Source organism: Lynx rufus, unplaced genomic scaffold, assembly GCF_022079265.1.
Source record: "Lynx rufus isolate CCGP_SWC_20201006 ecotype Redwood Valley unplaced genomic scaffold, mLynRuf1.p SCAF_23, whole genome shotgun sequence".
In the NCBI taxonomy this organism is placed as follows: Eukaryota; Metazoa; Chordata; class Mammalia; order Carnivora; family Felidae; genus Lynx; species Lynx rufus.
In genome coordinates, this window is record NW_025814838.1 from 1144457 (window position 1) to 1215614 (window position 71158).

General features: G+C 46.5%; 3 protein-coding genes across 3 annotated transcripts; 2 read left to right on the forward strand and 1 right to left on the reverse strand.

Annotated features, from left to right (window-relative positions):
* Nucleotides 1–14970: 14970 nt before the first annotated feature.
* LOC124518011 (cardiotrophin-2) lies at nucleotides 14971–17024 on the forward strand (the record flags this gene model as incomplete). Its single annotated transcript, XM_047087790.1, has 2 exons — nucleotides 14971–15120; nucleotides 16566–17024. Coding segments are annotated over 2 exons (609 nt in total), but the record flags the coding sequence as incomplete, so codon positions are not given.
* Nucleotides 17025–18400: 1376 nt separating this feature from the next.
* CTF1 (cardiotrophin 1) lies at nucleotides 18401–21693 on the reverse strand. Its single transcript, XM_047087199.1, has 3 exons — nucleotides 21669–21693; nucleotides 20375–20493; nucleotides 18401–18874 (listed from the first exon to the last, which is right to left on the reverse strand). Exons 1-3 carry the CDS (start codon nucleotides 21691–21693, stop codon nucleotides 18401–18403), a joined length of 618 nt encoding a protein of 205 aa, XP_046943155.1.
* A 2464-nt stretch (nucleotides 21694–24157) lies between these two features.
* Nucleotides 24158–27917, forward strand: BCL7C (BAF chromatin remodeling complex subunit BCL7C). The gene is made up of 6 exons (XM_047087731.1): nucleotides 24158–24388; nucleotides 24903–24981; nucleotides 25307–25415; nucleotides 25516–25677; nucleotides 27082–27167; nucleotides 27722–27917. The coding sequence occupies exons 1-6, from the start codon at nucleotides 24297–24299 to the stop codon at nucleotides 27845–27847; spliced, it is 654 nt and encodes a 217-aa protein (XP_046943687.1). The 5' UTR covers nucleotides 24158–24296; the 3' UTR covers nucleotides 27848–27917.
* The last annotated feature ends 43241 nt before the right edge of the window (nucleotides 27918–71158 follow it).

Below are 71158 nucleotides of genomic sequence, written 5' to 3' on the forward strand. Positions count from 1 at the left end.
CCCAGCACAAGACACCTGCTGAGTAAACTCTTATTGTCTTATGGTTTGGCATCATCCATATGAAGTAGGAAGGAGTCTGATATATACTGAACTATAGTGGACAAGTGAACAGAAAATGCCTCTGTGAGAGGATGATAGTCAGCCCTGGGATCAATCATCACAAAAAGCAAGGCTCCCCCAAGGCTGCCTGGATCTGATTAGTGAAGATCCCAGAAGTGAAATGCTCGGCAATGGGTGTGGCTTCACGTGGCCACAGAAACCTTCAGTAGAGCTCTTGCTAGTGTTCCCAGAGAATCTGATGTCCATAGTAAGCTGAGTTTCTACTGGTAGCATGGACTACCACGTAGCATGGACTACCAGTAGAAATTTCTCCCTGAACCTCTTCAAATTTATCATGTAGATATATGACATTTCTTTTTGCAGATGTCCACTTCCGTTCAGGAGCCAGGATCTATGCACTAAGTGGGTTCCTGCAGCAATCATATACATATACATATACATATACATATACATATACATATGTGTGTGTATATATGTGTGTGTGTATATATATACACAATGATATATATATATATATATATATATATATATATATATATACAATGAGATACTTTTCAACCTTAAAAAGGAATAAAATTCTGACACACTAAAACATGGACGAACCTTGAAAACAGGATGCTAAGTGAAACAATCCAGAAAAAAAGAACAAATACAGTATCATTCCACTGATATGAGGTACCTGGAGTGATCAAATTCATAGAGACAAAGTGGAATGGTGGTTACCCAGGGCCTGGGGGAAATGGAATGGAAAGTTAGTGTTTACTGGGTACAGAGTTTCAGTCAGAATATTAAAAAGTTCTGGAGATAGATGGTGGTGATGGTCCACAAGAATGTGGATATATTTAATGCCACTGAACTGTACACTTAAAAATGAATAAAATGGTGGAGGACTTGGGTGTCTCAGTCGGTTAAGTGGCTGACTTTTGGTTTTAGCTTAGGTCATGATCTCATGGTTCACGAGTTCAAGCCCCACATTGGACTCTGCACTGACAGTGTGGAGCCTGCTTGGGATTTTCTCACTCTCTCTCTCTCTCTCTCTCTGTCTCTCTCTGCCCCTCCTATGTCTCTCTCTCAAAATAAAGTTTTTAAAATGATAAATTGCATTATATATATACACATATAATAAATACATATATAAGTACATATATGTATTTATGTATATATGTATTATACATACATGTATAATAAATATATATAATAAATAAATATATACGTATATATGTATTTGACCACAATAAACAACAACAATCCACTATACTATAATGGGGGAGGGGGGGGAAGAAGAACACAATTGTGACAAGTCTTCTAGCTTAGAATGGATATAGAAGTTAGGGGTTTAAATTATGCAATGAACTCAGAATATTACTTGGAACCTTTTCAGACATATTTCAGTTTCTTCCACTTTCTTGTAAAAGTAGAACAAACAGATAAAATTGTGGTTTAAAACAAAGAACTAGTATGAGATGATTTTTGAGCAACATTGTTTTTTAGTTTTAAGTTTTTTAATTCCAGTCAGTTAATATACAGTGTTATATAAGTTTCCGATATACAATATAGTGATTCAACACTTCCATACATCACCCAATGCTCATCAGGACAGGTGCCCTCCTTAATCTCCATCACCTATTTCACCCATTCCCTCCTGCACCTCCCCTCTGGTAACCATCAGTTTGTTCTCTATAGTTAAGAGTCTGTTTCTTGGTTTGCCTCTCTCTCTCTCTCTCTCTCTCTCTCTCTCTCTCTCTCTCTCTTATTTTTTCCCCTTTGTCTTGTTTCTCAAATTCCACATATTAGTGAAATAATATAGTATTTGTCTTTCTCTGACTTATTTCCTTTAGCATTATACTCTCCAGCTCTATCCATGTCACTGCAAATAGTTGAGAAATATTGAGTGAAAAAAGCAAGGAGCAGAATAACGTGTGTGGTTTGCTACTGTTTGTTTTACAAAGGCAAAATCCAAACATACAAATTTGATTACAGATACATAAAATGTCCTTGAAAATATTCAGAAGAAACAAGTAGCCTTGGTTGCCTCCAGGGAGGGGAACTGGGTGGCTGGGGAGCACAGGTAGGAGAAAACCTTTGCACTGAACAGATGCCTTTTCGGCCCTTTTGCGTGTTGAACCAAATGAGTTATCTGTCCCCAAATGACTACATTACCTTTGTAAAGAACCACAATTGTAAAGAATCAAATGACATTTTCTAGAAAATTCTGAAGTACACATCTCATTGGTTGAGGATCACTACCACTGCCACTAGATTGAATAAATGGGTAGTAAATACTTCTTGTATGCCAAGCCCCATGCTAGGCAGCTTTGATGCAAATTTCCTGGCCTAATCCAGAATGTCTAGAGATGAGGGTTTGGGATTTATTCTCCCCACCCTCTAGGATCTGTAAGACAAGACTGTGGCCTCCTGCACAGTACTGCATCCTTGTAATGAACTGTAGAGAACTTTGAACCCCAATGTAATACCTCCCCACCAGCTGATACTGGGCCTCCTGCTTCTATGCCCTTTCTGAAAGGGGCCCAGCTTCCCCATCCCTCTAGGCCCAAGGCAAACTCTAAACTCCAGCTAGTCCTTCACAGATACTAAAAGCCCTGAGGGCTTGGATTTGCTGCTGCCCCAAGCTCTCAGTTCCACTAGAATGACCCGAATCCCTGTTACTTTGGTTAAGCAGAGGTCAGGGATCAGCCACCTCCTGTAGCCAGCCGGCTGCCAAGCTTAATTCTATCATTCCTCCTCCCCCCTCCCCCCACTCCTTCCTTCCTTTTTTCCCCCTCTTTTTCATATTTATGGTCATCTTTCCCCATCTGAAATGTTACTCTTGTTGTTGTCTTTTCCACCAATTAAAATATACTCAGTATGCAACAGCTTTAGACTTTGTATGTTTTTTCAACTTGCGGTGTACCATTTTTAGCTTCAATTCAGTTTGATTTTTAACTCTCTATTGTGGAAAATTTCAAACACATGTAAGAGTAAGAGCAGTATAATAACCCCCCCATATCCGTGTAACCATTATCCACATATAACTAATCCAGTTTCAACTATAACCCCACTCCTCCCCTCCTCCAACCCCTGTTGTATTATTTTAAAGCAAATCCCAGACATCATAACATTTCATTTATGATATTCTTCAGGGTATGTCTCTAAGACCTAAGGAATTTTTTTTAGCATGACCACAGACATTTGTCACTTCTAAATAAATAATGGTAATTCCTTAATTAATGTCATCTAATACATAGTCCATGTTCAGATTTCCTGGATTATCTCATAAATGTGTCTGTACAGTTGGCTTAGTGAAATCCGAACCCAAACCAACTTCATACATTTGGTTGTTGAAATAGGGAGCTTCTGACATGGCTGCAAATGATCCTTGCCTTCTGGCCTTCCCCTCCCCTTAACAAAGGCTGGACCTAGTGACTTGCCTGTACAATGAATAGAATCAGCAAAAGTGATGGGACCATACTTTCAAGATAAGGCTACAAAAGACTGTGATTTCCATCTTGGCACTCTTCTCTGCTTCTCTGATAAAACAAGATGTCTTGTTGTGAACTGCCGCAAGGAGAGGTCCACATGGCAAGAACTGAGAACAACCTCCCGCTACAAGTGGGGGAAGGACTGAAGCCTTCAGACCAACAACCCTTGAGGAACTGAACCCTGCCAACACCGCATAAGTGGACTTGGAAGCAGATACCTGTGCCCCTCGAGATGACTGCACCCTGACAGTGTTTGCAGGCTGCTGAGAGTCTCAGCCTCTGGCCCACAGAAATGGAAATGGAAATAATGAATGTTATTTTAAACTACAAGTTTCTGGGGAAACTTGTTACACGGCAAAAGATAACTAATCCTGTTGTTATGTCTCCTGAATCTCTTTAATCTACAACAGTTCACCTACCTCTTGTGGTTTTTTCCTTGCCAGGCCTGGTCCTGTTTGGAAGACAGAGTTGTATGTAATATTCAGTATCCCTCAAAGTGGGACCCAGAATCCCCCAGGAGATGGGGGGGCAATAGCTCCCATACTAAAAATGTAGATGCCTGGGCTCCTTGGAACCTACTGAATCTCTGAGTGGGGACCAAAAATATGTACTTCTAAGAGCATCCCAGGGGATTCATTTGTCTACTGAAGTCTGGAATCAGATAGAGTTGGTTTAGAGGCTTGGTTTTAACACTATCTGTGGAGCATTGTGTGCCCTCACCTCTCTGAGTTTCCTCGTCTGCAGGATATGATCCTTACAGTATTTACTCTGTAAAATGCTGTACCTAGATGTTTCCTTTCCTACTCTCTTGATTCATGGATTTGCCCTATTTCACGAGAAAGGGATTAGGTTGTAGGTAGAATGGGGGAAATGGGCCTTGGGATATTTTCACACACTCAATGTTACTGATAAGCACATACACACTCAAATCCTTGCACAGGAGAACCAACTTGGTTTTTCAGTTTGTCATACAAAAGTCCCTTCTGCATGCTAAGGCAACTTGAACTATTTGCAGGAAAGGGGCACCTGGGTGGCTCAGTCAGTTGAGTGTTCGACTCTTGATTTTGGCTCAGGTCATGATCTCAGGGTCATGGGATTGAGCCCCACATCAGGCTCCACACTGAGCCTGGAGCCTGCTTAGGATTCTCTCTCTCTCTCTCTCTCTGTCTCTCTCTCAAATTAAAAATTGAAAAAAAAACTATTTATGGGAAAACCAGCTCAATTGCATACGAAATGTTGAAGATTTAAGAAATTAACAGTCTTACAGTCTGATAGTGTGGAGCCTGCTTAGAATTCTCTCTCCCTCTCTGTGTGTCCCTACTCCACTTGTGCTCTCTTTCTCTCTCAAAATAAATAAATAAACCTAAAAAATACTTTTAAAAAGAAAGCTTTCTCTTAGCCCAAGGTTTTATTTTTCCCTTCCAGTTTTAATATGTAATTGACATAGAACACCGTACAAGTTTAAAGTGTATAGCATAATGACTTGACATATATATGTCATATATCTACATATTTTTAAATGATTACCACAATAAGTTTAGTTAACATCCATCACCTCATGCAGTAACACAAAAATGTTCCCCCGGCACCGTGATGAGAACTTTTAGAATTTACTTTCTTAGCAACTTTCAGATATATCACACAGCACTGGGAACTATAGTCATCATGTTGTACATTACATCTTCAGTACTTATTTATTTTATAACTGGAAGTTTATACCTTTTGACCATCTTCACGTAATTCTCCACCCTCAACCCCCACCTCACAACACAAATCTGATCTCTTTTTCTATGAGTTTGGTTTTTTGAGATTTCACAAATAAATTATAATACAGATAATACAGTGTTTATCTTTCTTGGTCTTACTTATTTCACTTAGCATAATGCCCTTAAAGTCCATCCTGAAATATCAGGATTTCCTTCCTGTTTATGGCTAAATAGTATTCCGTTGTACACACACACCACACTTTCTTTTTTTAAGTTTATATATTTATTTTGAGAGAGGAGAGTGGTGGGGGGAGGGGCAGAGAGAGAGAATCCCAAGCAGGCTCCGCACTGTCAGCACAGAACCCGACATAGGGGAACCATGAGATCAGGACCTGAGCTGAAATCAAGAGTTGGAGGCTCAACCAACTGAGCCACCCAGTTCCCCTCAAACCATATTTTCTTTCTCCATTCATCTGTCGTGGATACTTAGGTTGTTGCCTTGTCTTGGCTCTTGTAAATATAATGCTCAAACTGAAGACTTAAAAATATTCTTCTATATTTTTGCTTCATAATTTCAGAGATCTCTTTCACATGTAAGTCTTTATCATTTATTTATTCTTAATGGTGTTAGAAGGGGAAATGCTGTAGGGTCCCCAGAAACAGCCTGAGATGGGGATTCTTGACCAAGTGACATAGACAACGTTCTCAGAAGAAAAATTAGGTCATCAGGATTAGGGCAGTGAGGAAAACTGAGCAAGAATGTGGTCTTGGCTGTTGACTAGCTTTGGTTTGATGCTAGAAAAAGTTCTGGAGCCCACATTGTACTAATAGGTTAGTGCCACCTGGAGGTAAGGCCTTTCACACATCTGTGCCAGTCTGCCATTGGCTAAGGAGGAGGAGTGCTGGGCAGTTCTCCAGAGATGGGGGCAGCTGGGCGATGGGTGTACTATTGATAAAGGGATCTGGTGGGGCAGCAGCAGCACGCACGACACTTCACCTTTGCACTGCTCAGATCTACTTGCTTTTCCCCTGAAGTTCACTCCACCCAGGTACAGCTTCTCTAGCATTCTGATTGGTCACAATTTCTGGGTAAACTTAGAAGAGGAGAATTAGTTCCTCCCCTGATAGTCATCATCTCCTTCCTCTGCCACGCACTTATTCTAGCTCTCCCCTTCCCTTCTACCCTGGGCTTCAACTAGTCTTTCTGCTAGTCTCAATAGCTTGCTGGTAAGTTGACCTTGGCCATCATCCCAGAAGGGTTGAGTCCCTAGTTATCATGCCCTGTCAGGCCATGGCTATTGTACTTGCCCATTTACAAATAAAACTCAGGACAGGTATCTGGAGATGTCCCAATGGATTGATTGCCTGCGTGCTAAACATGTTCCTCCTGCCCCTATTCCATAGCAGCTGTCCTACCTTCTGGTGACGACCTTTGGCAAGTCTTTTCTTTGCCTCTTGGTCTGTTGGCACAAGGAGACAGAAGTGACCAGGTGGCAGGTGTTGCTCAAAATTCACCGGGACTCTTGCCATGTCCCCTTGCAGAAATGTCCCTCCGCACTCTGGGAATTGGGATCTCTAGACCCATAGGACCTAAAGTTAGGGGGCTGGAAGCACAAATTCCCCAAGGAGGTTACTGGGACTAATGGTAAACAGGACCACTCCTGCTTCTAATCCTAGGTTTCCAGACTCATATACCTATGTTCTTGGGCACAGCACCATAAAACAGTCATTGGTTTAAGGCATATGTTGCATTCTAAAAGATAATAATACTGTATGGCCTCCATGCCAGCATCTCAGCTGCACCTTCCAGAGACCGTTCCATTACCTTAACAGGCCAGCAGCTTCTTGATGGTACGGCAAATGGCAGTGTGTCCACCACAGCACTTCCTTTGCTGTAAATGGGTCCCTGGATCAGGGGGAGAAGGAAGCAGCTGTGAGTCACTAGTAGCAGGAGTCACATCAGCCACGAGATAGGTGCACTGCTAGTAAAAGGGATGCACCAGCTGCATGCATTATAGGATCTCATCCAAATGTTCATGTATAATTTTCCACCTGTCCTTTTTTTTTTAATATATGAAATTTATTGTCAAATTGGTTTCCATACAACACCCAGTGCTCATCCCAAAAGATGCCCTCTTCAATGCCCATCACCTCCCCTCCCTTCCCTCCCACCCCCCATCAACCCTCAGTTTGTCTCAGTTTTCAAGAGTCTCTTATGCTTTGGCTCTCTCCCACTCTAACCTCTTTTTTTTTTCTTTCCCCTCCCCCATGGGTTTCTGTTAAGTTTCTCAGGATCCACCTAAGAGTGAAAACATATGGTATCTGTCTTTCTCTGTATGGCTTATTTCACTTAGCATAACACTCTCCAGTTCCATCCACGTTGCTACAAAGGGCCATATTTCATTCTTTCTCATTGCCATGTAGTACTCCATTGTGTATATAAACCACAATGTCTTTATCCATTCATCAGTTGATGGACATTTAGGCTCTTTCCACAATTTGGCTATTGTTGAGAGTGCTGCTATAAACATTGGGGTACAAGTGCCCCTATGCATCAGTACTCCTGTATCCCTTGGGTAAATTCCTAGCAGTGCTACTGCTGGGTCATAGGGGTAGGTCTATTTTTAATTTTTTGAGGAACCTCCACACTGTTTTCCAGAGTGACTGTACCAGTTTGCATTCCTCCAGCTATCCTAATGCCTTTTAATAGTTTATTCTTATCCTTCCTCAATTAGTTAATTAGTTTATTTATTTACTTGTTTGTTTGTTTTTAATGTGTTATTTATTTGAGAGAGAGAGCGCGTGCGAATGGGAGCCGGGCAGAGAGAGAAGAGGGCAGAGGATCCGAAGAGGGCTCTGTGCTGACAGCAGTGAGCCTGACGCCGAGCTTGAACTCACGCATCGTGAGATCATGACCTGAGCTGAAGGTGGACCCTCAACCGACTAAGCCACCCAGATGCCCCCTCCCTTATTTTTTATCATAGCCTGTATTCCTAGGTATACATGGGTCTATTCCTGGTCTTTCTATTCTGTTCCATTGACCTACTTGTCCAGTTCCACATCTCTGTCACATAGTGTTTAATATAATAGAGTTTGGGGAAGTTTTTCTTATTTGGGAGAGTCTGCTCATTTGACCAGACCCTGTTTATGTGTCACTTTGGGAAATTCAGTTCACACAGAGAGGATTCAATATGCAACTGCTGAACAGAGGACAGCCCTTTTGGCTCTCCACTTACTCCCAGTTTTTAAATCAATACCCTAATCCTAATCCCCAGTCAGACTCTGCTAAGACACCGCATGTTACACCTCTTCCTCTGGCCCTCCTCCTCAAGCATAGGGCTGTCCAGGAAGCAAAGGCAAAGTTTGGCTGGATTGCAGATGTTGCCAACGACTGGGGTGGGACTGGGTTAGGACATACAGTTAGGTCACTGATGGATCTGTGTCTGTCACTTGGCCATAATGGTGTCCCACCAGCATGGGGACGGTTGGTGGTGCAGATATGGTGCAGACAGCAAAGGAGATTCATCTGGGGATGGCAGGGAGTAGCCCAGACACTGGAGCCTGTCCTTGACCTGAGTTCAGGGTCAGACCTTGACCTGAGTTCAAGGTCTCTACAGTTCATTCTCTGTCTGATCCTGGCAAGTCACTGAACCTCTCTAAACCTCATTAGTAACCATAAAACCTATTTCCCAGGGTTGTTACAAGATTAAGTGAGATAATGTCTAGGTATAGAGTGACTGGTAAAAAAAAAAAAAAAAAAAAAGGGATTCTTTTCTTTCTCACCTTCTCGTGTCATTCCTTCCTGGATCTCATCTGCAAAATGGGGATGCCAGCCCTTGTCAGATAACCCTGAAGGGAACCCAGGGCAACAGGGGCTGTGGGAAGGGCTCATGAACTGGAAAGTGTCAAGCCCCAGAGATTATAGGCGATGATAACAATAAAGAGCCCTGGCTCTGGAGCCTGGGTTCAAATCCTAGCACTGCTCCCTGCTAGCCATGTGACCCTGGGGTGATCACTTAACCTGGCAGTGCCTCAATCTCCTCATTTGTGAAAGAGGAAGACAGTTCTATAAAGGAAGCATGAGGTAGTGTATACAAGGGCTTCAAACAACACCAGACCCCTAGGAAGCACTGGAGAAATGTTGGAGGTGATGAGGCTGAGCTGCCGGGCTGAGCTGCTCCGGGGGGACAGGTGCCCAGCCTCAATGGCTACCAGCTGGGGCTCTGGAACAGTGCAGCAGAGGACCATGGGGTTTGAATGGAACGGGCTGTGCTCTTCACCCTGATGATCCCTGTGCTGGGGGCCTCTCTTCCAAGAGCCCTCAACACACCTCCATCCTGCCACTCCATTAGGATGAGGCACTGACGTGGGGGCTCCGAGAGATCAGGTGCTCCTCTCAGTAGACCAGCCTCCTTGGAACTGGAACCATTATGTTTGTCTTCCTTCACCTGACACTCACTGAAGTTTCTCCTTTGTACATGGCCTGGTGCTGGGGCTGCAGAGATGACAAGTCCCTGCCTCCTGTTACATTGGGGAGAGACACTGGGAGACCGGGAATCACAACATATGGTGATCAGTAAATGGACAGGGGAATGTATTGGTGAAGAGGAAGCAGGAGAGCTCTCTATATAGGGAGAATTACATGAGGAAGGCCTGGTGTTGAGCAGGCCTATAAGTAGGTTGCAGAGCTGAGGGAGAAGGTAGGAAAAAGCAAGAAGTGAGTTGCAAGGCTGCGCAGGGATTAGGGGATTGCAGGCCTCAAAGGGCAGGCTGCAGAGTTTGGACTGTGTCCTGAGGGCACTGAGGAGTCAAGGGAGATGTGGAGATGGCAGGAGAGGGCAAGGTGACTCTTGCTCCTCCCCAACATGTCATACCTCACCAACCACCAGTCTCTTTGCTCTCTCTGCTGGCCTTGATTGTTCCTGAAAATGGTCATGCCTGCTCCCACATGAGGGCCTTTGTACTTACTGTTCTCTTTGCCTGGAGAGGTAGGGGTACAAATGGGGTTGGGCTTAATACTGGGGTCAGGGTGAGGATCTGGTTTGAAGTTCACATTTACCTGTTCTGAATAGGTCTCATTATGTGACCTGCTGGGTGACACTAGGGTCATGCTTCAGTGTCCTGGGAAAAGGACAGGACAGATCTCTTGGGAGCATATGTATGGCCTGTGGGGACTGGCCTCCAAACATGGGGTTGTGCAGCATCAAGGCTTTTGCCATTGGTTGGAGGCTTTATGTGCCATTGGGGTAACCCTTGGAGGCCTGGGAGGAGCAGGGGTCAAGGCACTTGGTGGGTGGGGTCAGTGAGAGCCCAGGTGGTGGGAATTATTACCCCGTTTGCAGATGAGGAAACAAACTGAGGCTCAGAGAGGTTGGGGGTTTGGCCCCAACTAGCAATGGACAAAGGCAGGACTCGCATCCACGTCTGCTGGCTCCTAAGTTGGGGGGGATCCCCAGGCAGCAGCTTTTGGTGAGACCAAAACAGAGATGGAGACAGATGGCCTGTGAGGTGGGACCGGACAGGGTGGCAGAGCTGATGACCTTTGCCAAGACAGACGCCTTGGGACAAAGCCAGGCCTGGGCTGGGGGCCAGTTCCTCCAGCTGCAAAGGGAAACTACGGGTCCAGAGAGAGAAACCCCCAAGAGAAGCAGGACGTGATAAGGTCGGGTGAGGGTGGGCCTGCCTTCTCGAGTGAGGCCCAGCCCCACGTCCACTGTCCACCTGTGAATAGCACCAGATCGAGTATCTGCCTCCCTCTTCCCCTCCTCCCCTCCTGCCCTCCTCCTCTGCCACCTCCCCCTTCATTACCTGGCCTGGCCTACGCCTCAGTGAACCCACTCAAAGGGCCTAGGCTAATCCCCTGACATCACTGTCTGCCTAGCACAGGCCCCTTCTGGCAGCCCTGGCAGCTCCTGGCCTCAGGAACCCAATTTAGGATCCCCACCCCAAAGCCCATCTTTCCTTCAACTTCCTCCTTCTTTCAGTTCACAGTTCTGAGGGGACAACCCAGATCTGGTCCCAAGTTGGGGGGCAGGAGTCTAGGATCTGTTCTGGCCTTGCTGTGTGACTCCAGGTAAGTAGCTGTCCCTCTCTGGGCCTCAGGCTCCTTATCTAAATCTCCTCAGCCCCACCCCCCCCACCCCCCCACTCCCCAAGCTAATCACATCAACCTATTTGGGCTTCTTCTTAGCACTTTGTCGCTTCAGGAAATTTTGTTTTTTATCAGTTCACATGTTTGTTGTTGTGAACTCTGGGCTGTGCACCCTGTGAGGTGGGGGTGCGGCCCATCTTACGATTCGCCCTGGTACCAGCACACAGTAGAGGCTCCATCGATATCTGCTGATTGAATGTATACATGAGTGAATGAGTAAACAGATGTATCTCCTGCCTTTGTAAGAAGGGTATGGGCCTTCTTCCTCCACATGAGGGAAGAAGGTAGAGCAATATTCCATCCCCCAACAGGATAGAAGCGGGGTAGGGGCCTGCCTGAACACTCTGACCCAGAGGGTGGGCCGGTGCTTAGAACTGAACAGGGCTTCCTTATGGAGAGACTGGGAAAGCTCTGAAGAAGGACCAGAACCCAGCACCTGTCTGCCCATAGTCCTCTCTGCCACAAGGCTTCCCTAGCTGGAAAAGGCCTTAGGTATATGTCTATGTGTCTGGCATGCGCTGTGTCTGGGCAGAAGGCAGCCACTGGCCCAAGATCTTCCAGGACAGCAGAGACTAAAACGTGGCTAGATCTCAGGACTCCTGACCTCCCGCCGCATGTGTGTCTGTGTGCACACACGTGACCATGGTGTGTGTACACCCCATATATGTACATGTCTGCTCCACGCACGTGCCTCTGGTGGGGCCCCTGGGTGTGGCTATGTGTTCACCTGTCTGCATGCATTCGTGAGGACACATCCGCACTTGTGTGTCTGATTCTCCCTATGTAACGTGTAGGCCTGGCAGGGTGTGTGTGATTCAGTATACGTGTAGCCATGTCCACTAGAGTGTCAGCTCTCTGAGGGCAGGGGTTTTGTTGGACTTGTTCCGGTCCTATCCTAGCACCTGGAACAGGGAGCAGCACAGTCGGTGTGAACACGTACTTAAATGAATGAATGTATGCAAGTGTGCTCACACGTCTGGTGTGCACCCGTGTGCCAGCCTGTGTGTAGACGTGCACATGTTCCTATGTCTAAGGGTGTACCTGGGTGTTGGCGATGCTGCTCACATGCCACCACTCCCATCCCTTTTCCAAACTCCTGGGGAGAGGGAGCCAGAGCGGGCAGCGCCCGGTCCCCATGGGGCGGGGCAGGAGGCAGCCTCCTCACGAGAAACTGGATCCCAGGACGTGAGGAGCAGCAGGGAGCAGGGCGGCCCCTTTGTCCCCCGATAATCCCCTCCCCGCCTTTGACCCCTCCCTCCCAGCAACCAGGGTTTAAGGTCGAGTTTGGGGGCTGTAGGGGACTAGGGTGTCACCTTAGTGTCCCCTTCCCTGCTGTCCCTTGCTTCTGGGGCTTCTGCACCTGTGCCCCCAACACACACCCACCCCAGGGTGTGACTCCTTCCCTCCCTCTCGGGCGGTCTCAGGGCTCAGCCCAGGTATAAAGCCACCTGAGGGGCAGGAGGATAGGTGCCCCAGAAGAACCCAGAGACTGGAGAGAGGAAGGAACCAAGGAGGGAGCATGAGCTATCTGCTAGGTGAGTGAGGGGGACAGAGTGCCAGGGCCTAGAGACCAGGAGGGAAGGGGTACTCACCGGCCCTCGGCCCATATGACTCATGCACCTGGCTGTCTGCATGCTAGGAGCCGCCAGATCCTTACATGCAGAAGGCTTCATTCATTGTTCATTCATTCATTCATTCATTCAAGAAATATTTATTGAGCGCCTATTATGTGCTAGGTAGTTTTCTTAGCACTTGGGGATACAGCAGTGAACAAACAGACAAAAATCTATGATCTCATGGAGATTTCATTCTGCAGACAGACAATAATGTCCTAAGTAAGGAAATTATAATGCCTGTGTGATTGAAGGTGAATGCTAAGATCCAAGCTTGTTGAATGAATGGATGAATGAATGGGCCTTCACTATCAGTCTTCCCTTAAGTTCTGAATTTAGGGAACTCGGGAATGTAGAAAGGGGAACAAAGGAGGCCATCCTGATTTGCCTCTCCTCTCCATTGCTTCCTGCTGGTGACCTTAGGTAATTCTCCTCCTCTCCGAGCCTCACACTGGGAACAACTGGGCCTGCCCTTTAAGGGGACAATTGGCGGCATTTACTCAAATTTAAAATGAGCACATCCTCCAGTCCAGACATTCCCTCTTTGAAAAAGTGCCCAAAGAGCCTGGGATAAGGATGTTCATGGCAGCATTCATTCAACAAATATTTATTAAGCTCTGTGCTAGATGGTGGGGAACCAGCAGCGAATGAACCAGGGGGAGTTTCTCCTTTCCTGGAGCCAACATTCTAGGGGGAGAGACAGTAACAAACAAGTAGACAAATAAATAAAGAGAAATAGCAAATCTCTGAAGACTATAAATCGGGGAGAGGGAAGGGGCTTTTGGTATGCAGTCAGGACAGCTCATCTGAATCGAGGCCTGAAGAACAAGAAGGAGCCAGCCTTGGAAAGGTTTGGGGGTGGTCCTGCAGGGCCCAGCAAGGGCAAAGGCCTGAGGAGGAATGCTTAGAGAAGATAGGAGGCCAATACAGAGGGGCTAGCCCTTGTAGACCACTGGGGGCTTTGGCTTACACACTTTCACAGTGTGAGGTGGGAGCAGAGGGAGTGTTCAGGCAGAGGAGGGATTTAGCTGGACTGAGGAGTTGGAAGGGGTGGGGGGTGGGGGGAACAAGGGTGAAAGCAGAGACCAGGGGTGAGGCTGCGGTAACAGTCCAGGTGAGAAGTGCTGGTGGCCGGGACTCAGGTGGTAGCAATAGGAGGGGGGAAGTAGGTAGATGCTGGATCCATCTTTTCAAGTTTTAAAACTTTTTATTGAAAATAACAAATATAAAAGTGTACAACTCATTAAGCATACAGCTCAATGAATTTTCACAAAGTGATCATATCCTTGTCATGAGCACTCAGATCAAGAAACACAGACCTGCACTGGCTACCTTTTAAGGACAGAGCCGATAGGATTTACTGTGGGGGTGAATGTGGAGAGCAAGAGAGAATGACGCATCAAAGAGAGGACCCCACATTTTGACCTGAGCAACTGGAAGAACGGAAGCAGCTTTGCCTGAGAGGGGGAAGACTGGGGGAGGAGGGTAGAAGGGGAATCGAGAGTTGAGTATTAGACATTTTGAGTTGAGAATCTTATTAATATCCAAGGGAAAATGTCAAGCAGGAAGTTGAATACACAGGTCTGGAGTTCAGGGGAATGTTCTGGGCTGGAAATAATCTACTTACAGGGTGATTCTGTCCTGACTTGGATACACAAGATTGTTGCAGGCCACAAAGTCTGTGGCCACTTGAAGAGTTGTTACAAAGAGTGAATGAACTGGGGTGCCAGGGTGCCTCAGTTGGTTAAGTGTGTGACTCCTGGTTTCAGCTCAGGTCATGATCTCATGGTTTGTGAGTTCAAGCCCCACGTCAGGCTCTGCACTGACAGGGTGGAGCCTGCTTGGGTTCTCACTCCCTCTCTCTCTCTCTCTCTCAAAATAAATAAACAAACAAACAAACAAACATTTTTAAAAAATGAATGAACCAGCAGGCAGGCTCAGGAATTTGATCTGACCTCCGATTTTCTCTGACAGCCCCCCTCTGCCTGCTGACCCTACTGCTGCTACCCCTCAGTCTTGGGGCTCCCATCTCGCCAGCTGAGCCCATCAGTCAAGCCTACAGCCTGGCCCTCTACATGCAGAAGAATACATCAACACTGCTGCAGACTTACGTGAGTGACACTGGGCACAAGCAGGGGATGAGGGGAGAGGGAAAGTGCCCTCCTTGCCCAACTCTAAGTAGGAGAAGCAGAGCAAGGCCAGGAGAAGGCTCCCCCATGAGTCTGAGGGCACAGGGGCTCTGTCAACTAGAGACTCACTCAAACACTGTCACTGATAGCTGGTGACCTTGGGCTGTCATTCCTTCTCTCTCTCTCTTTGTGGGTCTCAGCTTCCTCATCTGCAAAATGGAATTTGTGATCCTGCTTTTGCTGACCTTTCAGGACTGTTACAAGAGTCAAAGACAGCACATACAGAGAAAGACTTTACAGGGTCATAATTATTTCTACAATCACCTCGTGCTATGTGCTTACTTGAGCCATGTGCCCGGGCTGGGCACTCTGCCCATTATCTTGCTGACTCTTCAAACAGTTCTGAGAGATAGAATCATAATCCACTTTACAGATAAGGAAACTGAGTTTTAGAGAGGGTGAATAATTTGCCTAAGGTCACACAGCTAATCACTGGCAGTGCCAATCCTCCCGCAACACCCCCACACTGTCTAGAAGTTCAAACTAGCAGTGGCCCACTAGCTGAATCTGACCTACAGATGTTTTCTGTTTGGGCCATGAAATCCTTGTTCAAATTTTGAACATGACTGCCTGTCTAAAACAGGCACAGGGACCCTCCTGGCCCCTCCTCACCCCATCTTGGTTCTGCCTTCTTCCTCCAGTTACACAATCCATCTGGTTCCTGGAGGCCCTAGGATTTGTGACTCCTCCCCTGTGCTATATTCCAGGCCCATGTCAAGTTTACTAAATCTAGTTTCTCGTGCCATAGCTGCCATCATTCCCTGGGTGGCTTTGGGCACCGTGAGCCTCAGTTTCTTCACCTAAAATAGTGATGGAGGACTAGGTGGGCTACCAATTTGGGGATTTATCAGTGCGCACTAAGATTTTGTGGGTCTAGGTTTATGGAGGCAAGAACTTTAATGGAGAAGGCACTCAACTAAATTTAATAATGTTAACAATTATTTATTAATGATTATAATAAAATTAATAAGCATAAACAACTAACTGCTATAAATAAAGATACATATAGACTATAACTACGTGGTCAATAATATATTTAGACTGAAAATAGTATAATAAATAACAATCATAGTGTCATGATATTAATGTAATATAGTGGCCTATCATGCCCTTATTGTATGCCAAGTGCTGTGCTAAGTGCTTTATATATACTACTTCTTATCATTTTTACGCATGGGAATTACTGAAGCTGTGATTCAAAGTTGTACAATTTATACATGAACCTGGAACCTAACAGAGCCCAGGCTCTGTGCTAGGACATCCCACTAACTCCTCCCCCTGGGAAAATGTCAGTCTTATGGAAGGCAGATGTGAAGTCAGCACCACTTCCGTCCCCGCATTCCTATCTGTCTCTGTTTCTCATGCAGCTCCAGTACCAGGGCAGCCCCTTTAGCGACCCTGGTTTCTCAGCCCCTGAGCTTCAGCTCAGCAGCCTGCCTCCTGCCGCTGTCTCCTTCAAGACCTGGCATGCCCTGGATGATGGGGAGCGGCTGGGCCATGCCCAGGGGGCCTTCCTGGCCTTGACCCAGCACCTCCAGCTCGTAGGGGATGACCAGAGAGACCTGAACCCTGGCAGTCCTATCCTGCTGGCTCAGCTCGGCGCCGCAAGACTCAGGGCCCAAGGCCTGTTGGGCAACATGGCTGCAATCATGACTGCTCTGGGCCTGCCCATCCCCCCGGAAGAGGACACTCTCGGTGTTGTTGCGTTTGGGGCTTCAGCCTTTGAGAGGAAATGTCGAGGCTATGTAGTGACCCGGGAATATGGCCACTGGACAGACCGAGCTGTGAGGGACTTGGCTCTGCTCAAGGCCAAATACCCTGGATAGACGAGGCAGGACTTCCTGCCAGAAGCTGCAACACTTCTTTCCCAATGGACTCTTTCCTGCCTTGCTTCTTCGCTAAAGGAGACACATCTTATCTAGCAGACAGGGCTTGTTTATTTGGGAATATTTCCTAGGAACCAGGCCTCAAGTCCCTGTTGCCTGGGTCTTTCCTGCCTAGGTCCTATGACCTCCCTTCCAGATCTGGGTGGGACTCTATGGGTATCATTTTGTGGATTCTTTCAATCCAGTGGTCCTGGTTGCCCCCATCTTGGGTGGAAAGAATGCCAGGGCTCTCCCTGAGACCTTCCTTTTCCTGTAATTTTGAGGAGGTCCAGGGGCTGCCTTTTTGTTTCTACCTCATTTTCTGTATGAAGCTATGGGCTTTCTGAGCAGATAGGTCTCCCCTTCTTGCTGGAGTTCATTGCCTCCCCTAGTCTACTTTCCTGACTATAGCCACTGTTCCAACTTTCCATCTTGAGGGACTTCACTTCCCAATCAATGGAAGTCCAAATGAAAAAGTACTCATATAGATGTTTCCAGCTCAGGACACATCTACTTCCTGTTCTAGAGTGATGGACAATATCCCTTGCCTGGGGGCATTTGGTAATCTCCTATTTATACTGTAGCTTTTGGGTATGTCTGGGGGACCAGATTGTGCCCCAAGGATCCTCTTCTCCCCAAAGGTGTCTCCCCATTTTCGGCAACTGTATATACTGGTAACTTTAGTGTTCTTTTTTATTTTTAAACATTTTATTTACAAAAAATTAATTTATTCTCAGGAATAAAACTGTTTTAAGGTGTTGATTTTTTTTCTCTCCATAGATTTGGCTTGGTGGGGGGATGTATGGGGATAGGGCAGAGGAGGTGAAGGAGGGAAAGGACATCAAACAGAGAAGCAAGCAGGGGGAGTGATGCACTGTGGGAAGGTGGCTGAAATTTGTCTGGAGTAGCCCTCCCACCAGGGCTGGCAGCCAGGTCCCTGGCCAGGAAAGGACAGAGACAGGCAGTGAAAGAAACAGAGTTGATGAGGTGTCCCCTCCTTGAGATGAGGCGGAGAGGTACACCTGCTCACATGGGGCCAAAGGGACACAAGAGATGGAGAAAAGGGAAAACAAAGAGACCCCCCCCCCCAGAGAAAGGTGAAGGGGGAGACCAAGAGAGACGGAGGCAGGCCCAAAAAATGGAAAAGAGGGGGGAAAGCAAGAAAATGATGGACATGGGACGTCACAGACACAAGGAGGTCCGATAGAGAAAGAGACACGGAGCGCTTACAAAGCACAGAGAGATGGCAGAGACAAGAGAGACGCAGACAGTCCGCCCTCATTAGGCACCGACAGAGACGGACTAGGAGGGGGTGACAGCAAGCTGCAGCCCCGCGCTCAGGCCGGGCCACTGGGCACCAGCTGGCCCAGGTCGCCCTCGGTTCGGCTCACCCACTCGCGGTAGAGGCCACACACGCGGAGCCCCAGAACCTTGGCAGGGAAGACGCCTGCGCCGGTGGCGGCGGCGGCGGCGGCGGCGGCAGCGGCGGCGGCGGGCTCGGGCCGGGGCCCGCGAGTCTCGGTGCCCAGCGCGGCCAGCACGGCCTCCACCGCGGAGCCCAGGGCCCGGGCCTGGCGCGCCGCGTCCTCCAGGCGCCGCAGCAAGCGCGGCGCGCGCGGGTTCAGCTCCGCCTGGTGGCGCCGCACCACTTCGAGCAGCGGTGGCAGCGCGGTCAGCGCCGCCGCGTCCAGCCGCAGCCGCTCGGGCGCGGGCAGGCCCGCGTGGCCCGGTGCCGGGGCGCTCAGGCCGGCTACTGGCAGCCGTGGGGGCGAGAAGCCAGGCAGCCCGAAGGGGTCTCCCTGGTGCTGCACCTGCGGAGACACGGCAGTCAGGGGGGCCCCGCCCTTCCCCGAGAGGCGCCGCGACAGAATTCCTCCACTCTCCACTCCTCCCGCTCTCTGGGGCCTTAGTTTCCCCACCTCGCAAATGACACATTCCTCCCAACACAACTGTTGTGTTTGATACGACAACACGATCCCCCCCCCCCAAAAAAGTGGGCTTTACACCAGTGCCTTTGTTTCCTCATCTCTAAAATGGAGATAACAGTATCCACTTCACAGGGTATTTCCGAGCATGGAAAAATGCTTCCAGCAGATCCTGGCCCACTGGAAGGGCACAATAAATGTTAGTTCTTTTATTAATGCCATCTTTCAGACCGGGGCGCAAATCCTGTCTCTGCCACTTGCTAGCAATGCAGTTTCATGCAATACCATTTCCCTTCTCTGAGTCTTACTCTTCTCATCTGTAAAATGCGGGATCAGCTCCCTGTCCTGTCTTTCTACTAAGGATTTCCTGAGAATCACACAGAGACTGCTGAAAACCGTCTGTTTCTCTCTCTCCCCCCAGGGGGCTCACTGAATAACTGTCATACAAATGAACAAATGAAAGATAAAAGAGATTTGTAATTTGTAAACATGCTACAACTGTACCATTTATCCTTTGCTGACGCTTGTCTCTGGTTCAGGCACTGTTTGCTGCTTTAAACACACTATTTCCTAATCTTTCCAATAATGGATGTGATGATTATGATGATGCTGATTTTATAAATGAGGATATTGAGGCTGCTGAGGTAAATTGACTTGCCCCAGGTCATCTATCTAGGAAAGGACAGAGCTGGATTTTGAACCAACGTTCACAGAATTACAAAGCTAGTTCTCTCTCTGATTCCACTTTCATAATTGTTACATCATTCTTTTTTCATGTTACCATTACTGTCCAAGGTCACAGCAAGTTAGCAGACCTACAGTCTTTCTGATTCAAAGCTATACCCTCCTTCCACTACCCCAGAGTAATTGGTGGAAATACCCTCCTTCCTTGGGTAGCGCCCTATGCCTAACCAAAGATGGTGGCAGATCCCCCTCCTCTGTAAAAGTCCCTTCTTGGACTGGAATTTTTGCCCCATGTTGAAACCCCTTCTTGATCTCTCTGTATAGCACAGGTAGATGAGTTTACAACTCATCTTGTTAAACTGCCTCCTTTAATAGCTGGGGAGACCAAGGCCCATGGTGGTAAGGTGACAAGATCACAGAGAGCCTAGAACCTAGGTTTCCTGACTCACTCACTCAATTCTCTTTACTCTCTCTGCCTCCGTCTTAATGCAGTGTGGTAGGGGAGCCTCCAAGCTGGGGCAGACACAGGGGCATTTGGGGCACAGAGAGGGGCCAGTTCCCCAATTTGCCAGCATGGCAAATTGTGTCCCATTTTTCTGCAGCTGGGAAATGAGGGTGGAAAAATGGGTGGTCAGGAACCTCTGTCATCTGTACTTCCCCACTCCTCAGGCCTCTGGCACCCCCATCCCCATTCCCACTCACATATTCCTGGAGCAGCTGCTCAGCATATTTGGTGAGGAGGCGGGCAAGGCTGTGTGTCTGACGGATCTTGGCCTCCAAGTGGGGAAGGAGTGAGACTGTGGAGTCAGCCTGTGGGTCTTCTGGTGGGAAAAAGGGGGAGGGATGAGGGCAGCCCAAACCCCTACGCCTTGACCACTTCTTGCAGGCTGGCTCTTCCTTCCTGAATCGAGAAGCTCTGCTCTGAATTCTCCAACTTTTAAGCCGGGCAGGCTATGTCCCATTCCCACCGATGGTAAATGAGGCACCAGCATTCGCCAAACAGTTGTCCTACCTGAAATGTATTCTCTGATGCCAAATCATTGTTGAAATCCTATTAAAGCCAAATTCAAATATTGCCTCCTCAGTGCAGCCTCTGGATTCACCCCTCCCTTAAATTAACTTTTTCCTTTTATTTTAGGCCATTTACTCATACTTCCAAGGTAGTTTTTTTAATGGCTCCTTTATTTGTGTGAATCTGCCTCAGTCTGGGAGCCCTTTGAGGATAGGTTTCACATATCTCGGTACCTCAGTGATGGTGAAGTTTAACATCATTGAAGCACAGAATTTCAAGTCGGAATGCTCCTTTAAGCCCATTCTACAGACTGGGAGACTGAAGTCCCATTTTCTCCCCAAAGGACCTTCTGTGCAAAAAGCTAGAAACCCGCATCATCCACGACTAGCCTTTCCTAGCGTAAGCTAGAGGGTGGAGCCCCGGAAGCATGACTACATTTCCCGAGCTGCACAGCGCGCCTACCAAGGCATGCTGGGGAATGTAGTCCTGGCCCGGCAACTCCCGCCCCGCCCCCCCCACCCCAAGTCTGAATTTCCCACCGCCTGTCCCTATCCTTAACAACCTCGACTTTCATCTCCTGTTGTCACTCACTGGTTCCTGTGGTCCAAAGAAACTTCCTTCCCTAACTCTATCTTTCCCTCTGGCCCCCAACTCTGATTCTTTCCCAATACTCAGAGGATCCAGGCGTCCAAACCCAGCTCCCAGTCCTCTCTCCCAGGGTGTACTCGAACCCGTGATCTAGAAACCCTGAGCCCAAGTCCCTGTGAAGGCACAGCCCAGGCCTCCGCTAAACTCTGGCTCTTGTCCCTTCCCACAGCTCACCCACAGCTCACCCGCTCGTTACCTGACACCGGGGCCCTGCTCTCCCCAGTTCAGGCCGCTCCCATCCCGGACCCGGGGTGGCTGGGACCCTGACCCCAGCTTCCAGCCCTTCAGACCCCTGCTCCCCACGGACACTCGACATCCGGCCCTTCAGCCCCTTACCCAGACTTCCCTCCCTCCGGCTCATGCTGGCCCCTGGCTGATCCCGGTTGCCTCCACGCCCCCCTTCCGAAGGGGGGAGAAGGGGAAGGGGTAGGGGCGTGGCCCGGGCTCAGCCAATCAGGGCTCAGACCCCAAACAATCTCCCCCCCCCCCCCCCCGCCCCAGGCAGGATTCCTTGGCTCTGAGCTCAGCTCCCTACTTGCGCAGCCCAGTCAGGAAAGGGGCCTGAGAAGGGTTAGCAGGTTGTCTGCGTGGTGGGTTTAAGACCTTGAGGCTGGGTGTGCCGGGGCCCGGAGGCAGCCCTGGTCCCGCGGGGAGGAGGAGGCTCAGGCTCTGACCTGGTGCAAGACTTAGGGCCGCAGCTTCTTTTCCGAGAAAGCTGATGGGGGATGGGGGATGGGGGGGTGGGGAGGGATAGGAAAGGGTGGAGCTGGCAGGACAGGAATGTGCTGGTCCTACCTCCTGTTTGGGGGAAGGGGGGGAAACCGCGATGAGGGCCCTCAGGCTTGGGCCACACCTGCCCAGACAAATACCTTCTGGTCTTAGATATTTTCTCTGTCTCTCTCCTTATCTCTCTCTCTCTCTCTCCCCCTCTCTCTCATTATCACACCTACTAGGAGTGTAACAGATACACCGTCTCACTTCACCTTACCAGGCCCAGTAAGAGAACCCCTCCCACTTACACACATCTACTGCATGTAGACCTTCATTCTCACCCAGGAACAAGGTACGGGGGGTCGTACCGATATGTCCACCCCACTCACCTGATGCAGATAAACGATGAAAGGTCTGTACACACTTACACCCATAAATTGTTCCCAAGTACCTACTTGCCCTGGGCTCCGGGACCCAGGAATGATCCATACTTAGTCTCTGGCCCCCTGAGGAGCTCGGTCTGATGTGGGAGACCAGAGCAGGTAATGGGGTTTGTGAGTGAAGGGACTGGGAAGGAGGCCTGTGTGTCTGTGAGGGTATTGCCAGAAGCAGATAATTGCCAGAATAAAAGAAGGCATTAACGGGCAGAGGCCATAGCAGGTACAATTGAAGCCAACTGTTGGTAGGGGCCACAATCACACACTTATTAACAGCAAATATTTATTGGGCATTTCCTATGTGCAGGCATTGTTCCAGGAGCTACATTACATATTAACTTACTCTCATGTTATAGCTGAGGGAATAGAGAGATAAGTGAGTTGTCTAAGGTCACTGGACAAGCAGAGCTGGGGTTTTCCCCAAGGCAGTTTGGCTCCAGAAATTTGGTTATAATCACTCTCTTATACCTTTAAACCCTCTGGCCAGAGTCCCACCCTTGCAACACACACACATAGCAACCCATGTCATATCTGCTGGCAAACACAGCTTCAAATAAAATCAACCTAAACACACTCATTTGAAGTAAACTTTTAATTGAAGTATAATATGCATAGGGAAAAGTACATTCATCCTAAAGTGTACAGTTCAGTGAATATTCAGAGTAAATATGTTGGGGGGAGGGGACCAACATCAGATTAAGAAACTGAACATGACCAGTCCAAGAGCTCCCTTTTAGCCCCTCTCAGCCCTAAGGGTGACCACTATCCTGACTTCTCACACCACAAACCAGTTTTGTCTGTTTTGAACTTCATATAAAAGGAATCATACAGTGTGTGTTGTTGTATTTGATTTCTTTCATGAGACTTGTCCCTATTGTTGGATGTGTAGCAAGACATCACTCTGTGCTGTGTCCACTGTGTGAACAGGCTACAATTCATTTTCCACTTTCCTCTCGATGGGCCGTTTCCAGTTTGAGGGCATTATCGACAGTACTATGAACATTCCAGTACACACCTCTTCGTGCTCATACCTGTGTATTTCTGTTGAGTGTTGATGACCTAGGAGTAGAATTGCTGGAACGTGTAAGTTCAGCTTCTCTAGAAAACTGCCAGTTTTTCAAAGCGTCTCTACCAGTTTCCACTCCCCCAGAAATGAGAGCTCTGCTTGCTTTACTTCTTTGTCTACACTTGATATGGTCTGTTGTTCTCATTTTAGCCATTCTGGTAGGTGGAGACCTACTCACATTTGCAGCGTCTGGCCGGTAATGGGCAGTCAGTGAGAGACAGCTGAATGAATGGCTGGAGAAAAACAGTCTGGGAGCGAGAGCCAAGGGAGGCTGGACACATACTCTGCGCACAGCATTCGGGGCCGCCCCCGCGCAGCTCGCCGGGACCGTGACCCCCTCGCGCCCTCTGGCGCCCACGTGGTCTGAACGCACCGCCTCAGCCCAGCTGCGCGCGTCTTGGCGCCGAGCTGTCCCCAACCCTCCCTCTTGGTGGCGGGTAGGGGGCGCTGCGCGTCCAGGCGCCCCGAGGGGGCGGGCCCGGTCGGGGCGGGGCCGGCCGGCTTCCAGGCCTGGGCTCTGGCCGCCCGCGCCGCCCGGCCGCTCCGGGGACGGGCCGGGGCGGGGCGCGGCGCGGCGGCAGGAAGCGGGGCGGGGACTCGCGGAGGCGTTGGGGAGCGAGGGAGGGCGCGGCCAACTCCCGGAGGGACGGCAGGCGGAGAGAGCGGCGCCCGGGTCTGGCGCCGAGCCTGAGCCCGCCGGACGGGAGGCGGCCCAGCCGCGGGCTCGGCCTCGGCCCCAGCCCCGCCAGCATGGCCGGCCGGACCGTGCGGGCCGAGACCCGGAGCCGGGCCAAGGATGACATCAAGAAGGTGATGGCGACCATCGAGAAGGTCCGGAGATGGTGAGCGCTGCCCCGGGGCCAGGGACGGGACCTGGCGGGGCTACTCCTCTCCCAAATACGTCTACCCTCCCTTCGCCTGCCGTGGCCCCCAGGTGTTAGGTGTACCCCCCAGCTGCGCGCTGGAGCTATAGGGCTCTGTCCCCCTTCTGGCTACACCCTAGGGTCTACAAAGCGTGTTCCCAAGCCTTACCCTCATTTATGCCCCGCCCCCTAAAGCTTTGCCACTCCTCCCTCAAGTATGCCCAGGATCTTCATTGGTGTGGTCCCCGGCTGGGTCATTAGTCTTGCTCTCTTGTATACCCCAGGGGTCTGCAGAGCTATGGCCCCAAGCCACACTCTCTTTCTAGAGGCACCCCCACGTAAGGCCTGGGGTCTGCAGGACTTTCTCCTTCTAACTATGCCCCATTAGCAAAACTGCACCACCCCTACTTCTGCAGGTCTCCCCAGATGTGTTCAGCTCCTGGGGGGGGCTCTCTCCTCAGAACTCTGACCCAGTCCCCCCACCCTCCCACAGGGAGAAGCGCTGGGTGACTGTGGGCGACACTTCCCTTCGTATCTTCAAGTGGGTGCCAGTGGTGGACCCCCAGGAGGAGGTGAGCAAGCTCTCCCACACCAGGCCCTTCATCTGTGCAACCTCAGGCGAGCCCCTCCCCACCCTGGCCTCCACCTCCAGTCCCGCTCTGAAACCTCAAATGCAGCAGCCAAGACAGATGTTAACAATTATTAGCAACTCCACCCCCTTCTCCTTTTTTCCTGCTTCCGACCCCTGAGTTCAAGACCTAACTCACTGTGCCACACTCTGTCACCTCATGCAGGGTCTTTTGCTTCTCTGTGCCTCAGTTTACTAATTTGTACAGTGGGGGCTTTGCAAGCACTAACTGGAAAGCTGCCACTGACCCTCACCCCTTTAACCCCCAGGAGCGGCGAAGGGCAGGTGGTGGGGCAGAGAGATCTCGAGGCCGGGAGCGACGGGGCAGGGGCGCCAGTCCCCGAGGGGGTGGCCCTCTCATCCTGCTGGATCTCAATGGTATGTAGGGATCCTGGAATTTCAGGGGGAGGTGTGGGCTGTAGATGAGGGAGAGAACTGGGGCCCTCAGGCCCAACCCTCTCGGCTTTTGCTCCCACAGATGAGAACAGTAACCAGAGTTTCCATTCGGAAGGCTCCCTGCAAAAGGGCACTGAGCCCAGCCCTGGGGGCACCCCTCAGCCCAGCCGCCCTGTGTCACCTGCTGGACCACCAGAAGGGGTCCCAGAGGATGCTCAGCCCCCACGTCTGGGCCAAGAAAGAGGTAGGACCAGGTGCCTCCCTAGAGCCCTCTCCTCTGACTCTTGTCCTCTGCAAAGTTGAAGCCACCAGCTTACATCTACCAACACCTACTCCTCTCCTGTGTTACCCGCTCCTGGAAGTCTTCCCTGATTCTCACAGAAAGTCACCGTCCTACCTCCAGCGACTGTCTGTCTCATTCCTCTGGCTTCTTTGGGTCTTTAGATAACTAATCATCGTCTGAGATTTTCATGTAAATTTTTTTTTTTACTATTTCTCCCCCCAACCCCCACCTCATGTCAGCTTCCTGAACCTTGGGTCCACGTTGATCTTGTTCATTACTGAATTCTCAGAACAATGTGGGACACATAGAAGGTGCTCAATAAATATTTGTTGAGGACTAAATAATAGCGATATTCCTGAAGGTGGTTAATAAGTGATAATAACAGCCCATACCTATCGAGCTCTGACTGTGTGCCAGATGCCCTTCTGAATGTGTTGTAGGTCACGTAATCCTCATAACCCTATGGGGGCTATCACCCCCTCATGTAGATGAGAAGCTGAAACTCAGAGAAGTACCCCAAGCTCACACAGCCAGTGAGCCCATATCTTGGGCATAATTCCTCCTCACCTCCTCTCTCTTCTGTACAATCCCCTGTCTGGTCTGAACCATGTCCCAAATGTGTCTGCCTTCCTAGAAGAGCTGTCTCTTACCCCCACCTGGCTCCAGCCTCCTTATGGGTCTCCTCTCCCCCAGTCACCTCTGTACAGCTGCCAGAGCAACTTTTTCTAAAGTACAAGTTTGCCAGGCTCATTTTCCTGCCTCAAAGCCTTCAATGGCTCCCTATACCTTTGACTCCTCCACTTGGCACTCTGGGCCCTTCTTGAACTACCCCTGCTGGTCTCATTATTCCTTTCCAAGAATACCATGACTTAGGCTTATGGGCTATGTTTAGGTTGTGCCATGCACTTGTGCACCTTTACTAACATGAAAATAATAACAGGCATTTATTGAGCACCTACTATGTGCCAGATGCTTTACTAAGGGCTTTACCTGTATTATCTCACTTAATCCTCACAACTGTCCATGTGGTGATTACTATCATTCTCCCCACTTTACAGATGGGGAAACTGAGGCCCAGAGGAATTAAGTCACTTGCCCAAGGTCAGGATTTGAACCCAGGAGTCCAACCTCAGAATCTGTATTCACTAAATATATGTCCTGTTTGCCTAAAATGTGCTCCACTCCCCGTTTGTCTACCTGATGAAATCTTACTCACCTGTCAAGATCCCACTTAAATGTCCTTCCTGTGTTCTCTTCCTGGCTTGCAGCCAGGTCCCCAGCTCCCTCCCCGGTGTCCCTCAGCCCTGGTCTGTGCTGTGGCATGGAGCAGCTGCTCAGGGAATATCTGTTAACTTGATGTTCCAGATCCTGGGGGCATAACTGCAGGCAGCACGGATGAACCCCCAATGCTGACCAAGGAGGAGCCTGTTCCAGAATTGCTGGAGGCTGAGGTGAGAGAAGCCAAAGGGCTGGACTCCTGGGTCTCTAAGGCAATGGGGGCTCTGGGGCAGCCAAAGGCTTGGGGGCTGCACTGCTGAGGTCCAGGCAGGAAATGTAGACCTCAGACACAGCTCAAGTCTCAGAGGCTGGGTTCTTAGGGCTGAAAAGGAAAGGGTGTTTTAAGACAAAGTCCTGTGGGCTGGATCGGGGCTGATTTAAGACCATTAAAAGCCTGAAAAGATCGTGGTGCTCCTCCAAGTATTTTATTTTATCTTAATCTTAAACTATAAAATTAGCTTAAGAGATCCCCGACAGACTTCTGACTTTTTCCACAAGGACTACCTTGATGCATTTTCCAGAAATATCAAGTATCAGCTTCTTTCCCCCCAAACGATGTTGTTGTTGTTTCCGGTGCCCACTTAATCTACTTCCTGGGTCCCTGGCCCTGGGCTAGACTCCTAGGTCCGGGAGGGGAGTGGAGTGGAGGCGCTGGAGAAGGCAGAGGCTAGGAGGCTGTACTCCTGGGTTTGGGTGGAGCTCACGCCTGTCCGCCCTTCCTCTCCAGGCCCCCGAAGCTTACCCCGTCTTTGAGCCAGTGCCACCTGTCCCCGAGGCAGCCCAGGGTGACACAGAGGACTCGGAGGGCGCCCCCCCACTCAAGCGCATCTGCCCAAATGCCCCTGACCCCTGAGAAGCCGGCCTGCCTGTCCTGTCGCCCCAGGGGCCCCTTTGGCTTTTTACAAATAAAGACCCTTTTGTAATTTTGTGTCATGTCATTTCCCCGTCAGGGCTGGGGAGGGTCTTTGGAGACAGTTTTGTCTCATGCTCTGTTTCTCAGATGGAGTCACTGAGGCTCAAAGAGGATCTTCCTATAGTCATACCATGAGTCAGACATGGAATGGGAGCTTGAGCCAGGACCCTTCCTCCCCAAAACTCCCTCCACCCTGCCCTGTCCTCCTTACCTTGGACCCTTCCTGACCTTCAGCCCTCCTCTGGGAATCCCAGGACCCCACTTCTTGTTCAGCTCTCCCTTGGGCCCAGCAATTACCAAAGCCCTGGCCCATGATTCCCATTCATACATAGGAACACAGAAGCCCAGAGGGACTTTGGGGTCTGAAATGACCCAACACATTCCTTGCCCTCAAGAAGCTACAACTTGTATCTTCGGCCTCTGCTTGGCCATTTCTCCACCGGAACCCCTGCCTACACTTCTCATTGAGTCTTGCTTGTCCTCAGCCCAATCACTACCTCCTCCAGGAAGTCTTCCCTGACCCCTGGCTCGGTTTCCCTTCTTTAGGGCTTCCATCACCCACTGTGCCTCCTCCCCTCTGTCTCAGCAGACATTTATCAGGCTGTTTAGGATGGCTGTTTTGTTTGTCTGTTTTGTCCACTAGGTTGTGGGTTCCTGAGTGCAGAACTTGGTCCCCAGTCTTATCTAGCACCACGTTGGGCATAGAGCAGTTATAGCAACTGTTTGATGAGTGACCAAATAAATGAATGTGCCGTGGTATCTGGGAAGGCTTCTGTGACAGGGCGGTGGCATGTGAGACACGAACCTCAGTGTGGTAGATCTGAAGTCAGAGGTCCTGGTTCAAACCCCGGCTCTGTTACTCACTAGGTGTGTGGCTGTATGCAAGCCATTTCCCCTCTCTGAGCCTTAGTTTGTCTATCTGAGCAATGGGGACAACAATGAGGCCTCATCTGCCCTAGTGATTTGTGGGAACCTTCAAATGATATACGGCACCTTCAGTCTGTGCCTGCAAAAGAGGTAGAGTCAGGTGTATTAGCCCTACTTTTATTTTTAACAAAGGAAGAGACTGAGGTTCAGAGGGACCACACTGGAACTTTTAAAGAACTATTTAAAAACAGAGGGATGCTTCCTGATAGCAGCTGAACTTGTGACAGTTGAGCCAAGGCTGGCCAGGGGAGCCAGGTGTATCGTGATGTGGAATATTTGCTGCTTCTTGCCGCTGCGACAAATTACCACAGATTTACTTCGTGATTTAAAGAAACACACATTTATTACCTTACTGTTCTGGAGGCCAGAGGTCCAAAATTAGTCCCACTGGGCTAAGGCCAAGGTACCAGCAGGGCTGGTTCCTTCCAGAGGCTGCAGGGGAGTATCTGTTTCCTAGCCTTTTCCAGCTCCTCCATGCCACCCGTCCTATGATTTGGGGTTCCTCCCTCCGTCCTCAGCATGGCACCTTCTGGTCTCCCTGTCTCTTCCATCTTCACATCTCGGGTCCTGCCTCCCTCTCTTAAGGCCCCTGTGACTACATTGGGCCCACCTGGATGATGCAGGTGACTCTTCCCAAGACCCTTAAACTTAAATCACACCTGCGAAATCTTGTCGGCCACATAAAGTAACATCCACGGGTTCTGGGGATTAGGTTGTGGGCATCTGCGGAGGGCCATTATTCAGCCTGCTACCTGTGGTAATAATCTCAGCATTTTCTTGGGCATAGAGGTCATCTCACGATTCCCTTTGACCACCCCATGAGGTGATGGGAGTGCTCTGTAAACTGTGAAGTGCCTTGTATGGGTTAGTCGTACAGTGTTAAAGCCCAGAAAATAGGTTCTAGGCTTGAATATCAGCATCTCCATTCGTTTGCTTGTTGCCTTGAGCCAAGTGACTTAACCTGTCTGGGCCTCAGTTTTTTCATCTGTAAACTGGCGATAATACTAATGTCAGCCTGGTGAGAGTGTTGTGAGGATTAGATGAGGAAATAATGGAGAGAGTGTCCTTGGCTTGACACATAATAAGTGCTCAATAAATAACAGCTGTTTTTCCTATTACTCCATTTTGCAGATGAGGATACAAGGGTGTAGGGATAGAGGCCAGAGACTTGCCTGTCCGCGAGACTGGGGAGGAGGAGTCCATATCTGAGCAGCCTTGAAAGGCTAAAGTTTGAGTCTCCCCCATTCTTGTTCCTCTCTTGGCCCCAGACCCCAGGCATCTGTCCCCTATTCCAGGCCTGCACCCACCCTCTCTGTGGTCCACTCTGTGACCTGGTTTAAAGTCCACTTCTTCCACAGCCACACCCCCACTCGTCACCTTATAATGCTCTCCCTGCCTCCCTGCTTCCCACCCCCTCGGGATGTCTACACTCTCTTTTTGGAAATTCTTCCACCCCTGACTCTTGGGTTCTGGCTTCTAGTGCTCCCCCATTCTCTTCTGCTCTGTCACTCTCTCCTGATCCCTTAAATATCTCTTGCCTTGGCCTAGCTCTTCTCTTCATGCACACTCCCTGCTGGGTCCACCTACCCTTTGAATCAAGGGCTCCCAAATCTCTGCATCCAGGTTCCGCACCTACCTCTAGACTCAGCCAGATGCCTGCATGACATCTCCACTGGGATGTCCAGACCCTCAGCATCCTTCTCCTCCCACCCTGTTCCTACCATCACCTGTACCCAGAAATGGCCCCTCAATCCCAGACTGGAGCACCCAGAAGTCAGAGTCCCATCAACTATCATGTTTCATTAAGTCTCTGTCCTGAATAACTCTCCCATCTACCCCTTTCTTTAGGGCCCTTCTGTTTGCTAGGTTCCTCCTGGTGGGTTTCCTGCTTCACTCTTGCCCACCGCAATCCATTCTCCACCCAGCAGCTGGGCAGTCTCAGAAACTCACATCTGCCCATGATACTGCCTTTGGCGAGAACCCTGCAGTTCCCCTTCCTGGCAGGATGGGGCTACCTCCTGCCGCTTCACCCCACCCCTGCACTGCTTCCCTGAGAACTGCTTATAATCACTCTGCTGTTTCTGAGTCTAGGGTTTTGCTCATGCTGTTTACGCTGCTAGCAGATCTCTTCTTATCCTCTCTTCATCTGGGAGATGCATTGTTTTTTTTTCTAAACTTGGCTTCCTGGTGACTTCTTTTGTCATGCCCCCTGCCTCCTCCTCTGCCATTTCATGGGACATCAGGTGTTGCCTCGTGATGATCTGTGTTGACTTGGGTCTTTGGCACCAGACTGAGCTCAAGGAGGGAGGAGAATTCCTTTATTCCTAGAAACATGTATTTATTCCACACTTACTGTTTGATGGGCACTATTCTAGGCCCTGGGGATAGAGCATAAACAAAATGGAAAAAAGTCTTTGCCTTCACAGAGCTTACCTTCAATAAATTGTATCATCTGTAGGAAGTTATAAGCACTCTCTAAAAAAAATAAAGCAAGGGAGATGGGAAAAGGGCGGATTGCAATTTTAAATAGGGAGATCAGAGGAGGCCCTACTGAGGAGACATTTGAAGAAAAGCTTGAAGTAGTGAGGGAGAGAGCCATGCAGATATCCCGGGGGAGAGCATTCCTGGCAGAAGGAATAGCCAGTGCAAAGGCCCTGAGGTGGAGTGTCCCCTGGAAATGAGATCAGTGTGACTGGGGCACAGGGAAGTAGGGAAAGAGCAGTGGGAAGTGAGGTCAGCTCTTGTAGGGCCTCATAGGCAGGTCACAATCATAAAATGGCAATCAAAATCAATCCTGCTTGGAGGCCATTGTCAGGACTTTGGCTTTTATTCTGGGCGAGATGAAGAGCTATTGAAGGGGTCTGAGCAGAGAAGTGACATGATCAGACTTAGGGTTTTTTTCCTCCTAATATTTTATTATAAAAAGTTTCTGGGTGCCTGGCTGGCTCAGTCGGAAGAGCAAGCGACTCTTGATCTCTGGGTCATGAATTCAAGTCCGCATGGGGAGTAAAGATTACTTAAGCAAAACAAAAAAACCTTTAAAAGTTTCAAACATGCAGCAAGTTGGAAGAATTGTATATATATGTATATATACCCGCCACCTAGATTCTGTACCATCTTACTGTATTTGTTTATCACGTATCCATATCCATTCATCCATCTATCAATCTATCTTATTTTCTTGATACATTTCAAAATAAGTTGGAGACACTGGTATATTTCCCTCTAAGTCCTTAAGCATGCAGGTCATTGACTAGAGTCCAGTATTTCTTTACGGGTTTGTCTTTCTTTGCCCTTGAAACAAAATATCTATATAGTGAAATGCGCAGGTATTAATTGTATGATTCAGTGAGTTTCAATAAATGCACACATCTGCATAATGCAAACTCTTATCAAATACATCATTATCCTCCTGGAAAATTTCCTGGATGAGTGCATCCTAGGGAGACAGACAGCTTGTTCCCTAGGACCTTTCTAGGATGTAGTCTATGACATCAGTCCCCCAGAAATCTGGGGAAACATAACTATATCAGGGACAGGATGTAGGGTGACCAAGCAAGCATCCTGGTTTGTCCAGGACTTTCCCAGTTTTACCACTTCAAGTCCTGTTCCTGGGAAACCCTGGGAAAACTGGGATGGTTGATGGCCCTGGCAGGATCCCAACACTGCCCCTAGGGCCCCAGGCCCTTTCTGACCCCTTCCTCCTAAGGATGGATTTTCCGTAAACTAAACTGATCTATTCCTTCCCTGGTCTAAAACTTCCCAGGGCTCCCCATGGCTTTACCTGGCAACCCAAGAGATGTACTCAACCTATGTCACTGGTTCTCAATCTTTGCTGCACAATGGAATCGCTCGGGAAATTCTGATGCCTGGCTTCTACCTCGGACATTTTAATTGGTATAGGATGTGACTTGGGCATTAGGAGTTTTAAAAGCTCCACAGGTGACACTGATATGCTTCCAAGTTTGGGAACCACTGGCCTATGGATATATGATTTGCTTCCCTTATGTGGTGTTGAATATGTTGCCAACATTTAAAATCAAATGATTTCATATAAAAATCTAGACTCCCGGCTACCTTTGACAAAGCAGAAGATCTGAGACACTGAGTGCCTCCAAGTATGGTAATCACCAGGGGGTGTGTAGCACCAGCTGCACCTGGAGACAAAACGTGTGCTCTCTGGTTACCACAATCCTTACAACTTCATAGTTTCTTTCTCTGCTCATTTATGTTCATTTGCACAGCTTACAGGCTAACCTCCCAGCTTTGTAGCGAGGCATTTGAGGCCTTCCAGGTGCTGGCTTCTTCTCACGTCCTCAGCCTCTTCCGTAACTGTTCCAGTACATTCATCTCACTTCCCGCCCTCCAGCCACATGGGCCTCAGGGTACCTTTCATACCCACCTTTGCCTGCACAGTCCTCCCACCAAACTCCTTATCAAAACAGACAAGGCCTTGCTCACTTTGGCCCCTTCAGCCTCTGTCTGCCCTCTTTCCCAAGTTCATCTACCACACCAAACTTCCAACACACTGAGGCTTGCCAGGCTAGTTCCTATCCTAGCACTTGCTGCCTCTCCCTGGGAAACTCTTCCCTTCCTCTCTTCTTTCTTTCTTTCTTCCTGGTCAATGCCTACTTATGTTTCAGGCCTTGCCTTAGATCTCATCTCCTTCTTCAGGAAGCTTCCCTGACCCTCAAACTAGGTCAGGTCATTGGTTAGTCACTGCACTTCCTCTTTTGCCTGACATCTCGCTTCCCTTGCTAGAATAAGGCCATGTTGTTCATCTCTGTCCCCCTGGGGTCTAGGCAAATTGTGAAGTGCCTGGGAAAGAGTAGGTGTTCATTAATGACAAAAGGAAGCACACGTCCCTTTCTCCACTGGCAAAACTTCTACTCTTCTGGTTGCATTTCTACTGTAATATTCAACTCGGTTCTCCTGGAGATCCCAAATCTCACTGAGCTCGGGTCTATCTCACAATCCAGTGGGTCCCCAAACCCATTTTCCGGTTGTTTCCCCAAGGTCATAATGCGTAATTGGAATAGGTATACTCAGCAATGGACAGAATCCCCACATCAGTTGACTGGGTCTCTGCATGCCTGTGAAGGGAGGGCTGTGCATGGTTGGTGACCCAGGGCCCCATACAGAGCAGGCACAAGGGTAGAGTATAATAACTAACTTTCTATTCCATTTATCTGTTGATTTTCAGCTGGCAATGGCCTTTCTGCCAATCCCTTCCTTTGTTTCTCCTGTCAGCTCTGAGAGGCAGCTGTGGTGTAGCAATGGTCGGGATGCAGTCTAGGAATGGAGGTTTTTCAGATTCAACTGATTTGTCTTAACTGTGTAATCTTGGGCAAGTCACTTCCCCACCTAGACTTCAGTTGCCTCATCTGAAACATGGAGCCAATAATCGGTTCCTCGTCTTTGGGGTCTAACATCTTTAAACATGTCAGGAACAGTGTGAACCAAGTGCAGAGTGAGCACCTGAGAAGCTGTATGTAAACCAAATTTTTGTGAAGTGAATAGTTATTTCCAACCTTTAATTTTTAGAATCACCGGTAGGATTGCAGGCTCTCTAGGATTTAGGAAATGCAGTGCCAAAGAAAAGTAAAAGCCCGTGGTAACCTGGAACAACCCGAGTTGAGGTTTTAACGTATGTATTTTTAAGATACAGTGAGGGAAGCGGAGAGAGGCGGTTGGGGTAAATGAGAACCGCTCCAAAAGGGATGCCTGGGCTCTGGTTCAGCTGCTGTGTGACTTAAGTGGCCTCGTCTGTAGAATGGGATCCCCAGGCCCTCTCCCCACACAGCCTTTTGTGACGCTCCGAGGAAACAAAGGAGGGACGCGTGCCTCCGAAACGGCCCGAGCGCGGGCGAGCGCGCCGCGGAACCGCAGGGGTTAAGGGCACCGAGCGCCGCGCTGCCGTCCTAGAGCGGGCGCGGGCGGACTTCCGGCGCGGGGCGCTCGGGGTTCGGGGGCTGACACACCGGCGCTTCGGGAAGGGAGCTGGCCGGGTGTACGGCGCGCGGGGTCGCGGTTTGTTCCTGGGCAGCGGGCGCCTGGGTGGAGGACTGCCACTCTGAGGCTCGGCCCGCGCTGCGGCGGCGTCCTGGGGTCACCTAGGCCGGGCCTCTGGCCGACTTGACCCCTCCCCCAAATTCCGGACTAGCAGTGTTCCACGGTGGGCCGCGTTTGAGCCCCTCTGGCCTTGGGTTCCCCTGCTGTAGTGCGGGTGTGGGGATCCCGGGACTGGCCGAGGACAATCGGTTTCTTTAAATTACTTGCACCCTGGAATGCACTGTATCCCCATTGTTCAGTCCAGGAAACTGAGACTCAGGAAGGCCAAGTTACTTTGGAATAGCAAAGGCATGCTTTCCCACTCGCTTGTCTAGTCGGGGCAGAGGCCTACTTCCAGGCCATATCCCTTGATTCTTGCGCTGGCGGTGCTGCAGGGGGAGGGGGAGGACACCTGTGTGTGTCAGGAGCCGTACCCAGGTATCTCCTCTCATCCTTATTACAACCTGCAGAGGCAGGTGCTGTTATCCACATTTAGAAGTAAGAAAAGAGAGGCTCAGAGCGATTTTCTTCAGGTGTGATGCAGGTCAGTGCTGAGTAGCGAGACGTATAAACTCAGGTTTGTCTCACTTGCCTGGCAGATCTGTTTTTGAGAATATTAGCTAATATTGAGCGCTTACGACTGAATCCTTTCACAAAGGAGCAAAAGCTGAGAGATGATGGGGGCAATGTCACAGACCTGGCTAAGTTAAATAATAGTGGTTTTGGGTCAAGTGTCTTTGTGTCCTTTCATTTTCCTCAAAGTGAAAGAATCAGATTTAGCACCTCTCTCTAGTAACAGTTTTATTAAGATAAGATTCAGGGGCAACCGGGTGGCACAGTGGGTTAAGCGGCTCTTGATCTCAGCTCAGGTCTTGATCTCATGGTCCTGACTCCAAGCCCCACATTGGGCTCTGTGCTGGGTGTGAGGCCTACTTAAAAAAGAAGAATAAGGTTCAGATATTGTGCAATTTACCCATTTAAAATGCACAGTTCAGTGGTTCTTAGTATATTCATAGAGTTGTACAACTATCACTATAGTGAACTCTAGAACATTTTTATCACCCTCCTGCTGCCCCCTATCTCTAAACTACCACTAATCTACTTTCTGTCTCTGTCGGTTTACCTATTATGGGCATTTCCTATAAGGCCATACATGGCCTTTTGTGACTGAGATAATCTTTTTATTTTTTAACTTTTTACGTTTTTGTTTTTGTTTTTGTTTTTTTTTTTAATTTTTGGGACAGAGAGAGACAGAGCATGAACGGGGGAGGGGCAGAGAGAGAGGGAGACACAGAATCGGAAACAGGCTCCAGGCTCTGAACCATCAGCCCAGAGCCTGACGCGGGGCTCGAACTCACAGACCGCGAGATCGTGACCTGGCTGAAGTCGGACGCCTAACCGACTGCGCCACCCAGGCGCCCCTTAACTTTTTAAAAAATGTTTATTTATTTTGAAAGAGAGCAAGCATATGTAGGCTTGAGTGGGGGAGGGGCAGAGAGAGAGGGAAAGAGAGAATCCCAAGCAGGCTCCACACTGTCAGTGCAGAGCCTGACGTGGGGCTCGAACGTACTAACTGTGAAATCATGACCTGAGCCTAAGTCAGAAGCTTAACTGATTGAGCCACCCAGGCTCCCCAAGATAATCTCCTTTTTAAAACAAAAGTCCAGGCTTTGACCTCAGAGCTTTGGCCTGAAGCCATAGCCAGCTAGAATTGAACAGCATTGTTTTGATTTTGTTGTATTTATTTTTACCACTCTAGAGCCAATGATAGGTATTTCTTGTTTGTGGTAGTGACATAAAATTTTCTTTTTTGAATACATTTGTTTCCATAAAAAAACTGAGTTGATACTTCTAAAGGACAAGATTAAGTAAATAGTAGAGATGGCACATAAGTGTGTCTCAAAGTTGGGAAGATAGGACATGAATGAAGGTTGGAAACCACTAGACTGTCTGATTTGAGGTTCTCCAGAATGTGGCTTGAAAACCACCCTCCTATTCCATTTCACTCTCTTCACTACTGTGAGGAAGCACATCATCTTACTGATGAAGAAACAGGTGCAAAAAAGTTAAGTATGGTAACCTGTCCAAGGTCACACAGCTCGTGACAGAACCTAGACTTAACCTATGTCTGTCCAATTCCAAAGACCACCTACTTACCAAGTCTGGACATAAAATTGAAGGTGAGGAATGGGCTAGCAGGCTTGAGGGAGGATTCTAGCCACTATAGCAAAACATGTGGGGACTAGGCTGGTTACATTGCTTTCGGTACCCCTTTAAACAAATATGCAGATATTTTTATAAATAATTTGTGACTTTAAATAGAGATCTCATTTCAGTCATCTTGGGGCTTTCTTCCTGTCTTAAGGGCACACCGGAATCCAGGAGGTGTTGCCTGGACAGCCAGGATGTATGTGTGCGTGTGTGTGTGCAAGCACATGTGTGTGTTGGTGCTGGGGAGACTAATCTCTGGCTCATCTTGACTGATGTTGGTATCCCTGTCTACACCCACAGTGTTCCCTTCAAGTTCATGACTTCTGCGCTATATCACAGGTGGGGCACCAGAATCTCTGGGTTGGCCAAGACTCCTTGTAGGTAGGGTCCCGTGTTTCCTGAAACATCAAGCAGCCACCTGCTCTCAAGATTGGCTACTTTCGGGAGCATGGCTATGGGGCATGTACCAGGACTCTCTCCCCTTTTCCAGGCCAGGGACCTTCACTAAGAGCCTCTGCCTCCCTTACAAAACCTTCTTACTCCACTTCTTATTTTTTCACTCTGGGCTTCAATAGCACGTTAAACTCAGAGCCCATTTCCAATAAAACTAGTTTCCTTTTCCTCAAAGGCAGAGAGACAGCTTAAGTTTTAAACCTTAAGCAAAAAAGTAGCAAGGGGAAGACAGAACAACTAAATCCTGCCACACTGTTGTCATCACCTTTGTAACTCAGTCCTCTCATCTCATAGATGTGCAATTCAACTTGGACCCAAACTTGAAGTTAACTATACCCGTCCTCCTTCAAAGGCAATTGGGGTCCATCTGTTGTTACTCAGCTTGAGTGAGTCTCAGCCCTAACTCCAAACAACTTAGATCTGAGAGTAATTTTGACCACATAAAACAAAATAACTAACGTTGATCCACGTAATATTCTAAGAGCTCTACATGCCATAATCTCACAAAAATCATTTCAACTCTGTGAGGTAAGTGCTATTATTGTGTCCATTTTACAGATGGGAAAACCGAGGCATAGAGAAGTTGAGTGTCTTGTCCAAGGCCACACAGTAAATAACAAAGGCAGATTTCATTTTTTTAATACGAAATTTATTGTCAAAATTGGTTTCCATACAACACCCAGTGCTCATCCCAACAGATGTAAAGGCAGATTTCAATCCACATAGTCTGCCTTCAGAGTATGTGCTCTCAAACACAGAGCACACACTCTGAAGTCAGACTATTTCCTCCATTTACAGTAATATTTCTGTGTTCCATATATATTGGAAAGTAGTCTGTAGCTACCTGGGAAGCAGGATTGAGGATTCTCCTTCCCAAAGAGGAGTCTGAGCACTCTCAGACCTGGATCTCTCAGGACACATTTCTCCCTCCCCAGCTCCTGCTTCTCTGGACATGAGTTAACTAATAGCTGTTCCCCTTACCCCAAAACTGCCACCCCAAGTTACTGTTAACGTGTCCGGTGTCCATGCGGGGCTAGGTACATGTATAATTTCTCTGTTTTTTGCTACAGCCCATCAAGGAATCATCCCCATTTTACAGACAAGCAAATAGGGTTAGCAAGGCCAAGTGACTTGCCCAGGATCACACAGCTAGTGAATGGAGCAACAGGATTGCAACCTGGATGCCCATCTCTGAGTCTCATGCTCTGTTAACGCTTTAGTGACCTTACAGACCTGAGGGCCACATCAGTGAGTTCCTGGGAGGCGATGACTGGCTGTGGTGCCCTAGCGAGTGTCTCACACTCTGGCTCCGTTTCCGTATTTGCAAAATCTCTCTTTTTACCCTCCTCCTATTCCCAACTTCCTAATGAAATTTTGGGAAAAGTTTTCGTTTTTGTTTTCAGTTTCAAAATTAGACTCAAAGACCACTGTAAAGAGGGTGTTCTCGGGGCGCCTGGGTGGCTCGGTCGGTTAAGCGTCTGACTTCGGCTCAGGTCATGATCTCACAGTCCATGAGTTCGAGCCCCCCATCGGGCTCTGTGCTGACAGCTCAGAGCCTGGAGCCTGCTTTGGATTCTGTGTCTCCCTCTCTCTCTGCCCCTCCCCTGCTCATGCTCTCTCTCTGTCTCAAAAATAAATAAAAACATTTTAAAAAAAGGTTTTTTTTTAATAAAAAAAGAGGGTGTTCTCATAAAGAAAGGAGTTTCACTTCTTTGGGTGGGGGGGGTCATACCGTCTGCTCTAAGGAGACATTTTCTGCCTAGGGTTCTAGAACAGCAACTGGGCTGGGGGGCTTGGAGTTTGGGGAAAAGATGGGGACACTTGAGCCTGTGTGGGGAGCAAGGACATGATGGTAACAATGGCTCCTATTTACTGGGTCTTCATAATGTGCCAGACCCTGGGCTAAGCACTCCTTTGCTCTCTGTCTCTCTCTCTGTCTCTCCACACACACACACACACATATATATGCTAGAGGTCACATTTTTATTCTATCCACCACCTGACTTCTCTGGATTTTTGGATGGGAGTTTTGTTGAGATCACCTCATCCTACCTCCTACTTTAGAGGTGAAGAATCATTTCACTTCTTTAACAGTCACGGAGCTTCTATTCTCTGCTAGGCCCCAGGCCAAGCTCTAAGAATAGATAGAAAAGACCAATTCCAGGTGTCAGCAATAAGGATGGTATGAATATAGTGTTACTCTTATTTTTGCTTATCTGTATTTCCTAACTTTCTACAACGCGTATATACTGCTTTTATAATACAAGATCAATTTTCTTCCCTCATAGAATGCCTCTACTTGTTACAGTATTTTTTCTTCAATTTAAATGATTACATACCTGGGTGGCTCAGTCCATTAAGCAACCAACTCTTGATTTCGGCCCAGGTCATGATTTCAAGGTTCGTGAGTTAGAGCCCCGCATCGGGCTCTCTGCTGTCAGGTTGGAACTTGCTTCAGATCCCCTGTCTCCCTCTCTCTCTGCCCCTCCCCTGCTCGTTCTCTCTGTCCCTCCCTCTCTCTCAAAAATGATTACATGCCTCTGAAAGTTCTGAAGTTCCAGTTAAAGAAGTCAAGCAAGAACTTGTATTAGAGAGGTGTCCCCTTTAATTCAAGTGACAGCCACATATGCATTTCCTTCTTGAGTAAAGGAACTAAATGTCATGACACCCCACCTTTGTCTCAAATCCACGCTAGGCCCAGGGATGGGCATCGGAACCCAACTTTCCATAGCAGGGATTCTTAACGGGGTGGTCCCTGGGCATGAGCATCAGGAGAGTTACGAGGGCAGACTCGATTGTCATAATTTCTCAGGACGCTACAGGCATGCAGGGAGCCAGGCCAAGGGATGCTGATTGATCATCTTGTAACTCACTAGGCAGCCCACACAATAAGCATCCTGTCCAGAATGACACTGCACTCCTATGGGTGGCCTGGTGACCTGGTGAAGTGTTTGAGCCTGGAAATACTGCTTAATTGCATTGTACCTACCCAGCTGATTGGCTGATCTCTTGGGAACTTTGAAAAGCAGACCCAGAAAAAGTGGACTGAAACAGGGAACCATGAGAGTCCATATCAGAAGTCTGGTGGGGTCACCGTTCTGTCAATGAATGCGTCACTTCTAATTTGGTTCTAGGGACCCCATAACTTCCGTGTGCCTCAGAGGGCATGGTCAATGTCCCAGGTGTCTGTAAGACTCTACCATGAGCATTCAGCAGCTAGATGGTTTTTAGACCTATGAAAAATCCTGTAAATGTTTTTTTCTTTTATTGAAAGTCAGTGAAGAGGCAATAAGTGACATTTTAAATAATGTAAAACTACTTTGTCTATTGCGTATTCTGCATACCCTTCCTTATTTTCTTGAAATATTTTAGGATTCATTCTTTCCACAGGTTATTTTGGGACAGGTAACATGCCCTCTTTTTTTATTTTTATTTTTTTAATGTTTATTTATTTTTGAGACAGAGACAGAGCATGGATGGGGGAGGGGCAGAGAGCGAGGGAGACAGAATCCGAAGCAGGCTCAGGCTCTGAGCTGACAGCACAGAGCCTGACGTGGGGCTCAAATCCACAAACCATGAGATCACAACCTGAGCCGAAGTCGGACACTTAACTGACTGAGCCACCCAGGCGCCCCTATTTTGTATACATTAAAAAAAAATTTTTTTGGGGGCGCCTGGGTGGCGCAGTCGGTTAAGTGTCCGACTTCAGCCAGGTCACGATCTCGCGGTCCGTGAGTTCGAGCCCCGCGTCGGGCTCTGGGCTGGTGGCTCAGAGCCTGGAGCCTGTTTCCGATTCTGTGTCTCCCTCTCTCTCTGCCCCTCCCCCGTTCATGCTCTGTCTCTCTCTGTCCCAAAAATAAACGTTGAAAAAAAAATTAAAAAAAAAATTTTTTTTTAATCTTATTTATTTTTGAGAGAGAGACAGCGTGTGAGCAGGGGAGGAGCAGAGAGGGAGGGAGACACAGAATCAGAATCAGAAGCAGGCTTCAGGCTCCAAGCTGTCAGCACAGAGCCCATCGCGGGGCTCGAACCCATGGACTGTGAGATCACGACCTGAGCTGAAGTCAGACGCTCAACCGACTGAGCCACCCAGGCGCCCCTTTAAGTTTATTTATTTATTTTGGTAATCTCTACACCTAACATGGGGCTCAAACTCACAATCCTGAGATCAAGAGTTGTATACTCTTTTGACTGAGCCATCCAGGCACCTCTTTTCCTGTCTTTTTAATTTTACCGCTTCAAGTCCCCAGGTCATGACAAAGAATGACTTGAGATTTGTATATACTGGGTCTGAAATTCTCACAGTTGCCTAAAAGTAAACCCACATATTTAAGAAATTTGTGTAAGTAGACTTTGTGAATGGGGAAGGATTATACTCCTGAGCAATGCCTAGCTAAATATATATAGGAGCTAAATATTTTATTAAATATATAATTATAATCACAAATTCAATTAAAATAATTAAAGTTATAGGCTCAGAGAGGGAAAGCAGTAGGCTGAGTCACACAGCAAGTTAGTGCAAAGCCAGAGCTACAACTCTGGTCCCTTAATCTTCAGCTCAATGCCTTTCCACTTGTTCTCTCCCCACGACTGCTGCCCCCCAAAGCTATGGCCATGAAAAAACTATAGATTAATTTAAAAGTGATACTGAGAAGAAAAGGAAGGTGAAACAGAAGTCACAACAGGAAGGAAAATTCTTAAAATCTTTTTTTTTGTGGTATTAGTATTTTATTATGGTAACAAATTACCACAACTTTGTGCCTTAAAACAACACAGATTTATTATCTCACAATTCTATAGGTCACAAGTCCAACATGGGTTTCATTGGGCTAAAATCAAGATGTGGGCAGGACTGTGTTCCTTCTGAAGATCTAGGGGAGAATCCACTCTCTTGCCTTTTCCAGCTTCCAAAAGCCACCCACAGTCCTTGGCTCATGATCCTCTACCCCCATCTTCAGAGCAGCAATGTCACTTCCCTGTGACCCTTCTTCCACTGTCACACCTCCCCCTGTCCACGGCCAGAAAAGGTTCTCTGATTTTAAGGACCCATGCGATTACACTGGACCACCTGGATAATCCAGGATAATCTCCCCATCTCAAGGTCTTTAACTTAATCACCTCTGCAAAGTCCCTTCTGCCATGTAAAGTAACACATTCACCGGTTCTGGGGGTTGGGGCATGGGCATTTTAGGAATTAGCGCAAGGGCCATTATTCTGCCTATCCCAGTAATGAAATATCATGCAAATGCATAAACATTCATAGAAAAATAGTTTAACATAATATTATTAAAATACCCTAACCACCATCGCCCAAAGCAAGAAATAAACATTGCCAGAATCTCAGCAACCCCCCCACTTAATCATATTTTTTGTTTGCATTTGCCTGAAATTTTTTTGTCCATCTATTTATTTGAAACATTTTGTCATTTTATGTGTTTCTTATAAATTGCTTATAGCAGATTAAAAGTTTGTTGTTGTTGTTGTTGTTGTTGTTAATTTTTCTCTTGCTGGGTGCCTCGGTGGCTCAGTCATTAAGCATCTAGACTTCAGCTCAGGTCATGGTCTCACAATTCATGAGTTCAAGTCCCACATTGGGTAAGCACAAGCCCCACTTAGAGTGAATACAAGCCCCGCTTTGGGTAAAAAAACACAAGCCCTGCTTCTATTTCTCTCTCTCTCTCCCTCTCTGTCTCTCTTTCTCTCTCTCTCTCTCTGACCCTCCTGGGATTCTCTCTATCTCTGCCCTTTGCTCACTTGTGCCCTCTATAAAAATGAATACATAAATAAAATTTCTTTTGCTTATAGCAGATCTTAAAAGTAGCTTAGTCTGACAGGTTCTGTCTTATAATGTTTAATCAATCCGTTCATATTTATTGTGTTAATCCATACGCTTTTTTTCTTTCCACCTTATTTTACATGTAGTATTTATTTTTTCATTAATATTCTCCTGTTTGCTTTTTTTTTTTTTTTAACTTTTGTGGGTTTGGTCTGGTTTCTATTTATTACCTTTCCCCCTCTTTGTAAACTTGCTAGTGTTTATCTTCTTTTTCCTAACAATCACAATTTTTCTTAAATTGTTGTATTTGTGCATGGTCATAATCCTACTCCTTCATCAAATATTTTACTTGCCCACTTCTTCACAAACCCCCAAACGATGATAGCTCTAGAATGCTCCTTCCTCACTCTCCCTACTTCTAGAGTTTTACTATGATAGCTTAGTTTTTTTAATTTAATCTATTACTAGGTTTTTCTTTTTCTTTTTTTTTTTTTTTTTTACGTTTATTTATTTTTGAGACAGAGAGAGACAGAGCATGAGCGGGGGAGGGGCAGAGAGAGAGGGAGACACAGAATCGGAAGCAGGCTCCAGGCTCTGAGCCATCGGCCCAGAGCCTGACGCGGGGCTCGAACTCACAGACCGCGAGATCGTGACCTGGCTGAAGTCGGACGCTTAACCGACTGCGCCACCCAGGCGCCCCACTAGGTTTTTCATTAAAGTTAATCACTTATGTAAAGGAATCCTTATTTAACACTTAAAGCCCAAGTTCCCAGTCTACTGCTATCATTTAAACTGAACTCTCTCTCTATAAATACGGATTGCAAGAGTCATTGCTCACTTTGCTACGTCACGTCTTCATCTGTCATTATCTTGGCTCTCCGTCACTACTGAATTTCTTGAGCACTTCCCTCAGAAAGGGCACGTGATATATGCACTGGATCTTGTATGCCAGATGTCCTCCTTTTGCCCTGGCTGGAAAGTGACACGATTGCTGCTTTTGACTCTCGGGTTACATTCTTTTCTCCTGGAGTCTGTATTCTACTGTCTCCTAAATTATAGTATTGCAGATGCGTGGCTTGAAACTGGTCTGATTCTCATTCCTTTATAAATAACCTAGTCCAGAAGCTTTTTTTGTGGGTTTTAGGGTTTTTTTGTGTTGTTGTTGTTGTTGTTGTTGTTGTTGTTTTTCCTATTTCATAAGTTCAGGAATTTCATCAGGCTATGTCTAGGTATTTATCTTTCTTCATGTCAGTCCTTTTAATCTTCAGGCTCAGATTTCCCTTTCCATCTGTCACTTTTCTCTTCTTTTGGGACTCCTATTATTTGCATGTTAGGTCTTCTGGATCTGTCCTTAAAATTTACATTTAATGGCATGATTTCCTCTCGCTTATATGTTTGATGTCTTGTAAGGTTTCTTCCAGTATTTTTGAGTCTCTCATTAGTGTCTGTACCAATTACCAAGTGTATCTATTCTAACTATAAATTCAGGCATTGAAGAAATAACCACAGGATGGGTCCAAGAGCCATCTGGGCCCATTGAATTGGCCTGGACTAAAGACTCCATCTATCACCTGATTGTTGTAAGCCCCTACTTGAAATGGTGGACCACAGTGGCATTTTAGGTCCACAGGAATAAATCCATTTACAGCCAATGTCTAATAATCCCAGAAAGGTCTGGGTATGTCCTTTTATCCAGTGCACAGATACCCTACTAAATGGCTATAGGTCCCTTTGGAGAAGGCTTGCAGGAAGATTTATGATGAGTATTTGCAGCAATGATGGAGGTTCCTTCCTCTAGAAGACTCAGCATCACCTCCAATCAAGGGGCTCAGGGTCTACGGGTCTATATTGTGTATGGGAAGTGATAAGAATCTGTGACTGTCCACTTTTTTTGGCTTCCAGACCTAGGATTTGTACTATTGTGTAGATCAAGCAGGAGAGAAACACTTCCAGAATAGTAAAGACTTCCAAAAATCCACTCCTCCATAAAAGCGACAAGAACTTCTGGCAAAACATTGTCCAAATAAGTTTTTTCAGAACTCTGGAAACTAACTAAAGGTTAGTTACAATCCAAGGAATGTTTATTTTAAGAAAAAATAGCTGTATCCTACTGAGAGCAGTAAATTTTGTGGAATTTTAACTTGCTACAGTCCCATTCTCCTCTCCCCAGGTCTGCAGAAACCTTGAAAACTAAAAGCCTCATAACTAAGGAAGCTGTGAAAACCAGTGCCCTAGTAGCCATCAGGGGGGGCAGAACAGGTTTGAAGTTCTACAACTTCTCCATCCCCAAAGAAGTGTCACTATTTGACCCATTAGCTCTCTGAAAAGCCTATTCTCAGAGTTTGTCTTTATTTGACCTAAGTCAGAACTGTCACTGTGCTAAAAGCCAAAACCCTAGGGCATGTGTTGAAAACAATCAGTGGCAATTGTTTAACACTGCAGCTACCGAGGTGACAATATCAGTTGGTGGTAACAAGAGGCTGATAAAAAAACTTAAAAGGAAAAACTAGGGACTGAGATATTCTTAGGCCTTTGAAAACTTTTGACATATTTTGGGAATTCCTAGATGTTCACAAGCATATTTAGGGTTGTGTGCATACCCAGGAAAAATCTGAGGAGATCCTAAGTTCTCACCTCTAGCTGACCTTGAGGTTCTGTACAAGCAAGAAGTAAAGATCAAAGCAGTATTGCACACACAGATAGGGCCCACAGGAGACTTATTGTTTGAAGGCATTTAAGGAAATCTCTCCAGCCATTAGCTGATCACTAAGCTAATTGAGTAGAGACTTCAATGGCCACACAGTAAAGAATATAATTTTTACAGAATTAGTCTAGGAGAGTCACTAAACAAACAGTAACAACAACGGAGTCTGGGGAGAGGTGGAATCTGATTTGCATAGTTGCCACATTACACTATTTAAGATGTCACTTTCAAAAAAATTATGACATACAAAAAAACAGGAAAGTATGGCCCATGCAAAGGGAGAAAGCGGTAAAAAGAAACTGTCCCTGAGAAAGTCTAGACATTGAAATTACTAGAAAAAGTCCTTAAGTCAGCTATTATAAATATATTCAAATAATTAAACGAAAATGTGTGAAAATCATGAGTATAAAAATGTCTTGGGCGGGGGGGGGGGGCGCCTGCGTGGCTCAGCTGGTTAAGCATCTGACTTCAGCTCAGGTCATGATCTCACAGTTCGTGGGTTCGAGCCCCATGTCGGGCTCTGCAGCTGACAGTGTGCAGCCTACTTGGGATTCTCTATCTCTCTCTGCCCTTGTCCCCCTCTCAAAATAAATAAACTTAAAAAGAATAAAAATAAAATAAAAAATAAAAATTATGGACTTAAAAAGTACAATAACTGGGGCGCCTGGGTGGCGCAGTCGGTTAAGCGTCCGACTTCAGCCAGGTCACGATCTCGCGGTCCGGGAGTTCGAGCCCCGCGTCAGGCTCTGGGCTGATGGCTCAGAGCCTGGAGCCTGTTTCCGATTCTGTGTCTCCCTCTCTCTCTGCCCCTCCCCCGTTCATGCTCTGTCTCTCTCTGTCCCAAAAATAAATAAACGTTGAAAAAAAAAAAATTTAAAAAAAAAAAAAATAAAAAAAAAAAGTACAATAACTGAAATGAAAGATTCATTAAAGAGGCTCCATATCAGATTTAACCTAGAAGAAGACAGAATCAGCAAACTTGAAGACAAATCAGTTGAGATTATTCAGTCTGAGAAACAGAAAGAAAAAAGAATGAATAAAAATGAATAGCACCCCACAGACTGGTGGGACAACATCAAGTGTACTAATATACATATAATGAGAGTCCTAGAGGAAAGGAGAGAATGAGATAGAAAGAATACTGAAAGAAATAATAGACAAAAAACCTTCCAACTTTGATTTTTTATTAGAGAGAGGACACAAGTGAATAAGGGTGGAGAGAGACTGGGATAGAGAATCCTACAAGGGGCAGGGAGAGATAGAGAGAGAGAGAAATGAGGCTCACTGGAAGCGGGGCTTGTGTTCACCCAAAGTGGGGCATGAGCTCAAGCAAAGCAGGGCATGAGCTTACCTGAAGTGGGGCTCAAGCTCACCTGATGCAGGACTCAAACTCAGGAACCGTGAGATCATGACCTGAGCCAAAGTCAGATCCTCAACCAACTGAGCCACCCAGGCACCCCCAACTTTGATTTAAAAAAAATTAATCTACATATCCAAGAAGCTCAAAATAGGATAAACTGAAAGAGATTCACATCTACACACATCATAGTCAAACTCTGAAAGACAAAGAATATTGAAATCAGAATACTGGAATCAGCAAGAGGAAAAAGTAATTCATCACGCTCAAGGGAGCCTCAATAAGATTAGCATCTGACTTCTTATCAGAAATTATGGAGGCCAGAAGTGGGATCACATATTCAAATTGCTAAAAGAATAAACCCATCAACCAAGAAATGTATATCCAGCAAAACCATCCTTCAAAATTAAAGAATTAGGGGCACTTGGGTGGCTCAGTAAGTTGAGTGTCTGACTTTTGATTTTGGCTCAGGTCATGATCTTATGGTCATAAGATCAGGCCCTGTGTTGGGCTCCACACTGGGCATGGAGCCTGCTTAGGATTCTCTCTCTCCCTCTCCTTCTGCCCCTCCCCTGCTCTCACATGTGAGCTCTCTCCCTCTCTCAAGAAAAAAAAAAAACAAAAAGAATCAATTAAGACATTCTAAGATAAACAAAAACAGAGAATTTGTTCCTAGCAGACCTATCCTACAAGAAATATAGAGTCCTTCAGACTGAAATAAAAGGACTAAGCAGTAATTCAAATCCACATGAAGAGGGGCACCTGAATGGCTCAGTAGGTTAAGCCTCCAACTTTGGCTAAGATCATGATCTCATGGTTTGTGAGTTGGAGCTCCACTTTGGGCTCTGTGCTGACAGCTCAGAGCCTGGAGCCTGCTTCAGATTCTGTGTCTCCCTCTCTGTCTACCCGTTCCCCACTCGTGCTATGTCTCTCTCTCTCTCTCTCCCTCTCTCTCTCTCTCTCAAAAATAAATAAACATTGGGGCGCCTGGGTGGCTCAGATGGTTAAGCATCTGACTTCAGCTCAGGTCATGATCTCACGGTTTGTGGGTTCAAGCCCCACATCAGGCTCTGTGCTGACAGCTCTGCCTCTTCCCTGCTCATGCTCTGGCTTTCTCTCTCTCTCAAAAATAAATAAACATTAAAAAAATTTTTTTTTAAAGAAAATAAACATTAACAAAATAATAAACATTTTAAAAAATCCACATTAAGAAATAAAGAACATTAAGAAACTATATATATATTAGAAAAGACAGTATAAATATTTTGCTTATAATTTTTTTCTTTTGCATGTTCAAAGACAACTGCAAAATGCAATAATTGTAAAACTGTGTATGGAGTTATATAATGTTAACTTATACGGCAATAATAGCATAAAGGAGTGAAGGAACAGAGATATATAGGAGCAAAATTGTTATATACTATTGAAATTAAGTTGGCATTAACATAAACTAGATTGTTTTAAGACATTAATTGTAATGCCCAGGGAAACCACTGAGAAGGTAATTCAAAAGAACAAAGTAAAAGAAACAGGGAATTAAAATGGAATATTAGAAAATATTTCATACCAAAGAAAGCAAGAATGGAGGAATATAGGGGAAAAAGTGATGACACTTAGATAAATAGCAAAATGATAGGCATGAATCCTAGCCTATTAGTAATTACATTAAATGTAAATGGACTAAAAATTTCAGTCAAAAGTCAAAAATTAGCATAATGGATTTTTTAAAAACCAATATATCCAACTATATGCTCTTTATAATTGCAGACACAAATAGGTTGAAAGTAAAAGGATAGAACAAGAACCATAAGAGATGCAGAGTAGCTATACTAAAATCAGACAAGACAATCTAAGATAAAAGTCGTTACTAGAGACAAAAAAAATTTTATAATGATAAAAATGTCCGTCCATTAAGAAGACATAATAATTCTAAACCTATATGTACCCAACAAAAGAGCCCCCAAATACATGAAACAAAAGCTGACAGAACTGAAAAGATAAATAGATAATTCAACAATAATAGTAGGAGACTTCAGTACCTGACTTTAAATAGTGGATAAACTAACCAGACAGAAGATCAACAAGGAAATAGATCAAGCAATACTAGAGTAGGTTGCCTAACTATTTCATTCCTAGGGACACTGTGATCAGTTTCCCATTACCTGGGCACCTGGCTGGCTCAACTGGCAGAATGTGTGACTCTTGATCTCAGGGTTTTGACTTCAAGCCTCACATTAGGTGTAGAGATTACTAAAATAAAAATATTAAAAATTACCCATTATTGGGGTGCCTGGGTGGCTCAGTCAGTTGAGTGTCCAACTTTGGCTCGGGTTGTGATCTCACAGTTAGTGAGTTCAGCCCCGCATTCGGCTCTGTGTTCGCAGCTCAGAGCCTGGAGCCTGCTTTGGGTTCTGTGTCTCCCTCTCTCTCTGCCCCTCCCCTGTGTGTGCTCACTCTCACTCTCTCTCTCTCTCAAAAGTAAAATCAACATTAAAAAAATTTTTTTTTAATTACCCATTATCAAAGACCTCTGCAAGCCAAGAAATCAGATTGCCTGATAGTCCTTGCTGCCCTTTACAGTTGATGTGTTCACCTTGTCAGATCTCATCATATCCACTGAGATCAGGGAGCCTATCTCAATGTGGGTATTCATTAGTTATTAATGAATGTCTACAGCCATTCCTGGCCTACAAAGGAGAATAACCATAGAACTTTTCAAGGATGGAGATCCTCCCTTCAATGCCTTAGCAAAGGAAGTGTCTTCTGGATCCTCTCACAGAATACAGTTGACAGGTTGTACATGATAAACCAAGTCTATTACCCTAAGCCTTCAGATTCCTTCTTCCATGCAATGCCAGGAAAACTCTGGGGTCTCAACTTTGCTTACAGTAGGCCACCCTCAAATCCAAATTTCTTTCTTCTTCTTCTTCTTTTTTTAAAAAAAATTTTTTTTCCAACGTTTATTTATTTTTTTTAAATTTTTTTTTTTCAACGTTTATTTATTTTTGGGACAGAGAGAGACAGAGCATGAACGAGGGAGGGGCAGAGAGAGAGGGAGACACAGAATCGGAAACAGGCTCCAGGCTCTGAGCCATCAGCCCAGAGCCTGACGCGGGGCTCGAACTCACGGACCGCGAGATCGTGACCTGGCTGAAGTCGGACGCTTAACCGACTGCGCCACCCAGGCGCCCCAACGTTTATTTATTTTTAAGACAGAGAGAGACAGAGCATGAACGGGGGAGGGGCAGAGAGAGAGGGAGACACAGAATCGGAAGCAGGCTCCAGGCTCTGAGCCATCAGCCCAGAGCCTGACGCGGGGCTCGAACTCATGGACCGCGAGATCGTGACCTGGCCGAAGTCGGACGCTTAACCGACTGCGCCACCCAGGCGCCCCTCTTCTTTTTTTTTTTTTAAGATTTTTGTTTTTAAGTGATCTCTGCACCCAGCATGGGACTCAAACTCATGACCCCAAGATCAAGAGTTGCATGCTCTACCAAATGAGCCAGCCAGATACCCCAGACCCAAATTTCAGTCAATGAATCACATAACTTTTTATTTTATTTTTTATTTTTTTTTAACGTTTATTTATTTTTGAGACAGAGAGAGACAGAGCATGAACGGGGGAGGGGCAGAGAGAGAGGGAGGCACAGAATCGGAAGCAGGCTCCAGGCTCTGAGCCATCAGCCCAGAGCCCGACGCGGGGCTCGAACTCGCGGACCGCGAGATCGTGACCTGAGCTGAAGTCGGACACTTAACCGACTGAGCCACCCAGGCGCCCCAATCACGTAACTTTTTAGAACCAACTTCAGGTACATGAGCTAGCCCGTTAAGTCTGGATTCCCTAGTAAATGCACCCATTTCTATGAATTTAGCCCTTTAGTGTCATAGTCTACTCTCATTGATTTAGCACCCTTAGAGTCCATTCTCACACACTCCCTAGGTTTCTGCCAACATATTAGCAAAATATTGCAATTCTTTTCGGTATATAAACTGTTTCCTCCTGGCCCATAGTGTGTACCTGTACACACTGTACCTGGAACATGCTGAGATTTAATCCTAGTTAAAGGCCTAATGGCAGGGCACCTGGTGGTTCAGTGGGTTGAGCGTACAACTCTCAATTTCGACTAAGGTCATGATCCCAGGGTTGTGGGATTGGGCTGCACACCAGGCTCCATGCTGAGCTTAATATTCTCCCTCTCTCTCTCTCTCTCCCCCCACTACTTGCACATGTGCGCTCTCTCTCTCTCAAAAAAAAAAAAAAAAAGGTCTACTGGCAACAGGGAACTTGTGGTGTATTTTAAGGGGAATGAACGCCCTTTTTCAAGGCATTTGCCCTAAGTGAGGTTATCACAGTTTTCAAACAGGAAAGCTAGTCTCTTCAGACAGGAGGGTAAGCTACTTCCACTGGCAAGGGATAATGCAAAATAGCAGGGAAGTTCAATACTGTCCACTTCAAATGGGTCCAACCAGATGCATCATTCCCGATTTCTAGATCCTATTCCTTCCTGATCAATGCCCTAGTTATCTCATGACAAATTTGATAATACTGAATCAACTGCTATTATAATTTAGCAACCTACACAATCATATTTTGTGTTTGACTTTTAGCAGTATTAGCTCTGGGTCTAGGTAAGTAAGATATGGTTTTAGGTCTGTCATGTAAACACCCTGGCTCTTAGACTGACTTGTGTTGGGCATTAGTAGACCTGAGCTTGTCATTTTCTCTGTAATCACTCAAATGCACTGAAAAGAATCCATGCTACACCACAGTCATTAGTCATTACTATTGCCAAAAGCAGTCAAGGGCAGCCGTCATTTGGGTTCCCAAGGCATGTGCTGCATCACAATGAACCACAGGTGACAGCTTTAACTGTGATGCTATTGCATACTGTGGGTTACTAGCATACCATTTCCCATTGGCAAAGAACTCAGCACTGCTGAAGTATGATCAAATCCATTGCAAAACCCCATCTTTGTGCGTTTGTTCCTAGGTCCACTCCCAGTACCAATTATTAGATCAGTTAAGCTCCAGTCAGGAGACAGAAGCCACAATGGGAAAGTTTAACATAAAGAATTATTAACAGGGGCTTGGAATATTAGGGAATAGGCTAATGAGAGCTAAAGAGAATTCTAAAGAATATCGAAGTAGCAGACATAAACAACAGCTACTATCCCTAGGGCTGAGAAAAAACACCCAAGGAAAAGTCCTTTTCTACCAGGTCTAAGATCCAGGCTCCATCTGAAAGGGTATGGTAGAGGGGCACCTGGCTGGCTCAGTTGGAAGAGCCTTGGACTCTTGATCTAGGGGTTGTAAGTCTGAGCCCCACGTTGGGTGTAGAGATTACTTAAGGGGAAAAAAAAAACTTAGAAAGGAAGGAAAGAAGGAAGGAAGAAAGGGCATGGCAGAAAATTCAGCCGCGTGCCTCAACAATGCAGCTTCCTGGAAAGCTGCCCTGGGAGTGTCAGGTGAAGTTGCTAATTACTGAGCATGGCTGGAACTAAGACTATAGGAAGTATATACTCTGCAGGAGCCCAGTGCTGGAGAGAGCTTCGCCAGTGCAGGAATCAAGTACTGTAGAGAGTCAAACAGAAAGTGCACTTGGTAAAGCACAGTGCTGGAGAAAACCAGACCACTGTAGAAGTCAAGTGCTAGAGGAGGCTTGCTTTGCAGAAGTCCAATGCTAGAGAAAGCTGCATGAGGGTGAAGACTGGTAGGTGAGTGTGCAAAAGGAGTCCAAGTGTAAGGAATCCAATTACCACAAAGGCAGCATGTGGTCTGTGGTTTGTGGTGTTGGAGTCCAGGTACAGGAGGTGCAGCAAGGTGGTTGCAAGCTGGGATCTAATGAGCTCCCACCAAAGAACTCCTCACCCTGGTCACACACCTAAGGCAGAAGCCCACTGGATGTGCCCACATACAGTAGCCCTGCAAAACTGCGGCAAGAGCAAGAAAAATGAAACCTCAACTGGACTAGAATCAGGAAGGGCATCTCCTTGCTCTTTAAATGGCCCTCCAGCGCCCTCTGCTGACAAAGCTTAACATCATGCTCCGTACACTGAGAAACCCGTAAGTAGCCCAGCCCATTATCTCAGAGCAGATACTGGAGGGTGAATTTGGAGCTAAGAGACAATACCTTGAAAACTGATGTAGTAACAGAATCCCCACATAGGCTCCTCTCTCACCCATAGCCTGGAGGCCAATGTGGTAGGAAGGACAAAGCGAAAGCCTCTGGAAAGTCCTCTCCCTAGAAAGACAACAACCCAGTAAAAATACATCCCTGGGAAAAGCAGAGATTCATCCCATGGTCAAAGAGTTGAAAGAAGCAGTTGCAGTGAGACCTATCACATACCTACTTAACTCACAGTCTGGCCTGTGCAGAAGTCAGATGGATCTTGGAGAATGGCTGTGGATGGTTATGAACTTAAATCAGGTGATGATTCCAATTGTAGCTGCCGTCCCAGATTTGGTATCTTTCCCAGAGCAAGTCAGTACAGTACAAATGCCATGGAATTTGGCATACAGCTATTGACCTGGCTTTCTCTCTGGGAGAGTGTGCAGCGTCCACTAGAGCAGTCTCCTTTTAGCTGGCAAGGCCATCATGTATCTTCAGGTTGCTTCAGTGCTGTATCAGTTCTGCTCTGACATAATATAATCTGCAGAGATCTTGGTCATCTTAACATTCCACAAAACATCACTCTGGTCCATTATATTGACAGTATTATTAGATCTAATGAGCAGGAAGTAACAAATACTTTGCTTGCCTTAGTAAGACATACACAATTAGAAAGTGGAAGATAAACCCCACAAAAAATTCAGGGGCCTGCCACCTCAGTGAAGTTTCTGGAAATTCCATGGTCTGAAGTATATAAGGATGTCTCTTTCAAGGTGAAAGACAGATTGCACCTCATACAACCTACTCACCCCCAAGGAGGCACATTGGTTGTAGGTCCATGGATTTTGGAGGTAACATAACTCCTCAATAGAGTCATGTGTGGGGGCCAGTTTTGAGTAGGGACCAGAGCAAGAATAGACTCTGCTGCCAGTTCAGGCCGCAGTGCCCTACCACTTGGTGCTGATGATCTAGCAGAGCCAGTGATACCCAAAGTGTCCATGGCAAACAGGGATGCCATATGGATCCTCTAGCGGGAACGAGTATTCACTAATAGCAGAATTAAAGCACAGATTCATGGGATATTTGATAAATGTAGGCCATTTTCTACAGACAACTATACTACTTTTGAGAAACAGTTTCTGGTTTGCTGTTGGGACTTGGCAGGGACTGAACAGCTACCTAGGTGACCTCAGGTGACCATGCCACCTGAGATTCTCATCATGAATGGGGTGTTGTCTGACCAACCTAACCATAAGGTTGGGCGTGAACAGCAGTAGTGTATTATCAAGTGAAAATGCATATAAGAGACCAGGCTTGGAAATATCCAGAAGGTATGACCCAGGTACATGAGCAGATGGTTCCTGTTGCATTGTCTTCTCTCCCTCAATCAACCAATGCCTATGACATCCTGAGGTGTCCCTTATTCCCAGCCGACTGAGGAAGAAAAAACTCAAGCCTGTATAGATGCGTCTGTCTGATATGTAGTTATGGCCTGACAGGGACAGCTGTTAGCCCCACGACCCCACTAGGGTGAATCTGAAGGATGGGGGTGAAGAAAAGTCCTTGCAGTGGACAGATCTTCAAGCAGTACAGTTGTTAACTCTGTCTGACATCAGAAAGGGCCAGAAGTACACAACTATACTGATTCATGGGCAGTTGCTAATGGTTTGGCTAGATGGTGTGGGACTTGGAAGGAACAGGATTAGAAGACTGGTAACAAGGAAGTTTGAGCTCTTCAACCTTTTTTTTAAAACAGCCCTTTTCAGGGGCGCCTGGGTGGCTCAGTCGGTTAAGTGGCCTACTTCGGCTCAGGTCATAATCTCGCGGTCCGTGAGTTCGAGCCCCGCATCGGGCTCTGTACCGACAGCTCAGAGCCTGGAGCCTGCTTCGGATTCTGTGTCTCCCTCTCTCTGACCCTCCCCCGTTCATGCTCTCTCTCTCTGTGTCTCAAAAATAAATAAACGTTAAAAAAAATTAAAAAAAAAAACACAGCCCTTTTCAGGGGTGCCTGGGTGGCTCGGTTGGTTAAGTGTCTGACTCAGGTTATGATCTTGTGGTTCGCGAGTTCCAGCCCCACGTCAGGCTCTGAGCTGTCAGCTGGAGACTTCTTTGGATTCTGTGTGTCCCTCTCTCTCTCTCTCTCTCTCTCTCTCTCTCTCTCTCTCTGCCCCTCCCCTGCTCATGCTCTCTCTCTCTCTCAAACATAAATAAACTTTAAAAAAAAATAGTCTTCTTCAATCAATTTTACTTCAGTTAGAGCCATTTCATTCAGGGGCCCAGCTTGGTTTCTGAGTCCCCTTAGATGGGCTGTTAGCTTTTCTTTAACTGTCCATGATTGTATTTACTCTTAGCAGTAAGAACAGGATACTAGGCTCTTGCAAACAGGCAAATGATATAGGGAAACATTTTCCTCTTAGTGGGCCAGTGTATTAATTTGCAAGGGCCGCCATAACAAAGTGCCACAGACTGGTGGCTGTGGAAAATTTATTTTCTCACAGTTCTAAAGGCTGGAAGTCCAAAATCAAGGTGTCGGCAGGGTTGGTTTCTTCTGAGACCTCTCTTCTTGGCTTGTAGATGGCTGTCTTCTACCTGTGTCTGCATATTATCTTCCCTCTGTGTGTCTGTGTCTTAATCTCACCTTATTAAGGACACCAGTCATATTGGCTTAGGGCCCACCCTAATGACTTTATTTTTAACTTAATTTCATCTTTAAACACCTGATCTCCAAATACAGTCACATTTGGAGGTACTAGGGGTTAGGACTTTAGCATATAACTTTTTTGGTGGGGGGAGAACACAATTTGGCCCATAAGAACAAATTTGATACTGATACTGAACAAATTTGAAGGCCATTATCTGCTAAGACACTAAGAGGAAGCTTCACCTATAGGGTTCAAGTATAGGCAGTAATCAAGCAGTCAAGTGTAAGCAGTTTACGCGTATAACTCCCTCCCAGGTCTGCAAAAGTGAGCAGATTAGATAGGTTCTTCCAGGGTAGCACATCAGGGGAGGGGGAGGGATGGCATATTTTTACCCTAGTTCTTGCATTCTGAGCCATGTTATTAAATCCCAGAATTAATTATTTATCTATTCATGGTCACTGGCAGCAATGGACCATGACCACCTTCCCCTTGTAAAACGTGGAACATGGAGGAGTAGAGCAGAACCCAAGTTTTAGCCAACAAATCACTCTCAAGGGGAAAGCAGAGGAAGGAACTGGTATGTGGATACATTTCTCCTTCCTAAGTAAGTCAGGAGATGGAGAAAGGCAGGAGTATAGACCCATAGTCCTCCTTTACATAAAAGGAAATATCAGGGGTGGGAAAATGTGACCTCCCCACCAATGTTATGCAAGAGGGATGCTATAGCCTTTTCCTGAAGGGGTTCCCAGGTTCTTACCAGCTGAGCTCTTTCATGACACCAAGCATATTACAGTAGTTTTATTTTGCTCCACACCAAATGACCACAAATTTAGCAGCTTAAAACAACACCCCTTCACTATCTCATAGCTCTGTAGGTCAGGTCCTATGGACTTTGCTGGGTTCTCAGCTCAGGGTCTTGGCTTGGCTAGGTTCTCAGCTTAGAGTCTCTTAAGGTCAAAGTCAAGGTGTTGGCTGGGCTGGGGTCTTACCTAGAATCTGGGGGAAGATTCTACTTCCAAACAAATTCAGGTTGTTGGCCATATCCAGTTCCTTGCTGTGTAGGGTTGTGTTCGAAGTTTCCTTGCTGGCTATCAGCTCTTTAGAGGCCACCATGTTCCTCATCACGTGGCTCCCTTCATCTTCAAGCCACCAATAGCTCAGAATCCTCCTCTTGCTTCAAGTCTCTGACTTCTTTTTCTGCTACCAGCTGGAGAAAACTCTGCTTTTATTTTTTATTTTTTAAAGTTTATTTATTTTGTGTGTGAGGGAGAGAGAACAGGGGAGGAGGAGAGAGAGAGAATCCCAAGCAGGCTCCTCACTGTCAGCACGGAGACTGACACAGGGCTGGAACTCACGAACCATGAGATCATGACCTGAGCTGAAAACAAGAGTCAGAGGTTTAACCGACTGCACCACCCAGGCACCCCAAAAACTCTGTTTTTAAGTGGCTACCGGATTGAGTGATAATCTCTGTATCTTAACATCAACTGGCGTGGAACTTTAATTACATCTTTAGTTATATCTGCAGAATCCCTTAGTGTTTGAAAAACCACGGGGCAGGAGTTTTAGGGGGTTATCTTTCAAATTCTGTCTACCACACAAGAAATCCTCATCTTTGCCCCAGACCTTGAGAGAAGGCAGTTCCAGCCTGCTCCAGGTTTCTTAGATCCTTGCCTGGCACATAAAACAAGAAAGTGTGTTATATGCTCTCTCCTCTGGAGAGACCACAATCAACTCTTCAAATGGTTCGCAAATTCCTAGCAAGATCGTGTGAATTTTAAAAAGGTGCCCCTTTCTTAAAACAACTTACCGCCATCTGTTGGAAATTTGTTGTAATAACTCTACGGATCGCTGTTTCCCAGGAAGGGGAAGGGCACAGCTGTGAGCGATGGCCCCAATCCCAGTGGGATCAGATACACCCTCTGCATTCCAACCCCTTGCCTGCACTGTTGTCTCTGGAGACATGTTTTCCCAGAACCTTCTTTCTGACATTCTTCATCTATTTTTATCTGCTGATGATTTGGGGGAAAATGTGAACTGGAATAGCCATCAATTGGCCTGAACAGGGTGATAAACTAATACTCAGAAAAAATAAACATTTCTTTGCCAGTGAAATCTAACCTGTTGGGTTATAACCATAAACAAATACCCAAGATCTTCCAAGGAGCAAATCCTGAAGTAACAACAATATTAAGGTAATAGTAGCAGCCACTAATGTTCCTCAGTGGCTATGTCTCTATCCACGTGTAGACATAGATGAGCTGTATATGTAATACACACACTCATACGCTCACATATATATGCAATCTCATTTAATCCTCAGAGGAACCCTGTCTAGTAGGGATTATTATTCCGACTAGGTAGACAAAAAAAAACCGAAAAACAAAAAACAAAAAAACCCAAAAAAAACAGGCCTAGTGATGTTATATCACTTGCCCAGGGTCAAGGATAAAAGAGGCTGAGCCACCTAGCCAAAAAACAAAACTAAAACAAAAAACCCAGCTGAGTCAGGACTCAAACCTATATCCAAAGCCCAGGCTTCTAACCAGTTAGGTGGAAATTAGCTAAGTGCCTGTGCCCTGAATGGAGACCTTTAGTCTTTGCCTCTTGAACAGAAGCCAGGGCTGCTCCTCAGTGGCCTGGAATGTTTTAGCTGTATCCACGGGAATGGCCTGAAGGGAGAAGTGTGGCAGGACTTGTTTGTTTCCTCAAGATAAGAATGGCCAGTGGGACTTGGAAGGAGGAAAAATGGTAGGGCCTGTCCTTTTGACCATAATATCTCCAGCGCTTGGCACCTTCTTGGTGCACAGTTAGCAGTTGCTGAATGACCGAATAGCTACCCGATGAACTAGACACACAACATGCCTGTGTGAGCCCCTCTCTGTGGCTCTGCCTGTCTGATATCTGCTCTTGCCACCACCCCTTCCCTTTCCAGTGAATTAGCTCATCTGCACTGGCTTTGAGATCGTCCTATGCTGCAGGCCCTGTGCCAAATGCTGTACCTGTATCTGCTTGTTTAAGGTGAAGTAAGAACCCAGAGTAGGTGATTTCATATTTAAGAGGCTTCTGGGCTGGAGAAAAATATTGAATACCTTCTGTGTTCTGTTTAATACTCAAATTATTAGACTCTATATAACAAAAAAGAAAAAAATTGAAAACCATTTTTTTCAAAAGGGCCTTAGGCTTTGGTTACAAATTTGATCAATTAAATTATGTTCAATAATTTAACTGTAAATACAAAGTCAATATGGAGGATCCTTTTGACTACTCATATGCTTTAAGCATATACAAATAGAGTAATTACAGAATTTACTAAAATCCCACCATCAAAACTGGTTATAAAAGTGCTAAAACCATGGGTTTAACCTTCTCTTGTCCTTATTCCAACATCTTGTCCTTATTCCAACCTCCTGAGGTTCTAATTTTTCTACTTTTCTAGGGTTTCAGTAATTCTACCAGTTATTATTTTTATACCTTCTTAGAGTTTTTGTAATCCTACTAGACCCAGAAGAAAAAGGAAACTGTCTCAGAATAAGCTTAGGTTACAGGTCTGGCCAGAGACATGGGATCAGGTTGCACAGTTCTGAGGACTGAAAACTGAGCTGCTGATCATTAGCCCCTGGGCCTGTTTGTATAAAATTTTCTTGTTACCTTGTGTGGCTTTTAAGTTTCTTTCTTTCTGTTTCTTACCCTTCCTTCCTTCCTTCCTTCCTTCCTTCCTTCCTTCCTTCCTTCCTTCTCTATTTCTTTTTCATGCTTTAGAGAAAAACATAGTATGGAAAATTACAAACAAATACAAAAGTAAATACAGTATATGTAATCTCCACAAACCCCCTACTCAACTTGAACAATATCAACTCATGGCTACTGACTCTCCTCCCTTGTCATTTTGAAGCAAATCTCATACATAATAGAATGTCATCTGAATTATTTCTGTATGATTCTCTAAAAGACTAAGGGTTTTATTATTTTTTTTAAGATTTTAGTTTTAAGTAATCTCTACACCCAACATGGGGCTCAAACTTAACAACCCCAATATCAAGAATCACATGCTTTACTGAGTCAGCCAGGCACCCCAAGATTAAGGATTTTAAGCCACAGTATCATTATTATAATTATTTTTTAAAAATTGTTTAAATGTTTATTTACTTTTGAGAGAGAGAGAGTGTGTGCAAGAGAGAGCAGGAGAGGGGCAGAGAGAGAGGGAGACACAGAATCCACAGAGCCCAACGCTGGGCTTGAACTTGTGAACCACAAGATCATGACCCGAGCCAAAGTCAGACGCATAACCAACTGAGCCATCCAGGTGCCCCTACAACTAAATTTTTTTAATGTTTATTTATTTTTGAGAGGGGGTCCGGAGAGAGAGGGGGACAGAAGATCCCAAGCAGGCTCTGTGCTGACAGCAGAGCCTGATGTGGGGCTCGGACCCACAAATCATGAGATAATGACCTGAGCTGAAGTTGATGTCTAATCTACTGAGCCACCCAGGTGCCCCTACAACTAAAATTTTCTTTAAATGCTTATTTATTTATTTTTGAGAGAGAGAAAGAGAGAAGGAAGATGATCGGGGGAAAGGCAGAGATAGGGAGATAGAGAATCACAAGCAGGCTCCTGGCTGTCAGTGCAGAGCCTGACGTGGGGCTCTAACGCACGAACCACAAGAGCTGAAATCAAGAGTTGGATGCTTAACTGACTGAGCCACCCAGGCATCCCACAACTACAATTTTTTATAATCATTCCTTAATATTGACTATCCAGTACATTCCAATTTTTCGGTTTGAAAATGTCCCATAAATGCCAACTAAAATTTTTCCAGTTTGAATCAGAATCCAAATAAGATCTGATACATGTAACTGATTTTTATACAGATATGAATTTTTGAACCTTGATGTCTTTCTCAGAGATGGTACATTCAATTTTGGTATGGCCATTAATACCTGAGCTATTGTCCTTTCATTATGATGTATTGACCTGGTCTGTTGGCACTAATAAAATCCATTATTAACTTATAATTGGTAAGATGGCCAAAGTTTCACAAATACCCGTCTGTGCCCTTCCCCTGACAGAGGATCTCAAACCTGACTGCACATTAGAATTTGGGAATCTTTTTTTTTTTTTTTTGGTTGTGATAAAATACACATAACATAAAGTTTACCATTTAACCATTTTTAAGTGGACAGTTCTGTAGCATTAAGTACATTCACCTTGTTGTGAAACCATCACCACCATCCATCTCCAGAACTCTTTTCATCCTGCAAAACTGAAACTCTGTATACATTAAACAATAGCTCCTCTCTCCCCTTTACCCCCAGCCCTCCTGGCCACCACCACTGCACTTTCTGACTCTGAATTTGACTACTCTAGGTACCTCCTATAAGTGGAATCATACAGAACTTGTTGTTTTGTGACTGGCTTATTTCATGTAATATAATATATTCATGGTCCATCCATGTTGTAGCATGTGTCGAATATCCTTCCTTTTTAAGTCTGGGTACCATTGTATATAATATCCCATGTTTATTTATCCATTCATCCATCCATTGATACTGGGTTGCTTCCATCCCTTGACTATTGCAAATAATGCTACTATGAACACAGGTGTTCAAACATTTCTTTAAGATTGTGTTTTTGGGCTGCCTGGGGGGCTCAGTCAGTTAAACATTCGACTCTTGATTTCGGCTCAGGTCATGATCTCATACTTCATGAGACTGAGCTGTTAGCGAAGAGCCCAGTGAGGGGCTCCATCTCATGCACAGTGAGATCATGACCTGAGCCGAAATCAAGAGTCGGACACTTGGCCAACTGAGCCACCTAGGTGTCCCTGCTGCATCTTTTTCGAGGGCCTGCCATACTGTTTTCCACAGTGGCACCATTTTACTTTTACACCAACAGCACACGAGGGTTTCAAAATCTTCATATCTTCACCAACATTTGTCATTTTCTGTGTTGTTTTTTTATAGTACCCATCCAAACAAGTGTGATTTTTGTGGTTTTGTGGCTTTCTCACTGTGGTTCTGGTTTGCATTTCTCTAATAGTGATGGTGAGCATATCCTCATGTGCTTATTAGCCATTTTTGGTATTCTTTGGAGAAATGTCTGTTCAAGTCCTTTGCCCATTTTCAATTGATTTGTTACTTTTATTGTTGTTAATTTGTGAGAGTTCTTTGTTCTGAATATTAATCCCTTATTTATTATAGAATCTGGGGATCTTTTGTGATGGGACCTATAGCTTGATATTTTTTAGAGCTCCTCAGGTTGAGAACTATTTCCTTAGGAGATGAGGTAACAAATAAATTTAAGTTATTTCTCATCAACAAATGGGTACATCATCATCTCAGAACAGTGCTGACATCTCCTTCTACCTGGCTACTACATGTATTTATCAGTGCTGTTCAGTCATGGTAATCCTGCTTTTCCCAGGGTCACTGGGCTCACAGTTCCCTGGATCTATCCTTCCCTCCTTGCACAGATAGAAATGAGTTCATATTTATGCCTTATAAATAGGAGTAGAGGAATAGGGGTACCTGGGTGGCTCACTCAGTTAAGCGTCCAACTCTTGATTTCAGCTCAAGTCATGATCTCATTGTCGTGAGATCAAGCCCCACATCGGGTTCTGCACTGGGCGTGGAGCCTGCTGAAGATTCTTTCTCTCTCCTCCTCCCTCTACCCAATGTGCTCGCTCTCTCTAAAAAGAGAGAGAGTGAGAGAGAAAAGAAAAGAAGTAAAGGAATAATGCAAGTAACAAAATACCACATTCACACTCTCCTATTTATAACAATCATCAAAATTCTACATCTCTATTCTCACACCTTTGTAGTACAACTACCTATAGTATAGTATACTTATAGTACAACTAACTACCTTTTTGAAGATTTTGTGTTAACTTAATACTTTTGAGTAGTTTAGGGACTCACAGCCTTTCTCAGACATTTCCCTGAAGCATGATTGTTATATATTTTAGGTGCTCAAACACTTACAGCTTTGACAATAGTAGTCCATTCACTAAAAGCATATTTGTCTTTGTAACACTACCCCTGACATCCTTGAAAATATCCTTGTTATCTGGCATCAACAGGATGCTGGGAGCCCCATTCTGATTTTTCTTGTCTAAGAAATGGATTCAGCTACCCCCAAGGACTCTGGTTATTTTAATGGTAAATAATATAAGGCACCAATATCTGGGTGTTAGGGATATCCACGATAGTTAGTGGGCGGGGGCGGGGGGGGGGTGGTGCTGGACCTCACCCGGTAGTGACAGAGTTGGAAACATTTTTGTTTAAGGCACAAGTTTACATCTGATCGATGATTTAACATATCACTACTGTGCCCTGCCATCCTGATGGTCTGTAGACCCCCTGATCACACTGACAGTCCTTTGAGGATGCCTTTACCACTATCCCCACCTTACAGCGGAACAAACAGACACAAGACGTTATGACACTTGCCTAAAATCACACCACAACTAATTGTAGAGCTGCCCAGCTCTGTCAGATTTCACCCGCCCAGTTCCCACAAGGCCCTGCCTCAACCTCCACCTGCCGTCAGAAACACACAACTTTGTCATTTGCAAAGATTTTCCACCAGGTTGCCCCGTTTAAGATTCCAAGCCAGGGTTTTCCTAGTCTTGGGTAGAGGGAGGAGAAAACACTACCCAGATTCTTGTTTTCCTCCTGCAGGATTCGGGAGTGAGAATGACCAGAAGAGCCCTCCACGAGAAAGGTCTGAAGACCGAGCCCCTCAGGAGGCTCCTTCCCAGGAGAGGCCTCCGGACAAACGCCAGGCCCAGTTCCACGGTGCTGCCGGACACCAGAGCTCCCGGGGGAGGAAGCAAGGCCCCAAGGGCACCCAGGACGATCCCCCAGGGGAAGGGGAGGTGAGCCGGCTCCGCAGGCAAGGCGAGGCCTTCGGGTCTCTCTTGGCCGCCCCGTGCCCCGGGGGTGGAAAGAGCCTCCCGGCCCTACAGCCAACGCGGGTCCTTCGGCAGCGAGCCGCCCTAGCCTGCCCCAAACCTAAGGTCACAGCACCCATCTTGCTCGCCAATGACCCTCGCACAGTGAGCGAGCCCACCGGCACCTCAAGTGTCAAGCGGGCTTGGGCACAACTCAGACCACACCCAGCACCTGAGGACACTTCGCCGCCAGAGGCCCAGGCCGCGCTGGGGTGCGGGGTGGGCGCCGGGGGCACAGTGCCCACCTCCTCTGGCACCAGCGCCTCCACCCTGTGTCCGCCGGCCTCCGGCCTCCCGCAACACCCGGCCAGGCCCCGCGAGGCCCACGCTGGCGCGGAGACCCTAAAACCCCCTCTGCCCGCCACCGTACCCCCATCTACCCCAAGGCCTATCCCCACCCCTACCCCAAACCCCACCTCCCCCACCTTCACTCCACCTCCCCACCTCCCCAGCCCCGTCCACCGGCAGGCCCACGGATGCCAAACCTGCGGCAAGGTTACCTCAAGCGCCAGAGGACATGCCTCAAGAGCTCCTAGCCAGTGCCAACCTCGCCAGTCTCCTGGGAACCCACATGGGACAGAGGCCTCTCTGCCCTGGTGCCCGCCTTACAGCCTGCGGAAAGGCGTCCTGGGCCAGGGGGGTGGGCCCAGAGCCCTGGAAAATCCCCACCTGGAGAAGGCCCTGAGCACATGGGCCCTGTGGGTGGTTCCAAGGGCTTTCACCAAGCTCTTCTCTCCCAACTCCACTGCTGGGCCTGTCATATTAGGGAATGATGTCTCGCGTTTATTGAGAGCTTACTCTGTGCCAGGCATTGTGATTTACAGTGATTATCACATTTAATCCTCACAATATCCCAGTGACACTGGTGTTCTCATTATCAGCATTTTACAGATGGAGAAACTAAGTCTCAGAGAGGTTAAGGGACCTGCCCAAAGTCACACAGCCAGTATGTGGCAGGACCAGCATACAGACCCAGGTCTTCCCGCCTGCTTCCACAGGCGGCCTTGCTGTACCACTTCTGCTGGCGCAAGAGTTAAGGGTGCAGGTTTGACAGGGCATCCATTTATGGAGCATCCATTTTTTTCTCATGGTAATTAAATAAAACACTTTTTATGCTAAAATGAGCAGATACTCTCTGGAATGAAATTAACATTTACACCAATGATTGAGATGAAACTTGAGACTCCAGATTTTTCACGCTAAGGCCAATGCTTCAGGCTCTGCCCATGGATCCTGAAGTAACCTCTTCTAAGACCTCTGCCTTTAGAGGGATGTTGGCCAAGGAAGCTCTAGTCCAGGACCTGCTCCTGGGCAGAGCCTTCCTGGAAGCCAAAAGATGGCCACTCCATAGTTTGCCATCCCACTGAACTGCTTGGGAAGTTCATGCAGTTCCCCTGGGCTAAGGTTTCCGATTTCCCAACAGATATTAATCTTCAGGATTTGGAAGTGAAAAATTGGAATTCTTGGGAATTCCTGAAATCATGTTATTCTGTATTTTCATAACTTTGCGTATATTTTTAATAAGAGTAGTTACAAAGAACTGTAGGCTACAGCAAATATTCAAAAACCAGAAAATACCAACTACCCAACACAAGTGGGTAGTATTTGAATAACAAAATGTTTAAATCTTCAGCAAGATAACTGTATTACACAGAAGCAGGTGTTGAAATTGCCAGTTTGAGGACTTGTTTCCAAAACTTGCTTCTTGGAACATCATTCCTAGGATTTGCATGAGATACATGATGCATGTAAACAGATTAATATTCTATTTGTGAGAATGACTGTTTACAGCAGACAGGGCCACAGATACACTTGTGATGTGGCAACGGCTATGAAAAAGAATGATCAGAACCACTTTTCTCCTATTTAGTGCTTCTAACCCAAGTTCCCAACATGTCTCCCTTAACCTGGGACGCCGTTTATCAGCATTTCCTTCTCTTGCTGTCTACTTCATGTCAGTGGATTCCTTCAAACCAGGAATGCCTCTGTATTTATTGTTAAGCACGAATTCTCACAAGAGAGTTATAATACTTTTTCCTGTTTTCCCAATCTCTTGACTGATTTTTGTTGGGATTCGGAAAAACATAAATTTCCCGGAAAACACCAGGAAGGACTTCCTGCCCAGATATACTATTCTGGGCTGAACAGGATTGGCAAGGCAAGTCTGTTACAGAAATAATTACTGAGGATATCATCAGACCCAGTCACTGATACTTCCTGCTTTCAGGGGCCTCAGAGCCAGAAGATCCAATTGTGGATCTCAGCTCTCCCAGTTCCTGGCTGTGAGACTTTGGGCAAGTCACTTTAACTCTCTGAGTTTCAATTTAATGAGTAGAATGGTGCCTGGAAATAATAATGCGTGTTTTGTGAGGCGGTATTGTAGAAAGGTTAAAAGTGTGGCTTTAGAGTCAGATGGGCTGAGGTTTAAATTCATTTACTTACTACCTCTTTGATTTGAGGCAAGTGCTAACCACTCAGAACCCCATTTTTCTCCTCTGTAAAATGGAAAAACGGAGCCCACCTCACAGGATTTGGGTGAGTTTAAATGAGAGCACATACGTAAATGCTTCACACAGTGTAAATGCTGGATAAACGTGGGCCAGTATAGTTATTATCTGCTGTATCTACCTCACAGGGCCATTGTGAGGATGAAAGGGAGGGAGGTCGTGTTGTGGAGTTGCTTTCCAAGCTGTGAAGTGGTGTCCACATGTTTGTCTTTCCTTCAGAGATAGGATGGTCAGAAGCTCCTTGGCAGACATTAGATCTATCTCCAAGTAAGGGGCCTGGGAATACTTACTGATCCCCACAGAAGGTAGCGGTGTTGAGGAAGAGGTGTCACCATGGTTACCTGGAAAACAGGGTTTAGCTGCAATCAAGTAGGCGAACTCTGGCATCGTCTGACTTGGGGCACACTTGGGGGACAGTGGAAAAGATGATTTTCAAAAGATGCTTGGAGAAAGGACTGTGTTAGATGGAGCCTGCACACTATAGGTTTGTTTAATAGGGATTGAATCAGGGGCAGGGGGCGTGGTGGAATAGGGAGTGGTGAGGGGGCTCTTTGACTATTGTCTGAAGCCCTGTTATTGCCTAAACCTAGAAAACAATCCTATTAGCTGGAACCGGTGTATCCTGCTCCTGCTGTGCGTGCACCTACGATGTTCATTCCTCCCTAGACTATAGACTTTGATCGTGTAAAAGGGCTTTCCAGAGATGAGCTCAGGTAATCCTGACAGCAGCCCCGTAAAGTAAATACTAGCAGTACTCCCATTTTGCAGACAGGGGCTTGGGGTCTGGGAAAGTTAAGACCATTGCCCAAGGTCATGCAGCCTATTTGTTGTTGAGTCAAGATTCAGACAAGAGTCCAAGCCCTTAGCACCCGCCAGGCCACCTCAACTCACGAGCTGCCAGATGCCGAGCTTGAACAAGGAAAAAGGAAACACAAATGTATGGAGTTGAGCACCTAACTGGCCTCCTCTCTTGCCTTCTGTGACCTCTCTCTCTCTCTCTCTCTCTCTTTCTTTCTCTCCCAATAGTATTCCTATTTAACATAAGTCTCCTCCTGAGTCTCCCTTCCTCCTTACCATGGCCTCTTAGTTTCAAGTACTGGTGTAGCAATCGAGAAGCAAGAAGCCTTCCTAGACAAAGCCTCATGAATCCGTTCCTGGAGCTAGAGGCGGACCGTAGAGTGTGTTCTGTGAGAGCTGCCAACAATTTGGGAGTAAACTTGGAGGGTGGAACTTAATCAACTGGCTCCTAAGTGCCCAGCAGTGTGCCAAGTCCAGTAGCAGGGGTGGAGGATACATTCAGGGGTGAAACAGGCAGGATCCCTGGCTTTAGGGAGCTTTCGGGCTACTAGAGAAGATGGGCATTAGGAATCCTCCCAAAAGATGAATTCTTGCAAACTGTGATAAGTATCATGAAGGAAAAGTTCAGGGAGCTATGAAAGAATATGATGCCTAATGGTTGGAGTGGGTGGTCAAAGGCCATTTTGAGAAATGATAATTATTGTACCCCTGAGAACTGAGTTGGGGGAAGAGAATTCCATATTGAGGCAATAGTAAGTGCAGGCACGAAGGCCCAGAGGTGGGCAGGAACTTGGTACGTTGGGGAAACTGAAAGGCAGCCATGTTGATGGAGCGGAGTATGCTGGCCATGATAAGAGTGGTCAAGTTAAGACTGGACAGGCTGGCTAGGGGTGATGACAGGTGCCTTGTAGGCCATGGTAAGGACACTGGGTTTTTTGGTTCAACTTTTTATTTGGAAATTCAAAGTTACAGAAAAGTGAATAGTACAGTGGAGATCTGTCTGTCCTTTATCCTAATTTCATCTGTTAAAATTACTTGTTCTTTCTATATGTGGAATGTTACATGTGACTTTTATTCTGAACTATTTGAGAATAAGTTTTACACATCAAACACCCACCCTTTACCCCCAGACAGGTACAATGTGTACAAGTACAATAATCCACTAAATTTAACATTAATGCAATACAGTATCTCATTTACCACCCATTTTGTCAATGATCTCAATAATGCCCTTTACATAGCATTTTCCCTCTAGTCCAGGGTCCAGTCTAGAAATGAAGTAATGCATTCGGTTGTCATTTCTCTTTAGTCTCCTTTAATCTGGAATAGTTAGCCTTTGTCTCTTATAACACTGACATTATGGAAAATTCAGTTTTCCCCTTCCTCATTTTGGGGTTTGTCTGCTGTTTCTTCATTACACATTCCTGCTAGAAGACGACATAAATGTTATTGTGTCTTTGTGGTATGACAACAAAAGGCACACACTGTCTCCTCCTCCTTGGTGATTGAAATTTTTGCCTGGTTAATTTACTGTTTGTCCCTGGTAACTGATATGTGATCAGGGAGATAGTTAAAACCCTGCAGATATCCTATTCCAGAGATTATTGAATAGATAAAATGTAACATCCACTGAGGCTTTTTGCCTGAAGCACATCAGTCTGCGTCCGGAGCAAAATGACTTCAGCTCTCTCCCCTTGACATTCTTCTGCCCATTTATTTCCGTATTTATTGTTAGCAAGGACTTTGGGGTTTCTACTATTTTCCAATAATTTTAGTTATTAACCTTAATTATTTTGGTGCTCAAATTGTCCCAGATTTGGCCAGTGGGAGCCCCTTAAAACTAGAAGGCTGGGGACTTCTGGGTGGCTCAGTCTACCAAGCTTCCGACTCTTGATTTCTGCTCAGGTCATGATCTCACAGTTGGTGAGACCCAGTCCTGTGTCCAGTTCCGTGCTGACAGCTAAGAGCCTGCTTGGTATTCTCTCTCTCTCCCTCTCTCTGCCACTCCCCTGCTCTCTCTCACTCTCCCTCTCTCTCAAAATAAATGAATAAACATTAAAAAAAAAAAAAAAACAACTAGAAGGCTAGGTTTTATCCCAGCGTCAGTGGAGTGACATTGTTCGATTTGCATATTAGGCCCTGACTGTGTGTGAGAATGAATTCTAGGGGCTCAAAGGAGGAAGAAAGGACACCTGGCAGGTGGCTCTTGTGTAGTCCAGGTAGGAGATGTGGCTTAGACCAGGGAACTAAGTTGGATGTTCAAGAAACTTTGGTGATAGAATTGGCAGGAACTAGCAGTGGAGGGCATGTGCAAGGAGTCATAGAGGTAATGACCGGAGCAGCTGGGTGGATGACAGAGATATTTACTGATATGGGGAGGACAAGCAGAGTAAGGGCGTCAGTTGGGATATTTTATTTATTTATTTACTTTTTTAAGAGAGAGAGAGCTGGAGTGAGGAAGAGGGACAGAGAGAGAAAGAGAGAGAGAAAGAGTGAGAATCCCAAGTAGGTTCCACACTCAGCAGGGAGCCTGAACCAGGGCTCAGTCCCATGACCCTAGGATCATGACCTGAGCCAAAACCAAGAGTCGGGCACTCAACTGACTGAGCCACCCAGGCGGCGCGGGATGGGTATTTTAGACAGCTGAGTCTGAGATGTCTTTGACATCCAGGGCAAGATGTCAAGTAGTAATTGGATATATTGCTCTGGAGAGAAATCCAGACCAGAAGAAAATTCAGGAGTTGCCACATATGAATGATTTTGAAATCCATGGTCCTGGATGAAATGCTATAAGGGGAGAATATGTAGTGAGGAAAGAGAGGGGCCAGACTGGGAATCCTAAGAGAGTTCACTGTTTGGAGGCATGGGGTCGTGGTGGGGGGTGGGGGTGCATCACACGGAGCCTACAATGTCAAGCCAAATCCTGAGGCTATGGGGAACCATTAAGGGTTCTGAGTATGGGAATGAGTGACAGGGTATGATCTGAGTTTTAGGAAGATGGTTCTGACAGCCAAGTAAAGATGATTTGGAGGGCCATGGCAATGGCTAATGTTATGGTTCTTCCTAAATATTTTTTAAGGTTTATTCATTTTTCAGAGACAGAGAGAGGCAAAGCGTGACTGGGGGAGGGGCAGAGAGAGAGGGAGACACAGAATCCAAAGCAGGCTCCAGGCTCTGAGCCATCAGCACAGAGCCTGACACGGGGCTCAAACTCAGGAGCCGTGAGATCATGACCTGAGCTGAAGTCGGACGCTTAACTGATTGAGCCACCCAGGCGCCACTATGGTTCTTCCTAAAATAAATCTGCCATCCTCTGGCCACTGAAGATTGCTCAGATGGATCCCTGTGTCTGAAATGCCCTCTCCTTGTTCACCTGGGCACAAAAAAGATGATCAGCCATCTGCCTCAGCTGCACTTCTCAGCCTCCAGTAATATGACTGCAGCCCCCAGCTCCCTGCTTCATTTTAGCTGGAGCTGCACAGATGGTTTCCGGGACCTTTTCTCAGCCAGCCGCATCGTAGGTGGGAGTACACAGGAGCTGGTCTCTGAGGTTTGCGGGAATCTGGCCACTGTGATCCTTTGCCCTGGCATGCTTTGAGTTCAGTGTGGTCTCTGTCAACCATGCAACCTGCCATTCAAAGTACGTTGTCCCCTCCACACCCCTACCCGTGCTGAGGGAGACGAGTTCGAGTCTGGATGAACATCCTAGCACATCCTTCACCTCCCAGGGGTGGTGCCGTACGATCCTGTCTAGAGGATGTCAA

Bases quoted from the DNA above. Each gene is read 5' to 3' on its own strand.
- CTF1 (XM_047087199.1), bottom strand. From the start codon at position 21,693: ATGAGCCGGAGGGAGGGAAGTCTGG. The intron at 20,494-21,668 runs GTAAGGGGCTGA...TTTTCCCACCAG, and splicing joins CCGGAGGGAGGGAAGTCTGG to AAGACCCACAGGCTGACTCC. The intron at 18,875-20,374 runs GTGAGTGGGAAT...GTGTCTCCGCAG, and splicing joins AGCAGCTGCTCCAGGAATAT to GTGCAGCACCAGGGAGACCC.
- BCL7C (XM_047087731.1), top strand. From the start codon at position 24,297: ATGGCCGGCCGGACCGTGCGGGCCGAGACCCGGAGCCGGGCCAAGGAT. The intron at 24,982-25,306 runs GTGAGCAAGCTC...TTTAACCCCCAG, and splicing joins TGGTGGACCCCCAGGAGGAG to GAGCGGCGAAGGGCAGGTGG. The intron at 27,168-27,721 runs GTGAGAGAAGCC...CTTCCTCTCCAG, and splicing joins CAGAATTGCTGGAGGCTGAG to GCCCCCGAAGCTTACCCCGT.